The 72,089-nt window shown below is 43.2% G+C and overlaps 1 protein-coding gene across 1 annotated transcript; it reads right to left on the minus strand.

Annotated features, from left to right (window-relative positions):
• Nucleotides 1-6,716: 6,716 nt before the first annotated feature.
• Nucleotides 6,717-32,745, minus strand: PXDC1 (PX domain containing 1). Its single transcript, XM_074146693.1, has 5 exons — nt 32,163-32,745; nt 18,894-18,985; nt 18,485-18,602; nt 14,470-14,581; nt 6,717-8,360 (listed from the first exon to the last, which is right to left on the minus strand). The coding sequence occupies exons 1-5, from the start codon at nt 32,416-32,418 to the stop codon at nt 8,243-8,245; spliced, it is 696 nt and encodes a 231-aa protein (XP_074002794.1). The 5' UTR covers nt 32,419-32,745; the 3' UTR covers nt 6,717-8,242.
• Nucleotides 32,746-72,089: the final 39,344 nt, after the last annotated feature.

A 72,089-nucleotide genomic window follows, 5' to 3' on the forward strand; every position in this document is an offset into this window, starting at 1 on the left:
TCTGCTGCAGTGGTAAGTGGTACACAGCTATTATTAGCACAGCAGCCTGGAATCCCACTTGATGGGTGTTATGGCAGAGGCTGCTTCACCAACCAGAATGACAACAGTACCATAGAGAGGGAGCATATTTTCCCTCTTCAGGCTAATTAGGTGTGTTAGGGGAGGTTCCCGAGTGAGAGCAGCTAACCACATATAAAAGACAAAAGATACCTAATAAACTTGCATGTTAAATTCTAATCGCATCCTGCTTCCTTCATTAACCTGAAGCACTCTACTGGTGGAAAACTTATTCTTCTAGGAGGCACTACAGCACCTGATACTCCCTGATCAGGCTAAAACCCTGAATCTGGATCTGCAATCTCAGTCGCCTAAAGTGGTAATTCCTTCTTTTCTATTTATTCATGGCCATGAAACTGCTCTGCAACTCTCTTCTGACTCACCGAGCTATATATTTCTCTGCCCTGTTGCTTGTTTCATAAAAACCCAGTCTGGCACTGTAGCTCTATGGAAAATGATGTCCGTTTTCCACATAAACACTTCAGACAGCTTAAGCCATAGTCCAGTAAATTCATTATATATTGCTATAGTACCTGTTACTATATCCTTGGACTGGCAGTCTTGCTCCTGTTTCCCGAACATCTGCTTACACCCATTAGCAGCCAGCTTTTACTCCCCTCAGTCATGTATCTAATCACCCATGCTCCCCAGCTGGCTTGCCTCCTTCATCCCTTCTCAGGTTGTTAAGCACAAAGGAGACAAATTTAATCATGAGTCTTCTTAGAGCCCAGAAACTGCAATTCTGTGTATTTCAGTACAGATTGGTTAAATGTCCCTATTGTCTCCTTGACTTGCAACTGGGACTCCCAGCCCCCTTAACCTGTTCACAACCAAAACCTAGGTATTATGATATTTTCCCATCTGAACTTCAGTAGTGAATAAGTAGAAAGGAGATTAAAATAATTCTTTCTGAACAGTGTATTGATTTCACATTCAAGATGACCAGCGCTAGCAGTGATTGTGCAGACTCCATAGTGACATCTCACCCAGCAAACCCCTGACCTTTACGGACCACCTGCCAGGGGACACCTTCACTTTTCCTCCTGCAATGATCATATTTACCACCTGTAGTCACAGAGTATATAGCCAATACGGGTTGAAATTTGTGGTTACTATAATGACAGCTTGTCCACTAGATTAGAAATTTACTCTTTCTACAGAGATATGATGCCAATAAACCATTTCAAGTGAGCTGCCCATTGGTGAATTTCCTACCAGTACAAGCTGAATCAGAAGAGAAATGCAAGCAAAGCTCCCATTCATCAAAGCCTGTAAATTGATTATTTCTGGAAGTTACATGTGAATGCATTTTGCCATTTTATTCTAAGGCCCAAAGCATCATTAATTCATCATAAATAACAATGCCATATCAGCATTTTCTAGAACTTGAGCCATCAAGCAGCTATACTCTCCAGAGCAACCTAGCTACATTAATTTATGCATTGTACAAAAAGTATTCCCAAGCACACACTCTCTTTAGACAACATCTCTGGAAAGCACTTCTCTGTAACAGAAAAGTTCATGTTCTTATCAGGAAAGGCTTGTAAAGATGAGGTCTATCATGATGAGCGAAACAGGAACTCACTGTACTCAAAGCAGGGCGATGATAGCAATGGCTCCCGTCAACCATCCAGCAAGGCTCAGACAAGGTACATACCAGGTCCAAGGGCAGTCCAGAAAATCCCCTCAACAACTTAGGAGCAGGACTAAGGGCAGCTGCTCTTGTAGCCTACCTTAGGAAAGAGCTAAATGCCCTGGGCTGAGCTTTAGTAGAGCCTCTCATGAGAGGGTGTGGGTGGACTCCCAGGTGAGGGTGCTCAGGGCAATCAAAGCCTGTTAGTTCCCTCACACCTGCAGCCATGTGCATTTTAAGTCCTAAATTACAGAAATAAAGCAAGAAGTGTAAGATGCATGGGGGACTAATTGAAACAGAATTTGAATTACTAAGCCCTTTACATTAGCTGTGTGGTGCTTTAAAGGGGCAATCACAATACATTTTGTTGCTGCAAAATGTCTGTTTCTAAAAAGTTCAGCACACACCTTTTACATTAAGGGCTCCTGGTCAGACACACGTATCGTTTCCTTTCAACAAAACCAACCAGGGCTCTTTCCATTTCTTGCAGGACAACGAGTGAGGACCAGCGTGATTCAGCGCCCAGACACTGCCAGTACAAGAGCACACAAGCCCACCCTTGCTCTGACAAAGATGACTTACAGCAGCTTCAAGACTGAAACTATCCCTGGAGATCTCCTCTGTTTGCACTACAATCCTTCCCTTATTTCTCCATCCCTCTCCTTCCAAGCCATCCTTGCGCCTCCTGCCCCCGCTCCCCTTCCACATACACCCACTGCTTGCTTTGATATCTGAAGGTCACTTCAAGACATCTGGATGCAGCATGTGGTATCCCTGTGCTCAGCCACTGCAGCCAGTGCCCATGAGACAAAAGGAAACTTGGCAAAATTTGGGAAATTCGTCTTTTGAAAAGAGTGTGTGTTCATTCAGAAGTCATGGATTCTGTTCAACTTCATTTTAATAGCTACAAGGGAAAATAACGGACAATGGTTGTTTTGCTCGTGGTGGTGCTAATGGTGGTTTTTTTCCCTTCATTTTACATAACAAAGTTGGCTTCTGGTACATGTAATTATTTCTATCTCCAGCCTGGCCAGTACAAGGTGACACAGCTGAACAAGAGGTCATGATTTCTTGCAGATGGTTTCCAAACTAAACTACAATGCTAAATGAAGCGAACTTACCAATGGAAATTACTAAAGTTGCTTGAACCCCCCAGAATGCTGCAGGCATTTTAAGGTTATGACACAGAGCTTTGTAAAGATGACCAAAGCCTCCAAGTAGCTGAGAGCCTCCCGTGAGATGCCGGGGGAGCTGAAGGAGGCTCAGTGGTTCACAGACCTTATACACACACACACCGCAGCTGTAGCCAAGTATTGGGGTTTGCCAGATTGTGACAGAAATAGCTGCACCAGCGGGACATACAGGGTCTTACATCGAGGTCCAACATATGCTGTAGAAGATTTTAGACAAGAATCCTCTATTTTTTGAAGTTCACTTGGAAAAACACACACACAGCTGATGCTGGGATGCTTTTAATCAAGATTCAGTGTTCACGTTTGGGCTTTCTTCTTGCCAGCATTATCAGCTGTCATTTCTAAGAGTTTATGAAAATTGTTTAGCAGAATTTGAGGACTAGAAAATGGGTGTTGAAGGCATCTCCATAGCCTAGGCAGGGGCTGGGGTCTAAACCAGTGCTTTCTGGCAGCACCAGGCCCTCGTGCAGCTGAGAGCTGATCTGGAACCAGCCAGCTCTTCAGTACAGACATGTAGGTAGCCTCACCAGGCAGTAGAAAATGAATTTTACTACTATGCAAGGTTTGACAAGGCATCTTTAGAGAATAAGGAGATTTCCTCTAAATCCTTACCTGAGCAGGTTCCCTTAGTAGAAGCCTTTCAAGTGAAGAACAACAACCTAAACCTCTGTAGCAACTCCCATCCTACAGTGCAAGGCATCTGCCTGGCAGATGTCCTGCTAGGACAAAAACAAAGCACTGCAAAGTCCTGTCTCAGCCACCTCTTTGTGCCTCATCTATCCTGTGATATGGAAGTTCAAGCTGTTCTCTCTCCCACCAGAGCATGGTGGGGCTACATATATTAATTGTAAGAAACACAGACATGATAACAGGGGTTGAGAGACCCCAAGACTGAATTAATACAATTCAATTGTAAATGCATTCAAGCAATTTCCACGTCTTCACTTCTGCTATGGACTTTAGGTGAATGCAAATTCTTCATTTATTAAATCTAGATATATTATGTATATTACCTCAGTGTTTTTCCCTTACCTTACCCTCCGCTCCCCCCGATGTATATATTACCAAGAATGTTAATTATATTGAGAATGGTTTTAGAGCAAGAAGAAATTGCCTGACAACACTGAAAATGGGAATGCTCTGTGTGCTATAAAACTTGGGAACTGCACTTCAGGGTGTGAATATTTCCATACGAAAGCAATTACATTGATGAAAGCTGACCAGTAAAATAGCCTGAATAATTTGTGTATGTATAGGGGAGGGAGTTCAGAGATAGCTGACTGCAACAGGAATGAACATTATTATAGGAAGCAATTAGAAAATGCTCATATATTTTTTTAAAGAGTTTGATGCTGAGCTACAGCTGCTATAAAGAGTGGCCTTGGAATCCAAGGCTGAACTTCCAAAAAATATTTGTTATTACAAAAAAAAATGAAAAAATTGGTGGACAAGGCAAAGCGCAGTGTGCTACCCTTTCTCCTCCCTAGCTCTCTTAAGATTTGGCAACATTATAATGCCAGCGTATCTCATGACTTGAAAAATAAAAACCAAATGATTTTGTCATCGCTGTTTCTCCCAAGAGACACACACCTCCTGTTCCTTCACTAGATATCACCACACCTCAACTCTCTTCTGCTCATGCAGCTAATAGCAAGACCTGGCACATGGGATCCCCACACAGTGTGCCAAAGAAGGGGGAAACCAAAGGTGCAGAGAGCATAAAGACCATATCAATGCAGCTTACACAGAAAGTGGTTTTGCATTGTGGAGAGGGGTTTGGGGATAAAATTCTTGTGCTGCTCATTTCTGTTAGAATCACCAGAAGGTAATTAATGGATAATGCTGAAAATAATTACATTTCCATTGCTAGGTTTCTCAAGAAACACACCACTGAGATGGATGGCAGCACTTTGCATCCCCAGAGATACTTTCTGCAGCGTTCTGCAGACTTGAGCATGGAGGATTGGTCCAGCTAAAACAGGTTCACGTGGGAGAGGTCTTGTTCAGAAATCTAAGAGCTGGAATTTTACTTCAGCTACATTTTTCTTAAATGATGGAAGACTGGGTCGTTGTGTTTTTGTTTTAAAATGCAATAAAGCAGCAATAACTGAATTCTGCACAATATTTCATGTCCCCAGAATATCAGGGTACCTGTTTAACTATTTGCTGCAATGGAAAAAAAGTCTGCTTCTGAAACATGCAGGATGAAAATCCTGAGCATCCAGCATCCAGGCCCCAATGGCACCACCAGCCCTGGCTGTCCCTGCCTGTCCCTGGGCTCCCCCCACCTGCCCACACCCCAGGACCCCATGTCAGCCCCCAGGGCCATCAGCCCCTGCCCCAGAGACACCCCAGCAGGGCTGGTCTCCAGCTCCCCATAGTGGGGTCATGTCCCAGCCTGTCCTCGACCTGTCCCCAGGGAGGTGCCCAATGTCTGGGGCTGCTCCAGTGCCCCCAATTCCCCGCTCCTGGTGGGGTGCGGTGCTGGGACAGACTCCGACTGCCAGCCCCTACCCTGATGGCTCCATGAGGAGCCCCCACTGCCACCGGCCCTTGCAGCACCCTGACATGGTTTATACACAACCATAGAAATGGGCAGAGATTTCCCACACAGACAGACATGCAACCAACCACAGACAAAAATTAAAGCAAATCCTCAAAGCAGAGTGAGATTTCAGGATTAATTTCTCCAGACCTTTTTTTTTCTTTTTTTTTATCCTCCCAACAGAGAAGCAGCTGCAAGAAGATAGGAACATTTTTTTTGCAGTCACCAAAGTGAAAGAAGAAGAAGTAGGTAACATATGACTTCAGGTATTTGCTTTGTTGAAAATCAAATTTTCTTCTGTGAGGGGCTCTGTTGTGACACAAATCAGTAAGGTATCTGTACATATGAAATGACCATATGCATAATTCATACTCTGAGCCTCTCTCAGTTGTAGAGACCCGATCCACATGAGAAAGTTGCAGTGTTTGTAGATTAGTTCCTTTGCATTAGACGCCCCATTCCCTGAAGACTTCACTGTGCTTGCAGCTTTGCTGGTTCTCATATGAGGAATGTGATTGTACAACTTAAAAATTAACAATACTGCTCTAGTTTTTTAATCCATATATTTTAAAGTGCTTTCAAAAATATAAGTAGTTATCATGTGCTTAAAAAGTCATAGGAAAATTCAAATTAATCAGGGCACAATATTGCATCAAGAGTCAGTGACATTTGGTGCTTTTCAAAATATTACTCAAGGAAAAAGCAGGGATAGGGAAATGAAGTAAGGTTACCCAAAGCAACATGATAGGCTGACAGCAGGGCCAGGAATTGAAATAAAATATTCCAATTCCCAATCCAATGCACATGTTTACTAGATGCTATTTCTACCCTATCATGGTTAACTGAAAGCACCGACAGAAGAGTTAAAACTAATGAGAGTAAAACAAATAAACAAACAAAAATCCTTCCCAATTTTAATTCAGGAGGCTGCTGAGAAAGCCTTTCCATCCCAGAAACTTAACGTATAAGAATTTTCTTTATCTTCAAAAAGAATATTTTGAAGATTTGATTTCACTTATGGTCTTGAAAATGCAGAATTCCTCCACTAAACTTAGTGGTATTAAACCACATAAACCTAGACACGAGATCAACAGTTCGGCAGAGAGGTTTCACATGGGCATACATCATATCTACAGCATGGGCAACACACGGAGCACAGAAAGAATTGCCAAAAGTCAGCATGTTTCCAAAACTGCTAGAGAAAGAAAGAAAATTTGGCATAGTTGGGAAAGTGTCCTCAAAGGAAAAAAAATATAAAAGGAAGCTGCTGTTTTAAGCTGTAGAAAGTGTACTGAAGGTGAGTTATATTTTATTTCATTAAAATATATTTTAAAAACATACTGTGTAAAAGAATTAGGATTCTCAATAATTTATTATTTACATTAAGCAAATTCTGTTTGACCGTTATTCTATAGATAGAAATGAAAAGTCTGCAGAGGGGAGCTGTATCAACTTCTTCAGGACCAAATAAGCCCCTTTACCAAGAAACAAGTCCAAAATGCATTCCTTCCCATTTCGATCCCTTCAAATTCATGGTTGCAAACAGATCGCAAAAAGCTCAACGAAAGGTCACGATGGTGAGTGTTGAGCGCTCACAGTGAGAGCTGGGATTTCGGAGCGCTCCACAGGAGAGAGACCCTGAGGAGATTTTAACGTTGCACTACTTAGTAGTCAAGAAGCTGCAGGGTCCGATCCCACTCTTGCTCCCGCTGTCCTGCCTCCACTGAAATCCATGGCGTTACGTGAGAACAAGGCCTGGCCCCACAGGCATATCTTGGAAAGCTAGACAGTCTCCTTGAGCCAGGCTGGCAAGGGAGAGAGTGTTTTTCCTACCGCTGTAGACACACTGTAGCTTATCATTCTTTTTCAGTGCAAACGTGATGTAAATCTCATTGCCTTCCTCCCCATCCTCTGGGGAGAAAGATGCGTAGGGAATGATCTCTCCAATGTAAACAACTGCAAGCACCATTCACATTTTTTGGTCCACATAAAAAAATTTGTATCCAAGTGCCTGTCCTAGCCTTGACCGTTCTTAGCAGGGGGCAGCTCAGCTTTCCCATTAGCTTTCCAGATCTCTGAAATCACATGGGCACCCAAACATCATGCACAGTCCATTGCAATGCCAGCTGCTGTCTGCTTTACTATTCCAGAAAAGAGTAGTCGCCTCTTCAATGATTATATAAAAAAACATGATTAAAAGAAGTAAAGAGGCCAGGTCACGTGCTGTTTCCTGGAGGCACTCAATGGTACTTGTGACATCTCGTGTAAGGCACCAGTCATCTGGTAGCTGAGCAAAATGTGACCCGCGAGACCTCCGTTAAGCAACCGCACTGGTAACTGACAAAATTCAGCTGGTTTGCTCACTTTCTCGCTTATGTAGCATAAAAAGAGTGGTCACGCCATCTGAGGAAGTTTGTGGTGGTATCCTAAAAGAGGAAGCCTCAACTTGCACTGCGAGCCAAGGAGCATGGGTGACAGCGTATCACAGCACAGGTTTCCGGTGGCTGCATCAGAGAGACAGTTCCCACAGACATAGCAGAGATTTCCTTGAGCCCCAAGAGGCTCCTGCTGCCTTGCTTTCACAGAAAATGAGTTTGTTGTCAGCAGCAAAGCAGTTACCTTCTTACAAGATGCCTCCGTAACACAGAACGGAGGGCCAGACGACAAAACCAGCTTTGTGGCGTCCTTGCTGCAACTTCGTTGCTGGTGGTCTTGCCCGCACAGCCTTATTCACAGAGATGCAACGCCAGAGATAGCAGAGCCTATGGAGGAAGAGGTCGGCTGGGTGCTGGCTGGCTGCATCACCGAGCAGCCTCAGTCCAGAATATCAGTCTCAAATGGGACCAGGTGGTAGTATGTCAAATTGGTGACATAAGCTGTTGGATCATCACTGTCTTCTAGCTCTGAGGTAAAGTCACTAACACTTTCAAACCTAAGGAGAAATAAAAAACAAAACAAAACACCAAAAGGCATTAAGTCATTAATATTCAGTTAGAAAATCAAAGTTAAAGGAATTGGAAGAAAATTACTGAGGGCAAGGGAGAAGGCTAGGATATCTGAAGACTGGCCCCTGGAAATTTTGCGAAAAGGCATTTGTGAGAGGACTACTTGGAAAAAAGGGCTGCAGGCAAGAACGCTTCTGCTGGTACTGCAAGTTAAATTTCTGAGTAAATGTTGCATGTGGACTTGCTTTGTACCAGAGTAGTGTTGCAGTAGAAGTATTTCTAACGCTGGCTTACAGCTTCAGCTTTGTGATGCTCAGTTTGCAAGACAAAGATCTAGAGTCCTAACTCTTTTTCCAATGCTTCATTATCTCACTCCCTCTCTTGGCAGCCTGCAATTTGAATTCATACTAGAAGGTGTCAAAGAAGGTCCATGCAGATCAACTATGAATCATGAAGCTATAATTTCTCTGACATCAGCCTATGTATTCTTACACCAGTGTAACCTACTGGAGACACCAGCAATGGCATCTGCTGTCACTTTCATAAACCAAGATTCAACACTTCCTAGAGAGAGTTGAGAAGTAAACATAAAGCCATTGCTTTCCATGTCCTTAAATAAACAGGACACCCATTTCTTTATAACCTATGAAAATCAATGGAACGAAGAGTTTGCTTCCAGTAAAGCAGGATGGTTATTCCGTTTAAAACTGTGCTAGAACACAGCTGTGCAGCATACTAGGAGAGCCAGTTCTCATCTCTTTAGATAGCAGTCTTCAGTAAAAGGGATTTTTATGTCCCCTCTCTGACACTGACTCTGTATAGCACTTATCATTATAATACCTGAAATTCCTACCACATGACACCTGGTTACCACACTACCTTTAAGATGAGCCAGATCAAAAACATTATTAATTTTTTTTCTTGCCCCAGGGCTCCCCTCCTACTAACAAATGAATGATTTCCCGGGACACAGCCTTTCTTGCCAGGCAATTCTGGATACCTCTACAATGAGATTTTTATGAGTCTAGAAGAGCTTTCACTGTGGTCTGGGAAAATCTTCACAGAAAGTACTCAGAGCTGATCCCATCCACACCTCTTCCTCGTCACACTCATGTGTATATGAATAAACCATAGGCCAATGAGAACTGTGGTGCATGCAAGCAAAGCATCTTGTCCTCCCTGATTTTCAAAGCTACTGGTGAGGAAGGAAGGAAGCAGCAAGTGAGCTCTGGAAAAGTGAATCATGCAACTGAGGCCCACATCCTTCCATTTTGTTCTCACAGCATGTGGCAGCAAGACAAAATGCCTCAGTTCCCACACAAAAATGGAAAGGAAACTGCCTTTGTTTCCCATCTGAACTTGGACTTTCACCCTTTCACTTCACAGGCACCTTCTCTGGGTTTGGCTTTTGTGTGAGGGCAAATGTCTAACACAAATAGGAAACAATGACTGCAGTGTCTTCCTCCAGAGCCTCGCCATCCTCCCCATGGCATGAGATTTAGGTTTTAACAAGCAGAGAACATCTGAATATAAAGAGCTTCCCAAATTTAGTTTCGCTTGTTTTGGTATTTTCCTTCACACTTCCTAACTCCTGTGTTACAATCTGAACTTTTGCAAGGATTACCCACTGTCTCACACCTACTCTCAACCAGAAGGCATCAGCTTGCTAAAACCTGTACTTCCCTCAGTCACACACGTTCCCGTTCCAAGGAGGAGGCTTGAATTTCTGCACTACTTCTTCCCAGATAGCCTAGCAGTTAAAGGTAGTCACTGCAGGCCAAGGATTAAATCTCATCCCTGGTCAAGCAAGTGACTTGAAGAACTGTCAAGTTTCTTTTTCTCACACTCTCTCTTTAATATTTTGAAAGAACTTGCGTTCATTCTGATAGAGTGAGAAAAAAAATGAAATAGAAACTGAAAAATTGCACGATATGTAAAAAGAAATCCTAACCTAGCTCTGACTATAGGACGTGCCTCTAACACCTTTTAAGGCTGGCATACTTCAGCTCTCTGAATAAGAGATAAACAGAGGAAGCTTTAAAATAGTTTGGTTTAAAACTACATCTCACCTGCTCATTAACTAGTTAGACTCCTTTAGTTAAGTGAGGCAACTGCAGACATCCCTCTAATTTCACCCTAGAGTGCCCTAAGAATCAGGTGTTTCAGAGGACCTGAAGAAGAGTGGCAGAGTAAACAGACAGATCTCCCACTCCTATCTCTCTCCAAAACTTTCTTTAGAAGCATCATGGGTTATTGGATAGCTTGGTCTGTACATCCTGCAATGTATGGACACAGTTCTGTCTTCTCCACACTCCTGCCTGGTCCTTCTCACCTTTTAACTGTGAGGACCACAATGTTTTTTTGAGCATAAACTCATGGATTTTCTCCTGCGGTACTGTTGCTATGCTCTTTACTTACAACCAAACTGAAATGAGACTGAACTTTGTTTATTACCCTCATTCCTCTACTCCCTCCAGGCTGTTTGCTTGCCTGCACATGTGGGAACATGCACAGAAAGGAGTTGACTCGGTATCTTGCAAACACTTCACAGATCACAGAATCTTAGTGGTTGGAAGGGACCTTTGAGATCATCGAGTCCAACCACATAAAAAAAAAAAAACCCAAAAAACCACAACACACAAAACCAAACAAACAAGCAAACAAAAAAAAACCAACAACAACAACAAAAAAAAGCGCACCCACCAACTAAACCCCTAAATTAAACTAAACTATCACGTTGTGCTGTCTTGTGGACCACTAGTTATCCAGAAACAACAGATTATGAAATACCAGTAGGGCAGACAGAACTAAGAAAGCAGAAGAGGAGTCAAGGAGGCTACTCAGATTCTGCTCTCCTTCTCTTGTAAACTGTGTAAAACTAGATTATTACAACTGGAAGGCCCCACAGATTTTATGGTTCTTCAGCCTCACTGATAGGGTACTACAAGCAACATGTGAGGTACAAAGCAGTGACATCCATGTGCTGTGGTTATGCAGAGAGCTTTCCTTGCCGCCAGTAAGGACGTGCGGGCACTGAAGTCTGCAAGGCACTGCTCTGGAGCACTCAGAAACCCAGACCAAATAAACAAGGACTGTCCTAGCAGCTATATAGGACATCCAACAGTCAAAATGCTTTTGTGCTGTTACCAACAGGTCTTTTTCCCAAAATAAAGTTTACACTAAGTCTGCAAACTGTTATGGACATGCAGACTCCTAAATTCCCCAAGTGTTGCTCTTGCTACTTTTTCCAAAATTACCTTGACAGACACACTGTCCTTCACAAGGGCCTACTCCTTGTGCTGTAAGACAACCATCTTTATAATTTAAACTCCCGGTATTACGTTACTGCTCACATTCACCAGGAAGAAGAGGGAAACAAGGTACATAGAAGGTCATTAACTCACAAAGGCAACCCCAAGAGTAAACACAGTGTGAGACAACAGCCCAACTCCTCTCATCACCTTAGGTACAAACAGTACCCGAACAGATCTCCTCCCACCTAAGACTAAAAAGCACAATGAAGTATTTTCTTTTCCTGTCAAGAGCAGAATTTAATTTTCCTGAAAACATTCTGTATCTAACTTCACCATCTCTGTGCTGCTTTTGCATCACCACCCGTAAAAGGCTTTCCTGTGGACCACAAGTTGCTTGTGACAATGGCAGCACCATCCTGAAAATGCATATCTAGTACTGGAGTGAATTTGCCAAAAAGGCAGCATGTCCAATGCCACAGCCTCTGCTGCTGGCCAAACAGACAGAAGTGCAAACAGTCGTGGCAGGGGAAGGCACCTCCGTAACACAACCAAAGCGTAAGTTAGAATGCAGTGATTTACCACTTTCCTTTCAAAGGGACTGCGGAATACTCAAAGAAGCACACATAAAAGCACTATTTATGCCACATGGATGCTGAGCACACTGGTTTACCACATTTTGCAACAGTATGGTGTACTGTCAACTAAAATTAGAGAGAAAATTAAGGAAGTAGAAAGCAACTCCTTCAGAACAACAGAGTAAGCAACTCCAATTTGCAAAAATGCTATAGTCTCATTGGCGACAAGTATAAGACTATTCAGCTGATGGATCTACCTACTGGATAGGTAGCACTGTGGGTATAACAGCTAACCAGTACAGTGGGACCTCAGGGAATGATTGGTACCCACTGAAGCTCCAAGTGCTTCTCTCCAAAAAATTACAGGTTTGCTTTGCAAAATGTCTGATTCAAATATATTGGCAGCCAAACCCCAAAAGTCATACCGAGTTTAATGCTGCTGAAAGGAAAAATTTCCCATCTGATGATATACAAGTCCACAAGGAATTAACTGTGATTTAAGAACAGAAAACACCAATCCCATAAATCCAATTTTACAGAGACCAAAAAGGAACCGCATAGAATTTTGAAAGATTCTAAAGCTTCCTTTCTGGGCTACTAACCTACATTTAAAAAAAACAGTACAGAAAACTTCTGCTTCTAAAAAAGGTTTAATTTTTACAAAACAGCCATGCTACACAAGTGTCATTACCTCCTAGCAATTACCTCTTGGCTGTAAAATACTGCTATAGGATGTGCAAATTTAGGGCACCACATAAAATAGACATTTCAATTTAATAACTTCTTGACTCCTGATTTAACTTCCTTCAGGAACATTAAAATACAAATGCACAAAGCCAGGCTATTACTGTGATTTATTTCTTCCACCACAGTTTCTGGGAAATCATGCCTACCCTACAGTTTTTGTCATAGTAATATTTTATGGCCTTAATATTCTGACTTCAATCGGATGAAAATTAGATGATGACAGTTTCTGATCCCAGACCAGTAAGTTTTGCTTGTGTTGCAGCATGTTTTAAAAATCAAAACTAGATTTTAAAAAGTAAAAATAAGAAATTAAACCAAAATTGTTTAAAGTAATCAAAATAGGGCAGAACAAAGCTTTCTTTGGTAATTTGCTCCTATTATTTGTCACTCTCGGTACTGAAAAGTGATCCACTTTGAACTATGACAACTTTAATTTCCAGACATTGGCCTTACAGAATTACCTCCAGTTACCTCCAGTGTGTCCCTTCAGACTCATTAATACAAGCTTATATGCTTAAATGCTGTTAGCAAGGTCAAGGTTCAAAACAGTAAGTGACAAGTTAATAGAAAGACTCCAAGAAATTACACTGGAGCCAGAGATACACTCCAGCCGCTGAGAAAATCTTGTCAAGCTCTAAACCTTTCCACAGCCTGGTGATGACCACATTTCAAATGTGGGAAGACAGAGCACTGCCTTCAAAAATAAAGCTTCCATAAGGTTTTTAGTGCTCTGTTTCCGTCATTTTGACTGCTCTAACGAGAAAGTAGGTCAATGTTTCTCATTAAAAATATTTAAATGCTTCACTACCTGAAGCTCATTGAAATATCAATCACCTGCCATGACAGAAATCTGTAGGAGCTGATTTCCACTAACACCTATCTGTCAACACAGTCACTGGCTTAAGGCCTACATAAAAACACCCCTGGTTACAGGTCTCTGACCCCAGAATACCTACATACATTAGGAGGCAGAATTTACAGATAAAACTAGTCTGACTTCCCTCTCCCCTGATGAAATACACATGCTTCACTAAGTCACAACATGCCTCAGCACTTGAGCAGCTGCTCAGCTTCCTTTGACTACATTCAGGGGTGTGTTCCTCTCCTCCAAGAATGCTGTTTTGTTTCCCAAATATAGCCTACCCTTCATAGTAGGATATTCCATTTGTAAGGATGTTTGAGTTTCCAAATTTGGGCTCAAACCAGCTCTCATCACAGTCAGAAGAGTAAGCAAAAACTCCTCTGTTCTCATCTGCCAGGACCCCTATGACAACCACAGTTTTTTTCATATGCAGAAGACTGAGCTCCTTCAGATCAATAATTCTCACTGACAGCCTTTTTATCCATTTTAATGGAAAGAGCTGTGAAGCCTTAACAATCAGGCCCAGTAATCTTTAACCAGTACAAATGACAACTGTACCAGTCTTGCTCCTAGACAGAGGACAACTTTTTGCTAGGGGGAAAAAAAGCCACAGTTTATCTGAGGCTGACAGCTTTACTCCCACACAAATCGCACTTACAAGTGTTCTGCTGAATCTACGTCCAGGTGCTTCTCTTTTCCATTGGGTATACTGTGGTCAATGACTATTGTTTCAGTGTTGGCTAAACAAAATCCATTTGATCGCATGATTTCTGTTGGGAGAAGAGAGAAAAAGAACATGAAAATTCCCCCCCCAAAAAGCTGGAAAATAACTGCATATCATATGGAATTAACGTGGTCACGAACTGGGATGTATGCGTGACATTGAAAAACTGTACATGAAAGCTGGAATGAAGACTTGGTTTCATAGCTTCTTACATCTGCAAACTGCCTGTGCTTACGCAGTTTTATTCACAAAATCAATTCATAATATGGAGTGTTTGAAGCAAGGCCCACTTTCAGTCCCCATTATTGCCAGCAGCAAAATTTTTGTCACCCTTAGCAGAATGGCAGCCCATCCATCTATGGCAACCTACCACCACCAAAATATAATTGTGTTTTTCCTAGATAGTCCCAGGCTTAACCCAGTTAAGCAAAAACCAAAAGGCGAGGAAAAAGGAAATAAAAATTTACCTTCCAAGTTAATTCAGCCACTACCTTTAAGCCATGCAAAGCAATACCACCTTCTACGCTGCCTGCAACTCTGCTTATTTGTTTCTCACAGTGTAAGAAGCCTCCAGTCCGGAATAGCTAAAATTTACACCTAATTCCACTGACTTATTACCATAGGGAGAGTTTATAATGGAAGAAGAGTATTTGATGTGAATGAGAAGTTAATCCATGTCCTTATTACATGGAAAGGCAAACTAGGCAAGTCACAAGGATTTTTTTCCAGTCACACAATCTTAGATGATGCTAAGGCCACCACAAAATGAAAATATTTCTCTGGGTAAATCAGCAGTGACTTAAGTGGGACGACTCATGATTTGCCCTGAGGTAAAAGGACCCTGTGTTACACCCTTGCATTATCAGCACAAACAAAAGGAAATTAGTCTGTGGCAGAAAATATGGTAGGCACAAAACATATGTACAGGGAACACCTAAGGCCTTGCCTCGAACAGACCAATTTCAGCTATACAGTTCATGTACTGAGCAGGAGAGAAGAAACAAGAGGGGTAATTGTTTTTAAGAGTACATTTAGACGTTCCTCCATTAAGGTAAAGCCAGAACTCACTTCCATATTTTTCTTAAGAAATTAATCTTTACTTATAGTCTGTATTTTGTTGGTAAAAAGCACTGAATCCCAGTAGAATGACACCAGTCATGACTCGTCTTGAACCAACATTGTGCTGCAGATTAAGATTTACACCATAAATTCAAAGCCAGCTTTCATCTAAGAGGGCAGCCCTTTCTCTCCTTCACATCACCTACCGCTCTGAACAGGACCATGTGGGGGACAGTTTGTTTTTTCAGAGAATACAAAACATTTTTGCCTGCTTTTCGAAGTTTGCAAGCCATGTAGAAAGCTGCACTATGACTAACATGAATGCCACCATGTTTTCCTAGTGTCCTTGACAGGACTGAAGAGTTAACAGCATTTCATTGCTGTCTGAACTGCTTTAGACGTTACCATTTGCTGCCATCTACTGACAACTCTGACAGACACTAAAACCATTTCCAGGGAGCACCATTCAGTTGAGGCAAATATCAATTACCATCAAATTTCTGCCTATGTTCTTAAATTCTTTGCAGCAATCACTTAAATGATAAAACTAATTACCACAAGATGCTTTTGGACAGCTGCATAGGTAGGAATATCTTCCTCCATTTAATTAGGTATGACTCCTCACTACCAAAATTAATATAGAATTAAACAAAATCATGTTATTATTCGGCTAACGTGGTTTCCACAGCTCCTCTACACAGAGGCTGGCAGGAAGGTTCCCTTTGCTGCTCGCCTCTGTCCATTGGCCAGGCACCCTCACTCCAAAGTTAGGTTGATCTTGACCATCTCTTTGTTGTACCCACCATGTGATGTACTCAGTCATGCACACACAGACTGTGTGTGCCCTAATCGGGTACACGGCCTCACAAAAATTATACAAAACGCTTCCAAACAGCAAAAAGCCCCAAGCCAGGGCAATGCTGCAATTTCTAACCAGTGCAATTCCAAAGACATTTATTCTTCATATTTGCCTGTTCGAAAAAGAACAAGGTATCACTGACAGCAGCCACCCTTTGAAACATTTTCACAGCCTATAGTTTGGGAATCTTTCATTTCATAATGGGTAGGTGCTAGGACCCACTTTGCAGCTCTGGTCTCACGGAATAGCAACATATTTCAGACAAAACCAGTGAATATGCTCTTAAGGGTCAGGGATGAGAACACGTCCTGGCGTTCAGGAGCAAAGCGAGTAACCACGTTCAGCCTCCAGAAGATGACTCATGTCAGGAACATACACACACAGAGGAATTTTACCTGAGGTTTCCACATCAGCTCAAGGCGTCATCCAAACCTCCCTAGCCACAGATAGGGCATGAGACACACATGTTGGCTCCCATCCCTCGCTCCCAGGAAGCCAGCCCTGTGTCACCCCTCCTTTGCGGTATGGCCTCGGGCACTCTTCTTTACAATCCCTCTGCTGCCCTGAAGCCTGGGCTTGGGGGACTCCACATGAAGGCACCAGGACAGATGGCCTTGTAAGACCACGGTTCTCACTGAGGCTCTGTATTACGTGATATACTTCTAAAGAGTTATTGGTGGGCTCTTAAACCATTTACCATTTAATTAAAAGACTATTTATTTAACTAGTTCCCTTAGAACCAGAGCTCAGGATCAGTTACAAAAAATAGATCCTGTGTATAAGATTGATCCTTAAGAAACACTATTTACACCTCTAGCATATTGACACACTGACTGGCCATTAACTGATATACTGTTAGTACCTCAAAAAAATGACACCAGTTTCACGTTAAACACTTTAGACACCTTGGAGGACTATGTAGTATTCCCCTTTCATTTAATGCTCTGAAACAAACTCTTCTGGCAACACAAAACCAGCGGTTGCCAGTAGGCTCACGCGAAACTTTTCAGTGTAGAAATACAAAACCAGGAACACCAAAAGTCCACAAACCTTTCAACAACAGTCAGTAGCAGATGCAGAGGTGAAAACCTGAAAGAATAGGCAAGGATAGAGCAATACTGCTCTCCATTTTACCCATTAGCAATCTGTGGTTTAGAAACTTCCTGTGTCTCCACCTGTGACAGGTCTCAATGTAGTTTTCCTCCACTTGCTTCTCTAATTCCTTTTTGAAGTCGTTTATGCTTTCAGTTTCACCACATATCCTATGACAATGAGTTCCACTCCTTAACTGTGCTCCGTATGGAAACAAAACAATATTATAACCTTTCTTTTGTTTGTTTAAACCCTGTTGTCTATCAACATCATTGGATAACCTATAGTTCTTGTTTCATGAGAAGTACAGGGTAATTGACCTCCTTCTATTCACAGCTTTGTAGACTTCCATCATATCCCCACTTTGTCATCTTTTCTCAAAGTTGAAGTGGCCTTCTTTATTTAACCTTTTTCTTAGAGAAGCTGTTCAACAATTTGAATCTTTGTCCTTTATTGCATGCTTTTAAATTCTCTTATATCCTTTCTGAGACGGAGAGCCCAGAATCGTGCACACTGTATTCAAGATGGGGTGGTGCTCCTTTCTTCTGTTCTCCCCTCCTTTCCTAATAATATCTAATAGTCTCACTGCTGGTTTTGGTCACTGCTTGGCACTGAGCTTACATTTTCACAGAACTGTATCAGTATCCTCAAAATCTTCTTCCTAAGTGGTAACAGCACTTCCATATGTGATGATAGAGGACTGCATTTTCCTCGCATCCACTTCTTTGCATTTACCAGCCTTTAATTTCAGCTTCCACTCTTCTGCCTGAATGCATGTTGCATAGTAGATCAAGGCTAATTATATTTTCTATATTATAAAGAAGACTAGAGAGAACTATTTTTTGAATTGCTGGTGGAGAAAGAAGAAGGGGAACAGCAAATAAAGTCATTTTCATTTTGTAATTCTTGTGTCAAATGTAGGAAGCTAACAACTCTTACCTGATATTTTAACTGGACTTTGAAAGTTTGGCTGAATCTTATGGACATTGTCATTTTTTAGAACTTGGTCCAAAGGAGATCTCTCAAAGAACGTGAGGACAACTTCAGATCTTGAATACTTAAAAAGAGAAAAAGAAACAGACGTCAGTTTTTACCAGTAGTTTGCCTTGTCCCTCTTCTCCCTTTCCACCCCTTCATAGTATGACAGAAAGACGTATTACGAGCAGCAGTCTGTAGACATCATTATACAATTCTGGCACTCAGCACTGTATCTTTCTCCAAGATACTCAATAAATAGGTGCTTCTTTTAGAGTTTGGCAAAGCCCATCACTTTCTAATCTGCATGAGAGTGCGTGTCTCCATCAAGGAGGAGTCAAGCTGGGCTAAATGTGGAACTTGGCTTACTCACCTTCCAGGGCATGTTTATAATAGTCTTCAGAAGCTTTTCCACTTCATTAAGTCTGGCTTCTATATCATGGGCTTCTTTTATTGTGATGAGCCCTAGAAAGAAAGTAAACTGATGGTAAGCATAGACAAAAGCACATTTTCCTGTGCACACACACTTCAGCAGCCAGAAGCAGCTGCTGAAGAAGATGCGGTACAAGCTGAAATATCATGCCTCCCAGAAATGTCTTTCAACCCAGAGCAATGATAAAGCGTGTACCCCAAACTAAGGTGGGTGTAGTTACAAGCAGAGTTGCAAGCCTGACACAAATTCAGCTGTTTATGATCATATTTAGGAGTTGCAAGACAAGCAGAAGTAGAACCACCTACTCCCTCACCCACAGTCTCACTACACAGCATTCCCAGCAGTGACAATCAGCCTGTTTTCTGCTTCCAAGAACCATGATTCATCCTTTTATTTTTTTGTCAATAAAAAGCAAAAGAAAACCTAAGAAAACCACAAAACACAACCCACAGATAAGAGGAAAAAACTAAGCACAAGTTAAACAAAAAGCTTTGAGGGCAGTCTTGTATTTCTCTGAATGTAAGCCCCAGTGAGCGGTCCAAGGAAGATTTCTCAGTATCACATTCTTCAAGTGAAGAACAACTTTTTGGACTTTTTTTTTTTTTTTTTTTTACAATCACTGAATTATCACAGTGCTGCAGAAGGGATTAAAATGGAAATTTTGCTGCCCAGTGTCCAGAATGATGCATTACAATGTTTCTAATTTTGAATTGCTCAGTATGGGGGTCTTCAACAGTAATACCATATTTCCTATGTATAACCTGCAGGGCATCTGTAACTTCTCCCTCCTCTAGCAGACTCAGGGAAATATAGCACAGCTTATATGCATGTACAGGGAACACGAGGAGAAGTATACCCAAAATCTCTCATCCCTCTAGCAGCCCTTTTATTTCTGATCTTTGTAACCTACTTTTTCTACCCCAATCATTGTTTTGCCCCTCCATTTGCATATCTTTTACAAGGAGCAGGATACGCACATGAAAATGAAATACCTAAGAGATTATTAAATTTAACAAGGTCGACTGGTAAAAAAACCCCAACAACCAACCAAAAAAAAAAAAAAAGCTGGAGCAGAAAAAGACCCAATATATCAAAACCATCAAAAAATCTGCAAAGCAGTCTGTGAGAAACAACTTCGATATACTAAAATTGTGTTGAACTACGTGCATCTCCATCTCCCTGTTCAAAAGACATACAGAAAGAACCATCAAACATGCACAGTGTGGGGACAACATCCACAAAACGCTTCAGTCTGCATCAGTCCTTGTTTGTTACTGACGAGATATGATCCCATAGAAACTTTCCAGACAAAAGTGTGACTTTGAAGCTGTCAGCTCTCCTCTAATTACAGCTCTAAATAAAACAGAGATTGTCTCCGGAGCAACCAGGTGTACTTCATGGGCGTCACACAAAAGTAGCCCGGTTGCATAAGCCTTTCTGTTCGTCGACAGTCTCTCATTTTGCCTGTTTTTGTCAGCATTGATACCACCTCACCCCGGCACAGCTCGCTCCCTCTTCTGACAGCGGAGCAGAGGATCCCAGCGGGCATATTAAGGAAGGCAGCCATGTAGCCTGCTTTGACCGGTGTATGCTACAGTCAGGTAGCTTTGCATGGAAACACTCTGAAAGCCTGTAAATGTGAATTAACTCATCTGCATGTGTCCACAGACTGAGTATTAGCTGGGTTGTGCTTGATGTTACAGACCTCCATTGCAGACCAGCACCCTTCATCTTCCTAACTACTGGGTGTGAGCAGGCCTGGGTGAATCTGCTTCACCCCTCCACAAATATGTCCTCATCCCACACCTGAACAAAGTTCAAACCTTTCAAAAAAAAAGTATTTTCATCTTCCCTAAAAAGAAGCTGCCAATGGCCCCGCGGCTCAGACACCCACCTATGACGTTAGAAACGCACTGTTGCCCTGCCGTAGCCCACATAAGAGAAAAAGGAGCTAGCCATCCCAGCGCTGGCTACCGTGGGGTCTCCTGCTGGCCTTACTCCAGTCTGCGGAACTGCTGACACAGTCAGAGCAGAGACTGCCTGGCTGCGGCTCCCACCTCACAGGCGAACACCTCACTGCTGATCCACCTGGGATCCGGCATCCCACTGCTCTCTTCTCAAACCTGCCTTCGACCTTGGACCCTTTCCCAAATACGCATTTACTGTTGAAACTAGTATCTTACCAGGAAGCGGGATACTTTCAAACAAATGAAGATATTCAGGGGGAGAAAAAAAAAAAAAAAGAAAAGAAAAAAAACACCTCGGCAACAACACTGAGCATTCATCCTGTGAGGAAAACCAGCCAAGCAGTTAGGATTTTCTCTCATTAGTAATCAGGGAAAGCATCTGCAGCTCCACACAGCCTTTTTATGCTTCAGCAAGAGAAGTCGGACGAGGCGGTCAGTCTGTCGCACTGTCACAGATCACCCAGTGGGAGGTTTTACAGCTTCTTGCATTCACCAGGAATTCCCAGCCCTGCTATACTCCTCCTTCCAGCCCTCGGAAAGGCCCCAGCCAAGCGAGCCCACACTCTGACTTGGAAACTGGCACAGACAACTTGTGACATCTGACATGATAAAAACTGTTTCTTACTGAAGCTTTTAGTAATATCAAAACCAAAAGGCAGACAGCGTAGGAAGGAGAGTAAGCGATACATCAGCCTGGACAGCTTCCTCTATATGTGCTTAATGATTACAGATGCACAGCTTTGGGGTGTAAAGCTGCTGACCTTACATGAATTCCCCATACAGGGAATTCAGTTTGGCTGGGCTAAAGCCTTCCTTTCCATATGTTTACAGTCTAAATACACAGAAACCACTTGACTGGAGATATATATATATATATATAACCCTGTAATTTCTTCTGCAATAGCCATGGAGTTTGTAAGGCCCTCATTTAACTTAATTCTACAAGTCTCTGTTTTTAAGAGTTAACAGATGCCCTCGTGGTTTTCAGCTAGTCGTAGCCTATGATCCCACAACCCAAGGGATTGCTCACAGCCTGACAGCCACGCAAGCCAGAGCAAGGCACTGTCTGCCCAAGCAGCCAGGAGGAGCAGAGGCCCCGGTCCCTGGTTTTGCTCCCTTTCAGCGCTTGCTAACTGGCTGCTGTCATCGACCACGGCACATACGTGCATGAGGAACCCTGTGGTTTCACGAGGTGAAGTCTCCGGTGGCAACACTGGCTTAAGGTGCTCTCCTCTGCAACTCATTTCCTTTCCCACGCCGCAACACAGGGCTGCCTCTGCTTTGCCAGCGCAATTAGGTGAGCAGCGGGGAATACCTCAAACTGCTCTTGTCAAAGGCTTCACCCCAGGAAACCCCAGCCTTTGCAGAAGAAACAAGAGACTGAAGGCTAGGATGCCCTATCCAAGCTCCTTTCTCACCAAGTCACTACACTGAACTTGAGCAGGAATCAGGACTTGAGTGAAAAAGGGTCACAGAACTGCACACAAACTTTCCATCTCTATTCTCCACTTTGTGGGGGTGTATCCCCCACCTGTCTTCTTTTTCCCATTTGGAAGCTTTGACGAGGCATAGAGAAAGAAAAAAAAAGGAAAAAAAAAAAGAAAAAAAAGCCAGAGACTTGTGTAGGATCCTCAAACGCTGGAAATGCCTGAACAAATAGACACACACACGCACCAGCTGCAGGCAGACCCAGAACCTCCACCATTCATTACCCTTAACACCAACACGCCACAAGCTGGATGCATCTGGAGTGCACAGGACTCACTGGCCACGTATGCACCATCCATATGGCAGCTACAACATGTCCTGAGGCTGTTGTCTCTCTGCCCATGGACCATAAATATCTTTCCATCTGGGGCTTTTTAGACCCCAAGAACCCTTATTCAGACAGTTTGCTATAAAATGAAAATAAGACACTAATAAAGCAACCAGTAGCCTGGAACCAGTTGCACTTTCTTCCACTTGTTCAGTCATGCAACAGAGCTGAGCCGAGAGCTGGGAAATCTCCTCGTGAGGTCATGGTGAAAGGCTGTTCTCATGCCTTTTCCTTTGCCCTGGCTGCTGTCTGACTGCTAATGGAAAACATGCACAAACTCCTCCCAGGAAAACTTTGCTCTCCGTCTTGTTACCCATATTGTGCTTGGACAGTCAACTATCGTTTCAAGTGATTGAAATGCTATAAACACCTACGTTTATAGGGCTTGAGGTAAACTGGAGCCTCACTGCCTCCTTTTTTACCACAAACCCTGTTGCCAAATAGCACTAATCTAATAGCTCTAAGATTTCTCCACCCTGCGCAGAAGGGAGCCCACACGCTGGGTGACGTGAGGGACAACACAGGCACACTGCCTAACCCAGGGTGGCACTCGCCTGTACCTGGGAAATTTGCTTTTAGCAGGGCTCTGCTGTGCGCACACAACCCCTACAGTCAGCAACCTCATTTTAAGAAAGGAGGTGGCAATCCCTTTCACATCTTCTCTGCCCCTTTCCAGACCAAGAGCCCCAGGCAGAGTCCTTAAGACTCTGGAAAGGATTTACCCGCAGTTTGAGACCACGCATACATAGCAACTTTACACAGCATAGCAACACGTCCCTGGAAAAACACGGCACAAACAGCACCGTCAGCCTGCAGCATCCTTCCTGCTCTGGGACCCTGGTGCCGCAGCAGCTGCAGGAGGCTGAGAGAGCCGGCGAGCAGCTGTGTACCTGGCACGCTGGCTCACGGCGTGGGAGAGGGGCCCACAGCTGCAAACGAGCAGGAAACGAGCTCAGCAGAGGAGGAGAATGAGCTGGGAGCCGATTCCTGATGACAACGCACAAGCCTTGGTAGGCCTGTCCTATTACTGCCATGTGAGCCACCAAACCTGCAACTAATGATTTTCTGACAACCGCAGATAGCGCGCTGTATGCTTCTACCAAATGAAGCAGGACAGGAATCACAGCATGCGCTCCGTGGCTCGTAATGCAATCACCATGCAGTCCTGGCGGTCGATGTCTGCAATGAGCACATTGGTTCACCAATCCTCTAGTGCCTTCAAGGGAGAGTAAGTTCATGCCTAAGTCAAGTATGTCTCATATGCCATCTCTCAATGATGACACAGAGAAGCCTGTTTTTCTGAAGATGTGTTGCTATGTACAAGTTGCTATGTCTACAAGATCTCAAACTGTGGGCAAACCCTGTTTCTCCAATATGAAGGACTCCAGGCCTGTGGTGAGGGGAGGAACAAAGAATGTCCAAGAGATCTCCTACTTTCTCAAAATCAGTTCAATATGTATGGAAGGTCGAGCAAGAGCAGAACCCAAAGTGTACTTTCTGAAGATGTGTGCAAGATGGAATGGTGATACTCCTCAATGCTATGTATTTTAGTATGCATATGAAGATTAAAACACTGCATTGGGCCCTCCTCGCCTAACCCTTTCTCCATCCGCCATAGGAAAACTGCAGAGTTGATATCAAAGTAAAAAGAGGAGTAGCAAATAAATGCAGGGAGAAATCTTACTGTGTTCTGCTAACCCACACTGCAGGAAAGTATTAAGGCCTATAAATTCAGATCTTGAGCCCATCCTTCTCTCTTTGCACAAGCCCATGAGCAGCAGTTAGGCATTTAAAATTTTTAGGGAAGACACATAAGCTGTCTTGCACAGGAGACTGCTGCTCTGCTCTCTCCCCTAACTAGACCGTATGTTTTCAACAGGTGATACGCTCCTTTTCCCTAGTAACAGTATTCATTAACACTGCAGTGCTCAATCTTTTTTATCCTGTACCCTCACCACACCTTTCTCTCAGATATGTTCTAACCCATACACATGCACACACAATTCAGGATGTAGATGAAGCAATAGCAGGAAGGCCCCAGCCACAAGAGGAGGTATACAAATATCCAGTGGAAGAGTTCAATCTGGTTCATCCAAAGAAGAGCCAAGCCCAAAGTCAGATCAGGCTGCTGGGGACCATGTCCAGTCGACTTCTGAAATCCCCATGGACAGATATTCCACAGTATCATGCAGGAACCAAAGTTACTCAGCTGGGACATGGATCAGGGCTGAAAGGTGGCAGCTCAGCCCAGCGATTTCTGCTATTTTGCTCCTTTGCACAGCTCCCCATTTCCTCCCTCTGCTGGACAGGACTCTTCTCAATACTGCTTCAGCTGGCATCTTTCCCTGCTTCATGGCCACATCGTCTCTCTCCTCCCAGCAGCTGCCCTGGTAGCATCCCTTCTCCCCACAAACACATGTTCCCTGAATCTCACTGCCTGGGAACTACAGCATTAGCCACCTCAGGCTGGACTATAAGGGGGCCAAAACAACTCGCACTTACTGCTGCCTCCCCTCTGACAGAGAAGAGGAGGATAAAAGATTGTTAGAAGGACAAAGGAATACTCAATGGTATGTAAAGGCAGGAAATTCAAAAAACCAACAGATGGGAAAGCTTGTTTCACACAACTTTTCTTCAATAACTCTGTAAAAATAACACCAAAGGAATCCTTTGGAATCCTTTATGTCCAAAGACTTGATAAGATCCAGAGCAGATAATTAGAGGCAATCAGGGATATCTGATTTGCAATTACTAGAGACCAGGACTGTCATTTTTCTGTTCTCTGTTGGTTATTTATGCTGACTTCTGGAGCATCTGGTTCTCATCACTAGGGATAGAATCCCAGAGCTAGCCACAGCCACTGGTCTGACTTAGTCTGGCAGCTCTGGCAACTCTTCTTTGATGCCTCTTGCCTAATTCTACAACATCCCTCTCTTGGGGCAGACACACTTGCCCCTTCACCTCATGGGGGAATTCATCCATCTTGTATGACAAGAGCCACCACAGTCTCTAAAGTCTTTACAAAGGATTTACTATTTAAGTGGTATCACTGATGTGATCCATCTCAGGGAGCAGCTAAAAGGATATGACAGAGCTGAAAAGAGGGGTACAGGGGAATAGGTTTTTGAAATTTATTACATGTTGTGCTGCCCTTCTTAAACTCGATGTTGATGGACAAAAGAGGGACAGGTTTTTTCAAGAGGTATGAGTACACAAAGTCCATGTAAGTCACTCCATACTTTTAGACTAGGTAGCAAGAGCATATTCAAGGTACTGAGAGAAATCTTAGACACAGAAAGAGAGAGCGAGCTTTCAAAACCCTGCCTGCACTGTGCACACCTAGCTCTAACACAAGCCACTTCTTATTTTGCAGTTCATATGCAACAGATGTAAAAATACAGGTGGCGCAAACTCCTGTCCAAACAACTGTCCAACTGAAATGCCCCAGAGCAGGAGTCGTGAGCATGACCACCTGCTGGACCCTGGTACACCCGAATACCCATGCAGAGCAAGGAGGCAAGTTAAAAGCTGAGAAGTCCAGACCCTCCACCTGATGGGTTTTCCATACATGTATTATCAGTTATGGGATCTCCCTGGATCTCTGGAGGGGAGGTGGCACCTCCTGGTGACAGAACTAAGCAGACAGGCCTTCCCCGCAGAGCTCCCTGTCTTGTCACCTGATGAGCCACACGAGAGAAAAAGATGTCAAAGAAGCATGAGACACAAGTGAACAAAGGCAGTCAAAGCCTGATGAAAAATGCAAGCTCCTACAACCATGGTTAGCACTGATTTCTTATCAGGTGAGAACTGTCATGAAAAAATAACCTCTTTTCCATTCCACCAAAAGCCTCTCAGACACACTGTCTCAGTCCACCACAAAAAGGCAACTTGTGCGTAGCTTTATAACAACACAGCAAGCTTCATTTATCTCCATCAGTACCGATGAACCATGAAATTCAGCTAATAAAAAACAAACCCAGAAGCCCCAAACTTAATTTTGGTTATACAGCACTGCTAGAGTCTGATAACCAAGAGCCGCATCCTTTGTCTGCCAGACAGAAGCTCTGAGCAAGCTCCACTAATGAACTGTTGACAATGTCAACAATGAAAAGAGCACAATAGATGCAGTGTATTTATCTGTCTTGTCACAGCACCGAAACAGCTGCTGTCTGTGGAAACCACTATGCTGCTTCTGTAGCACTCCTTCTTCTCATAAATCACACTCCCAGATGGTCTTGTAAACAACACCACCACTATAATGCAGAGTATAGAAAACCATAAGTTATGAAATGCGACATTTGCAAGCAAACATAATGTTCCTGGGCCGGCTCTTCAGGAACTGCCTTCTGCTTTGTGCAAGTTCTTCCAACGGCAGGCCTGGAGGAGCGTCCCACGCGCTTCCTGGTGTGCAGCCACTCGGACACGGAAAAGAGATGATCATCTGCTTCCTGCATGAGGCAACCACGCCAGAGGGCAGGCACAAGCCTCAGAGCTACAGCTCAGCGTTAGTCATCTGGGATGTACTGCTCAGGGCCTGCTGCAGGTGAAGAGACTACCTCTACGCTATGAGGGAAGCTACAGATGCGAAGTTTCTGTAGGAATCTCCGCCTTTACTGGAGAGCTTCTATGGATGGACAGAGGTTGAGCACTGGCAAGGCAGAAGGGAACAGAAAAGTTCTGGAGAGCCACAGATAACCATGGATGGCAGCAAGCTGGTGAGGGAAACTTGGAGGCAAAGAAAGGGAACAGAAAGCAGCTCAGGGAAAGCGAGGTGGAGAAGCAGAGAGAAAAGAACAGAAAGGAGAGCAAGAGGGAAAAAGGCCATGACAGAGCAGAATGAGTCAGAGGAGGGATGGAAAGAAGGAAGGGGGAGGAAAATGAGCACTTTGGGAAGTGACAACCCATCCAGTAAAAAAAAAAATGTCTCTAAGACTGAAGAGAGTTTCTGACTTGATGGCTCAGAGTATCAGAGAAGAACCAGGCGATACACATAGGCGTGATATGAACAGCAATGTTGGAAGAGCATCTGAGCCTCTCTATCTGATGACAAAGGCAACAAAATAGTGGCAGAGGAGGATTGCCAGAAACCACCCTGCCACTCCAAGGGCAAAACAAATCCCAACTTTGAAAGGCTGCAAAGGTGCTCTTCTGGCTTCCCGGTCCTGCACTTAACGGGCTAATCCTGCCCATGCTAAAGTCAGAGGCAGGTGTCTGACTGCTGACTGCACTGAAGCTGGATCAAGTTCTAGGATAAATCTTAGGTGACAACCCCTTAGAAGTAATATTTAGAGGAAATAGGAGGGAAAAAAAGAGTACTTTTCCAGGTTTATACTTCACTTCCAGTATCTGTTGGGTCTGTTGTAACTACACCTAAATCATCAATTTTAAGTTGGCTTTTAAGTCTGTAGTGCTGCCTTTCTCATCAAGACTGATTTAAATACAAAAGCTGATTATTTTGCATATAGAAACAGACAGATGAGTGACATTAGCCTGTATTCTAGCTCTGCTAAGAGTGAACTAGCCTCTGTTTTTCTGTGATCCTCTTTCGTGCATTTGCCTGGAGCAACGGATGGGCACACAAATAAAATACTAGCTAGTTACTGGTAACATCACAGTGAATCATATTTAGTCACCCTGCAGGTATGCACATATCTAGTCTTGTTTACCAGCTTACTAGTAAGATGCCCTGTGTTGTTGAACGTCCTTGGTCCTTAGCATCATGGTACACTCCAGATGCAGAGTGCACTTTGCCACGTGTTGTTATTAGTTATCAAAGACAAGACCAGATTGTGTGGATGCCATGCTCCCCCCTGGAGACCTCCCCTCTTCTCATATCAAAGAAAGGGCAAGATGAACAGCCAATGCAGAAAACTGTACCTCCCTTCCTCTCTTCTGTCATCTCAAAGCATTCTGCAGATCTGAGAAATATGAAGACGCAGAGTGTTGTGGAAATCAGTCCAAGGAGATGGGGGGTGGAGAAAGGAAACGAGAGGGCCTTTTGCATTTGAAGAGCAAGAAAAGGAGCACACTCTTGCTCAGTATGAGCTTTTTGCTGAAACCAGCAATAATGGCAACCACCAACTCTTTCTAATATTGCTGACATTTAAAAAATTATCTTCTTTTAGAAAGCTAGCAACATCAAATAGCTCAAGCTTTCACTCCCCAATCATATCCCTTAAATGTAATGTACTGCAGCTTGACTGAGCTGTAGGATAATGCTAGTCCTTTTAATGCTCCTTAGGCAAATCTGTAGGAACTCTGGACTCCTTCAATGCAATGCAAATTTGGTCTGCAACATTTTACCACTTCCTCCAGATAAAAGGCACAGCTAATATTCACCTTCTTTCAGACAGCCTAAGATAAACACACACACATATACAAACTCACATACATATGCAAACACATTTGTTTGTATATAAAAATATACACAAATATATATGACTGAGTGCTAACACACAAAAGAGTGTGCTTTTGTCAGGTGTTTTTTCTGGGTTAAATATATTGAGCTTTACTGTAGGCAGCAAGACATCTGCTTTTAAACAGGACATTAAGAAACCATGCTTACCCCAAGAATTTTCTAAAGACCGGACATGCCCCATGCAATCTCTTCTTACATCCAAAGCTTTGCTTCAGTGTCACTTAGTTAAATGAGATTTTTATGTTTCAACTCAGTGAAGTTATACAAGGCTGTGGCCAGTCACTGAAACGCTGGTATGATGAAGTGTTCTCTATGCAGAGAAGCACACCCTGCAAAGTAATTTTCTTTAGAGCTGGAGCAGCGTAATTTTAAAGAGTATTACTGAAATTGTGAAGGGCACTGTGATTGCTTAGAAACTACTCCTGATTTTTATTCCGTCTCTGTTGCAAAGTTAACCCCCACCCCCTCACGAAGCTGAAGACATCATGATCTGCTTATATTGGGTTTCGATTTTTCAAATCCTGGACCGATGCTTTGCTCATTCCTGATTCTACTGAAGTCAGTACGCCTGTTCCTGAGAAAAGGGTAAGTGAAGGTTGCTGGCTGTAGGTCTCAGGCAGGAATTGAGCATTGCAGGCTGAGGATGCTTACTCTTTCCCAGCTGTGCATGCACTAATGGTGTACGTTACCTGGGACTGTCAAGTAAAGCCAGTGCAAGGGACTATAATCCCATCTGGCTCCAACTGCTCAAATGATGCCTCAGAGAGCTGTGAAAACAGTTTAATATTTTGCAAAAGCTGTGATGGATCTTGAGGCAGGAGAGGAACTACGCTCACTTGAGAGAGGTGCCAAGGAATGAGAATAGCTTTAGGATGCGCGGGGGCTCCTATGGCTAAGCGATGGGAGGGAGCACGCAGAGAGGGGCAGGAGGCCAGGCCAGCAAGGACTGAGTCCATCTCTGGCCAGACCCAGCACATGCCCCAGCCTGGCTGCCAAGCTACTCTTCAGAGCCCCATAAAGCCAACACGTAAAAGGACTACTGGCGCTCTGGGAAGTCAAATTTTACTCACAACGACCCTGGCAGGTGCTGTGCCCTGCAGGCCACAGGCAGGCTCGCTTCAGACCTACCAGGTGCCACATACACTTAAAGGTCACGTTACTTAGAATTTACTGCTGCTCAGCACTACTAAAAATCACACTCAGAGTACTTTAGTTAGGGCACCCGCAATGGATAATAAATTTTCTCAATATTTTAGATCCTTGGTCAGCAACCTAATCGTGTGAGACACGGTATAAGCACGCTGTGCTGGGCACACAGCAGGGCTCAGAGATGGGGGGCGCAGGAATAGCCAGAGGACTCTCCCATTCCCAGCCTGCACCCAAGTAGGGGGAGATAGCCCCCCCCCCAGCACCCAGCACCCTCAAGCATCTCCCAGCCCGCACCCCGGCGCAGGCGGCAAGGGGGTGGCGGGGCTGCCGACACCCCGGCAGCCCTGCGCCCATCTCCGCCGTCTGCAGAGGGCACTCGGGGCCCGCGAGTGGCGGCGGGTGTCCCCCGGCGCTGGCGGAGCCGAGCTGCCACCTCCCCGCAGCGGGAAGGGGGAAAGCCCGGCGGCGGGGGACGCCCGCCGGGGAGCGGGCTGCGGCTCCCGCCACCGAAAGAAGATAAGGGGAGGGAAAGGTATCAGCATTTTTAAATGAGGCGCGACATCCCCACTCCCCTCGTCCCCTTACCCCCCCCCCCCCAGAGTTTAGGGATCTGGCAGGACAATAGAAAAAGACCTGTCTCACTCTAAACACCCGTCAGAAAACATCCTTGGAGAGTCAAGCCCGGGAGAGACCCTCTGGCGCTGTCCCCCCTCGCAGAGAACAGAGCCCGCTGTCACACAGGTAGGGCCCAGAAATAAGTCCAATGGATTTACAGCGGTACGCAGGGTGGAAAACCAACCCCCAGAATCTCAAACCCCGCTCTCTGCAAGGGGGGTCACACTAGCAAGGTGGGAGGCGATGGGAGAGCAGTGAAGAACTTCTCCATCCTCTCACAGGGGAAAACACACACAAAATAACAGCTTCTCCCCCTTCCTGTTCAATCAAGTCATTTATGTGGTTACTCAAGCAACTGGGGACACTGCGAGTGCTACGCACACATCCATTTTCATATGAGCGGATGCTCTGCAGCACTCTACACACTTGAAATACCTTAGAGCAAAACACATAATTGCACCTAAAAAACACCCCAAATGGTAAACAAATTAAAATCAACCCCCAAGACGGCGTAACAGGTACATTCTGCTTCTGCACAGAGCGGCCTGAGCACGGGCAGCATCCCCTGAGCTGGGTTAATCCACTTCAGAAACGAAAAGAGAAATACGGCTCTGACCGCTGGTGCAATTCCCTTGTTCTGCAGAAGTTATGCGAGGAATTATGCCAGCTCCCAGAGTCACTCCGTCCACTGGCAAGCGCCGCAGCCTCTTTTTTTTTCCCTGCTCTCCTTGTGGCAAACAACATACCAACATGCGGAGATTTTTCAGCTACAGCCCTTCTCCTGCCAACAACCCCACCTCGGGAAGCCTCGGGAAAGCCAGAGGCAGAGGAGAGGGGCAGAGCCAAGAGGGACCCCTCTGCTCCTCAAGCCCAGCCCGGAGCCGGTTCCCGGCCAGTTTCCGGGCAGCCTGGGCAGCGGCGGGGCTGGGCTCTCCCCGCTGCGGGAGCCCGGAGTCTGCGGGGCAGCCCTTCACCCCCACTACACACTTAGCAAAAAAATATAATAGAAATCAACGGTCCGGGAGGAGTTTCCGACCGCAAAACGCCCTCGCAGCTTTCCAGTCCCCCCCCTGCCCCCCACCCCGTCCGGTCGCGTAGAGGCTCCGGCTCTTCACCCCTCTTCCCACCGCCCGGGGGACACCGCCCGCCCCGCCACCGCCATCCCGGGGGAAGCGGCAGCGGCTGAAAGCCCTCCCGCCCGCCAGCCAAGCAGCGAGAGCCGGGTAGGCGGAGGCTGCTCAAACCTTGGATCAAGGGGGAGCGGGACAGCTCGGGCCGGTCCTCGGGGAAGGAGTCGAGGAGTCGCTTGAAGAGGCGGCCGAGGTCGGAGTAGCTGCGGTGCAGGTAGAGGATGTTGCGGTCCGACCACTCGGTGCGGATCTCGTAGAACTCCTCCTCGTCGCCCCGCCGGCTGATGATGAGCCGCCGGATCCCGTTCACCCAGCAGCCCCGCACGTACATGTTCACCAGCGAGGTGCCCTCAAACACGGCCGAGGCCATCCCGCCGCCGCCCGCGCATCCCCCACCGCCGGCGGAGGGCGAAGCGCACCGCCCCGCGCCGCTGCGGCCAAGTTAAGAGGAGGAGGAGGAAGAGGAGGAGGAGGAGGAGGAGGAAGAGAGAAGAGGGGTGCCACCCGCCGCACGGCCACCCCCTCGTCCCGGCCCTGCCCTGCCCGCCGGAGCTGAGCCTCCTCCCGGCGCTGGAGGGAGTGCCCGCCGGCGCCTCATAGACGGCGGCCCGCTGCGAGGGGACGGCCCGGGCACCCCTGTCCCCGCTCCGCTGAGCCCCCGGCACCGAGCAGGGCGGCTCTCACCCCCTCCCGGGGCGGGGAACGGGGTCGCTCGGCCCCTTATTCCCCGGCAGAGCCCCTCCCGTCCAGGGCGGGGGGGAGCGGGAATGTCCGCGGCCGCTGTGGGCCCCCCGACTTCGGCCCCGTAGCCAGCGCCCGCCCTCTCCGCCAAACACCCGCGGTCCCCGCGGCGGGATCCTCCTCTTCCTTCTCGGGACGATTTCGCAGACGCCACAGACATGACGAGGAATTTTTTTCCCCTCCCAGTGACTCTAGAACTTTTTTTTTTTTTTTTTAAAATCCAAACTTCCAACCCGGCCAGCTGAGGGAAGAAGGGGGGAAGTGCTTACGCCGCCGCCAGCTGCGGCATGCGAGGCCGTCAGCCCCGGCACCGCACACGGTTGGAAAGCGTCCCTCTCTGCCCTGGGAAGCCTGAACGGAGACCCCCGGCAGCTGTGCCGGCATCTCCCAGGGGAGAGGTCTGTTACAGAGAGGAAAAGCAGAAGAAAGGGAGTAAGCTGCTAGTGCCTGGGGCTCCTTCAGCCTTTTCTTAATAGCCTGGTGGGACACCAACCCTGAGGGATCCTCCAGCAGCATTGCATACTGGGGGGAGATGGGGAGATCGGGAGGCCTGCGCTTGCAAATACAGTCCCTCCTTCCTACGGGGACCCCTGGCACCGTCTTAACGCACTGAGAGCGAGGCAATGAGAGAGCTGGCAGGGGCCGCAGCAGGCAGAGGCAGTCATCTGGCAAAACCAGAGATGCACTGTAAAACAAGGAAGTGTGGGGGTGATATACCTGCATGCCTGAAAATGCCTAGAAGCTGCAGGGTTAAGACAGACATACTGAAGGTGAGGTGAATGACAGCACGGAGATGTGGGATGCATCATCCGGGATGGGCTTCTGCTTGAAGGCAGTGGCCTCTGGCACTGGGCTTTCTGCTGCAGAGGGGCTTGGTGGGGCAGAGAGAGGCAGTAGGCAACTTGTCAGGATCATGCCGTGTCCCGGAGGCAGGAGAGACCTTTCCTGTTTGTATAATTTGGGGAGGTCGGAGGTCATTGCACTCACACTACCTATTATCAGATTTAAGCTGGTTTTCGCCAGCGTGACATCTGTGGCTCAGGAGGCCAGGAATTCACACGGTCACACTGCTGGTGCTGTTTAACTGCTCAGGAAAATCAGCAGAGCCCAGAGACAAGACCACTGTTACGGATATCAGTCAAAAAGTGGTACCTGGAGAACATCACAGCTGGATCAGCTTGAGACAGTATAAATAACATGACAGGAGGTGGGTGGGGGGCACAGAGGTGAAAGATACTTAATAGTTTTCTGTAAAATGCATCATTAAATAACTAAATCACATTCTTTTCAATAGATAACATGCCACGTCTCTGCGGTAAACCGACTACAAACCAACAAATGCAATGATGTCCCAATCTCCCTATTCAAATAAATAATTGCATATTTTCTTGATTTAACTTCTACACAGCAAAACTGGTTTTAGTTCACTTTGAAGCACTGTCATATGTAAAGAATGTAAACAACTGAGCCCCATCTCTCCAAACAGAAAGGCACGTGCCTGTTTACTGCAGCCTCATTCTACAGCACCTGTGGACACTTCTTTAGCATCCAAACAGAACTGCTGGTACTTGAGATGTTGAAGCAGATCCTGAGGCACTCGGCACCAATTCGTACCGAATCAACTTCATTGAGAACAGCGCTGAGCCCATAGCTGCGATATACAACCAGACAAAGCAAACAACCTGAAGACACACACTTTCCAAGGAGAGCTGCGTAGCCCTGCCCGGAGCAAAGCGTGTGGCAGGGGCCCCCCCACTTCACTTTGGATCACCACAAAAAGGGCTTTCACATCACTGTCAGGCTAGACATCTCCCGAGTACCGCATATTAGCTGTTCAGAGTATTCGGTGTGGCTTCATAGGGAAGGAATTGTTGTGAACCTTTGTACTGTAGGAAGATCTCCACACAGCTCCTTTTGTTGAATGCAGGATTTTGTAATCCCTCCTCTTGTTCCAGTACACGGTGGTCTTCCCAGTTCTTCTGTCTAAAAACAAAACAAGAAAATAAAATGCTTTCTCTTCTGACAGTTGCTGTGGTAACCTGAAATAACCACATATCCTAAGGAAGCGAAACTTCCAGGAAGAGAACTGCAAGAGTAACCCCCCTTTTTTTTAAAGATGTCAGCCTTGCGTTGCTTCTATTTAAGCAAGGAAAGCACTTGACTTCTGCTCATTCCAACTGGTATTTTCTTTCTTTGCAATAGAATGATTTTTGCTGTTGTCGGCCTGACCACAAACTGTGTGTCACTCCATCAACCTCCAAGGCTTTCAGCACTTTGTCAGACTCTGTCCTCAGCTGGATTCTGCAAGGTCTTGGTTAAGGGTCCTCAACTTCTGCTGGGCTAAGGTTGCATGCACCATCCCGTAGGTGCGAGCATTAAAAGTTTAGTTCTATTTTTCTCTTTCAGTCTGACTGGTGCCATGCTTCCAACTTCATTAAAATATTCACTGAATTTCACTGAATTTTTAGAGTTGGAAGGGACCATAAAGATCATCTAGTCCAACTCCCCTGCTGAAGCAGGATTGCCCAGAGCATGTCAGAGCATGTTACTCAGGACTGCATCCAGGCGGGTCTTGAAAATCTCCAAAGAAGGGGACTCCACAGGCTGCTCCCTGGGCAGCCTGTTCCAGTGCTCTGTCACCCTCACCGTAAAGAAGTTTCTTCTCATATTTGAGTGGAACCTCCTATGTTCCAGCTTGTGCCTGTTGCCCCTCATCCTCTCACTGGCAACCACTGAAAAGAGTCTGGCTCCCTCCTCCTTCAACCCACCCTTTAGATACTTAAATCATGCAAAAGATTCAAATCATGCAAATCCCTATGTGCCTGTCACTGCCTGCTCATGGAAAACAAGCCTATGCCAAAAGTTCTACATCTAAAGGGCTTGAAGCTGACATACTGACGCCAGATCCTGAATTTCAGGAGGATGAAAGGTAAAACTACTCCTAACACGGCACACGCAGGATCAGTTTGTTATTCCCCCAAGAGTACAATCCTGTTCCAGAAAAAGGAATCTTAATCCAGTAAATACAGAAGTGCAACATCCCCTTTTTAGAGTGAAAAGTAAAACTGTGGCACGGCTTTAAATCCTGACACCTAGGACTTCTGGTGTGGCAACCCATTGCCTGTGGGTGAGTCGGTAGCCCACCACAATTTAATCTTGTTCTCAGCTCAGGTGGCAGGACATGCATATATACGTCCTCTCACCTCCCGGGTACGCTCCCGAGCATCCCTATTACAGCAGCGTGATGCTGGCCAGCCATTAAATCTGGGCATAACTGCTGTTCATGAAAGCTGGGTTAGTAATAATCACCTGTAACTGTACGGCTCCAGAAAAGTTTTGCCCGAAAACGCTCATGCACAGAAAATGAATGTTTGCATTAGACTAGTGGTGTGCTGAGGAGGACAGGAGGACTCGCAAGATTATCTGCGGCGTGGAATGTAAAGTGGATGTGCAGGAAGGACAGATAGTCCCAAAGGACATGGACATCTTCCAGATGAAAGTATCTTTTATTATCAGCACCTTTTATTGTTGCCCTACAAATTGTATCTGTCGTGCACTTTTAAAAGTACATAGGAGGTGGGCATTTGCATTTGACAAGTTTTTCATGTGTGTGCAGCATGGGCAGAGGCACTGCGCAGCAGCCGCTCTTCAGCAGAAAATGGGAGACATGTATTTGCCTTTCTTTAAAGAAAGACTTGTATCAAAACACATTTTATTCCTTCTTGTGTGACATGTAGGGTTACTGTTTTCCATATTTAAGTTTTGAGAGAAAAGTAATTAATGGCAATTGCACCTTAGAGAATAAAGATGCCGACCGAGTATGTTTTATCCCCTTGCATTTTTGTGATCTTACTGTCTCATTGGAGTCATAAAATATTATGGGAACGCATGCATTTTCTTGGCCACTTATTAGTTTTATTTCTACCTAACAATTTTCCAGTCTTGCATTTTACTTCCACAACCTGATAAACAATTTCACTCATTTAAAATACATGCAGAGTACCTACCACATACTGTTAATCAGCTTGCTGAAAGGACTCAGGCCCTGTGAAGGTTACTCTGCCCAAAAATTCACTCTTCAGTCTTCAACTGATGCAAATGCAATCAAAGTGATGCAGAAAAATGGTCTGAATTTTACAAGAATTTTACAGGGCCAAATCATGGGGCTTCAGAAGCCCAAGGGCAGGTAACTCTTGCCTCTTTCACTTGCGATGTGAACCATGGCTAGAAACACAAATGAAGTTGAAAGAGCCTGTGGTTCTGACCTTCTGCTGAGCCGTGACATGTCAGACCTCTTTTTTCAGGTTTCTTCATCAATGTAGTGGAAATGGTAGGCATACTTGCCTTCTAACACATACAAGTAGGCTATGAAGACTTCTGAAAGCTATTATTACCTACATTTTCTCCATGTGTCTTGCATCCTCCAGTCCACTGCAGCACCTTCTTTTGCTCTCACCAGTTATATTCCTCAACAATTATCGTCTCTCGGACTGCATCTGCATTTAGGAGGAACTTCATCTAAATGTCTAAGAAGATCTCTCCCTGTTATTATTTGAAAGTCATTTTAAGGCTCATTTTTGCCATTATGCCTTCAACCCTCTTAGCAGAGAGGCATGATGATTCACCCTCTTTCTGCCCACATCCATAAACTACATACTTTGCAGGGTAGGAAGAGGCTTTTGTACTATACTTGTAGTTAAAGTCCTCTTTTTTGGCAATAGGCTTTATAGTAAGTAATAATGTGCATCCACTACTCAAACAAGGGATAAAGAAAGTAGTTTTCGTCTTAAGGAAAAAATAGATGGTACCTTTTGCGAGCACGACCAGTGGGGCTGGCACATTTCACTACTTCGGTTTAGATCACTAACCTACTTAAAGGAAATAGATTATTGAAATAGCAGCAGCCACTAACCAGCCAACACGCATCTCCACCTGAAACAGGTAAGAGGTGTTGCAGAGTCTCTCTGGGGCAGGAACACCTAAAGGCAATGATTCTTATGGAAAAGTCAAGTTGAAGCTCAAGGACAGAGGCAGGCTGTGGGCTGAAGGCAGCCTGGTTTTGGCAGAACTTTTCAAAGAGTTATGTTTTCTGCACTGCAAAAACCACAGTATTGTAGCATGGAGCAGGGGCAGAGAGGGGAGGTATTTTCCATAGCTGATACTGCCACCAAAACTCAAGTGTTGGAAAATGCTGATCTGAGGAAGGAGACTGAATAGCTTTGGTGCATCACCGCATCACCCTGCAGAGAGTCTGAGAGGGGCAGGAGGGGGACAATGCCTGCGTTGGGGTAAGAGGCTCTCTGGTTCTTCAAGTCTTCCTTTGCTCAAGGAAGCTGACTTTCTACATTCTTGTAAATAAGCAAATATTGCATCCAAGGTGCCTGGCTCCACTAATAATTGCTCCTTCTAACTATCTGAGACCCAAAGATTTCATCAAGCCGCTTAATATGTCAAAAAGCAGGCACAGCTCCCAAGCCTGAAGTCACCAAAGACCTCTTGCCTAGTGACTTTTTAAAATCATTCCTGCCATGAAAACATGGATGGCCTGGACTCTACAGTGAAGGACAGAGTCACATTTCCAGCCTCAGTCGGCAGATTTGTAAACAGAGGAGACCAGAGCCTTTGCAAAGACAAAGACAGCCAGTTAGCTCATTCTGCTCTGTTACCAGTGCAGTGTTGGAATAAATGAAATGCTCACCTGTTTCTCAACAGCACCAAAAATAATTTGGAAAGCAAAAGGGATTGAAGCTTTATCCACTTACACAAACAGTGAAAAGAAGATAACAAGCTTTAAAAAGCAGCCCCCACCTCTGTAATGCCTACAAACAGTGTGGAATGGGGTCTTTTCTTCTGTTCTCCCGCAATGTGCACCCTTCTGTTAAAAGTGTGGGGGTTTTTTTACTGCACAATTCAAAGGCAAAGCAGCTCCTCCTGTTTTAGTCTTTAGTTCATATGACAAGATCGTCCCTTCTGAAAACCTCTAGTGAGAGTGAGCTCTTGATGAAATAAGCTACTGACTGCAACATCCTTTCATGCTCCTGTGGGGCAGTTTGACTGCAAGAGGATTGCATGCACAGCCAGAGCACTGCTGGGACTGTGTATTCTCACTTTGTTCTCTTCTCTCCTCTGGGCTGATTCTGTGAAGTACTGAGCCCTCTTGGAGCTAATGGGAGTTTAAAAAGTGCTCAACATCCTTCCAGCTTTGGCTACCTCATAATATAGCCATTAATGTATGCACAGCCTATTTTTAGAATCTGTAACATGTTTTCTGGGTAAAAAAATACTTGAAAGACCCCTTCCTCTCCCTGAGAGTTGACATTGAATTTGATTTAATAGAAGAGCCTGAAATTCTTTCCATTAAAAAGTGTATTATAAATGCTCAAGGAGCTGTAACTGCAGTTGAAAGCTAGGTATATTCCTGCCAAAGGGTAAACTAGCTTCATCTAATAGGAGAATATTTCTAGTGGAACAATTTACCCCTTATGAGCCTTTTTTCTGGAGACAACATAGAAAGTATATCTTCACTATGTTTCCAGCAGAGCAAAATAAATTCAATATACCTGCAGGTTACTAAAAAAAACATTGGCATAAAAATATGCAAGACAAAATTTATCTGTGTTTTCAGACTCTTAGCCTAGTGCAATCAGCCTGTTGGGCAATAAAAGGTCCACAGTGCTGGCCTTAGTACGGTTCGTAATGATCCCTTTTACAGCCTAACACTGCAAATTTGTATTACATATCAAAATAGAAAGCCTTAAAGTGTTCAAAAAGATGGGCATTATTATTATGAGTCTGCAGAAGGGGAGACAGAGCCACAGAGCAGGGAAAGCAGCTTGTCTAGGACTGCAGAAAGAGGTTGTCCTAAAGGCTGAAATATTTGTAGCACTTGGCACATGGACTTGTATACAAGCCTTAGAGAACATACTATTTTGCAGGGGGTAAAAAAACCCACATTGCATATGTTCACTAGAGCCATAAAATGCACAATAGAGCCATTTGCCCATGCTAAGAAATTTTAGGGTTTGTTTTTTTTTTTAAAGGATGAAGCTACTCTAATGTTCTTCCTTTTTTTCTCTCATTATTGTGAAGAAAAGTCACTCAGTTTAAAAATGGTAGGTGGAGGATAATAACTTCAATTTAGGCATTTTTTGCTACTGTTGTTAGTAATTGGAACAAATTCTTCCTTTGCTCTCACTACACTACCCCAGGATAAGCAATTGGCCTTGTTTTAGATGCTGAAAACCCTGGCCGTATCCTAACCAGTGGTAACTCTCCCTTAAAACATACAGTCATCCCCACTGATCTGCAGTAGACTACTCATGCTCCTAAAATTAAGGGCACGCTAAGTGCTTAGCTATGTGAATATGGAGCCCTTCCACATCTGCTCAAGGCAAGGAGAAGTTCTCGATGAAAGAAATATGTAAGGAAGTCACAGCAACAGGAATGTTGAGTATGAAAGCCATGCAGGATTAGACCCTGAGCCTGACGAACAAGTATTACTGAATTGCATTCATTCACATAGCAGCATCCGTAAGACACAGCTCCTCAGTGTTTGCTGCTTCAAATACTTCAAGTCAAAACAAGCGTGAGTGATTTGATGTGTCTACATGGCATAATTAGAGATGTAAACAATGACTACCATTGCAGAAACTAGAGCAATATGCTAAGTAATTACCTGAGCTATTTCAGGCTGGTTATATTCTGTATCATTAGTATAATTACAGGAATTAAATTCAAGCCCATCATACCTTTGGTGGTTCAGTTTGTGCACAACCACCTCATCCTCAATTTTTATGATGTTTCCTTGATCGCCAGGGTGGCCCATGCTCTCCCTCATTTTTTGTTATCTGAGCCACAAAGGAAAGACCCATTAACGAAAACAAGGTTAATTATGCTTTCATCAGAATGGCTTCAGAAGGGATTCCTTCTGAGAAACAGCAGAGTGGGGAGTCCATTCGCTCTGTTCCCTTCCTCCTTAAAAAATAAAGTAAAACCACACAATGAATGTCTCTATTTACATTTCAGAGTTCTTTTCCTGCCTAATATACCCATGTGAATGTACCAAACACGAGTGAAGCGTGAATAATATGTGACTATTTTTCCTTTTTTTCCCCGATATTGCTTAGCACTCTATTTTTCTAACTCTTCCCAAGAGCAAGAAGGAAACCATTTCCCTGCCCCCTTCCTCTTTGTTTCTTTTTCTTCTTATTCAGGACAGGGCTTGTAGTGAATCTGTTAGGACTATTGTGCTATATTCATCAGTTCTACTTGGCGCAGCTCATGTGTGAATCAAGGCTCTTTTCTCGATGAGAAAAGATATTTCCCTTTATAGTGTTCTAAGTCAATTACTGTGTTGGACTTATGTATTTTTTCCCTTCCAGCCAGACATATGATAATTATTTTCCCTAAAGCCCTTTTTATTATTTGTCATATTATAAAGACCAGAGCACCTTAAACATTCATATGGCTTGGTTCATGTATACTTAATACACGCTGAAAAAGGCCATGAAAGGTAACAGCACCTTCTTCTTATAATAAAGGACAAAATCTGATGGAAAACTCTTACCACCCTCAGTATAAGGGGCTTAACAAAGAACCTACAATTTTTTTGTGTTTACATAGGACAGGGACAGTTTTTCCCTTAAACCAGCAAGGTCAGTTACTTCAACCAAGGGTTGAATCCCAACTGAACACACTGTGAAGCCTCAGAGGAACATGAAGAATGAAGCAAAAGACATACTGTGGTTTTAGGACGGATTTCTGGAAAAACATCTACCCATGTTAAAAACCTTTGGGCTTGATTGCGTAGATGCTCTAAGCACAAAAATCCATTGGGTTTCAGCATTGATGTTTTGTTTGTTTTGTTTGGGAGAAGGTGGGATGCAAAGCCAGGGGGAGTTGTCTGGTGCTTGTTTCCATACAGTGTAGGTATAAAGCTCATTGTATTCCAGTGCTAATCCCACTGGACACCAGTTTAACTTTCAAATGCGGTCAGGCCCAAATTAGACCAGCCAAAAAAACTACTGAAGCCTCCTGGTTTCAGCACACAACGTTGGCACGTCTCAATGGGACAGAGCCAACAACCACTGCAACATAGTGCAGCAACCCTACTGATCTTGTGGGAGAGGGAGGTTCTTTACAATCAATGTCAAAAGGACAAATCCTCAATTTCTGCTGCAAGCGGAGGCTATGCAACAGAAATTGCTGCAGTATCCTGCTGCAAGGCTACTGTAAATGCAATGCATGTGTTCTTTAGGCCTGCCCAGAATAGTTTTACCCCTATACTATACTATACATACTATTACTATATGAGCCCAATGCAGTCCTTAGTCCAAGACTATCTCTTTTGTTGCTTCAGTGAAGCTAATACAAATAGAAATTAATTGTATTAGAAGTTGGCAGTTGTGCACATAATCGTTGACCCAAGAAAACAATTGGAAATTAAGAAAGCTCAATGAATCCTCCCCAGAAGGACTAAGTTTTAATAGGAATAGTTAAAAAGAATTTGACTTAAAAAAAAATAAAGATGCAATACAATGAGTAAGCAAAGAACGATGCAATACAGACTTCTTATGGAAAATGCATATTGTCTCAGAAGAACCAAAAATTAACAAAAGAAGAAATCATAACTATCTAGACATAAAAGAAAAAGATTTCTGAGGAACTCCAGTAGGGTATTTACCAATGAGGGCTAAAAACCTTACTTAACTTCAGTTCAGGGACTAACAATCAAAGAGATTTTCACAACCTCTGTAGATGGGAACCTCTGCACGAACAGGGGTTCATTGCTGCAGGAACACCATCTTGGTCCCAGACTCTTATGCCAGACCACAACCATGTCATCACTAACATTAAATGATTTAATTATATAAGGCAAAGAGACAGGATAATACAATCTTAATCTAAGTATGCTAAAATTTGCATCTATTGGATAGTTTGTTGATCAAGCTGCTTCTGTTAAGTTGTTGCCTGCAAAACATTGTCTTGTTTTAACTCTCCTACCACTAAGGTTTCTCAATTGTCTTATTTCCCATTACCCTAACTCAAGCTGAGGTGACAAAAACTGCCTAGAATGGTTACATGTAGCTGCTAAACTAGTACTAATATTTTTCTCCTCCAATTTTTAGTGAACATCCGATGTTAGTTCTTATATTATCTCATGGTAACTACTGCACTTAGGCCTACTGAAAAAGTTAGATTAAATAAGGGATACATACAGTTAGCTAGATATTTCTTATCCAAACAAGAGATGTACATACTGCTATTATGTGCAATTTTCTTTGAACTGTATTTATTTTTGGAAACCCGTTTGACGGTGTATATTCCCAGTGCATGCTCTGTTTCAAAAAAAAAAAAAAAAAAGGTAATGGTTTTTTTTGAGGATCTGTTTTATTTGCATTTCAATTGCTTTCTGATAGCATTTGTGATCAAAAAGCCATAATGCTGCTTGTGCAGTGAAACTTCGGAACAAAAAGATCTAGAATTAAAAGCACTTATTACAAGGATACTGTTTGCTCACAGGATCCCAAATGCCAAGCAAGATTTGTGAGTTGCTGCAAGAATTTTCTGATAATTCAGGTTGCAGAACCAGATGGAAACAGAGGGGCAACAGTCTTTGTGAGGACTAAAAGAAACAGGGGATGCCTTATCCCTCAGCCCTAAAGATATTCTCCATAAGAATTGGAAGGTTTTCTGCCTCTAAACATTATGGAGTGACGTAACTACACAAACACAGCTTCACTGGTGCAAATCACTAGGGACCTCTGATTGCTCCCATGTAAAACTATGTGTGAGCACAATTAAACACAGATGCCAATTAAACCCATGCAGAATCGGAGATTTATAGCAAAATACTTTGACAGGACCAGATTTTCAATTTTTTTTTCCTTCCTAAAAGGAGTCACCAGGAAGGATCTAGAGAAGGCAGAGGCATCTGCATAGATGAAAAAGAGATGAGAGACCTTTGGAAGACCTACAGGGAATAAGAAAACTGACAGTCTAAAGCTTCAAAAGCACAGCAGCCTTCTTGCCTTTTTAGCTGCACAGAAAAATCAATGCTAGGGCCTTGTAGCCTCCAATCCTGAAAGGGAAAAAGAAACACAAAGGCAAAACAGCATAAATATCAGCCATCTGCTTGCAAGGAGCTGCCAGTCGCATGGTTTCCAATAGGTGATGGACAGACACAAGCCCATCCTTCTGGCAGGTGGGGGAGCAGCAAGCTTTTGTTCCTGCCTTGCCTCGACTCACAAATGCCACCTTCTTTCAAGCAAGAAGTTGAGGGACTTCTCTCTTTACAGTGGCTTGATTTCACCACACCCCAGAAAGTCTCCAAAGTAAATAACATAACTATTTTATATATATAGCCAGCCCCTTGTGCAGCAGCTCAGTAAAACAAGAGAAACTCTTTTGACTTCCTCTTCTCCACAGTTTTCATTTTAAAAAAGTGTGTGTGCGTGTGTGTGTGTAGAGATTCAACTGCCTCCTAATTGTTCCCTGGCTTCCTGTCAAAAAGGTCTGGACCTGAATCCCAGGAAACTTCTCACTCCCTGTCTGAGGCAGGACTCAGGAGAACAATAGCTGGCTACAATCAATGGTGCTGCAGCAGAGACTTGTTAAAATACATGTTTGCATTGCTATCTTCTGCTGAGAAGCGCTAGTATATAATAGCAGCACATAACAGTTACAGAAGAAACGTATTAGTAATTCTAAGTGCTGAAAATTGCCAACTAATTTATCTTTTAGCTTCTCTGACAATTGCTAGCAAGAATTATCTCCCTTTAAAAAGAAAACCAGATGGATGGAATAAAAAGCTCTACAAAGAAATTTACCACAGTACAACCCAAAACCATGGCACAGTGTGCTTTTAAAACAGAAGAGCTCATTTTTCCCCATGCCATCATTTTTCATCTTGATTTCAGTTCCAAGGATTGGTGATGTCATAACACCTGAGACAATGAAAAGGTGGCCCTGGAGTCATTATTCTTCATATCCTTCTCAATGCTATATGACAAACTTCAAAACTGATAAGCAGTTTCTTTCTATGTATGCCTAAAAGCTATTTATCCCATAGTAGTTTTCCAAAGCCATATTTGGTACCCAAATGAGTTGGCCTAATTTTCCCAGAAAAAAAGCAACCCTTCTTTGCTTCCTGGAGCAGTGACAAAGTTGTCCAGCATGGAAGACAGAGCCTGAGTAGCTACCCCTTCATGTGGTTGCCGCTATCAGACAAGATACCTCAGCACATGACTGAAGGAAATAAATATCAGAATACATAACAGGCTATGTCCTTCCATAAGTTTGCCATTGTCTCCAGCTTGCTTCCCACCATTGTCAGCATAAAAAACTATTAAAAATATGTAATGCTTTCCAGGTTGCTTCAATACACATGATAAGATCTCCTTATAAATGTCTTCCTCTTCAAATCCTGCTCAGATTTCCTCTGATAGCAAGGGACATAAAAAAAGTAGATTTGAGGCTGACTTCTTTGAGAAGAAGGTGAAGTGTCATCTCTTATTTTTCTCTCGCATCGCGGACACTCAGTTGAGTTTCCCATTCAGCACTGGGATCATCCAAGACATCAGCTGTTCCCACTGATTCGGAAACTTGATAAACCAATTCTGAAAACAGCGAACAGGACTGGAGGCCCAAATCCTGTTTGTCTGGCTTTAAGGCAGAACTGCACATTGAATCAATCCTTCTTTCTGCAAGAAAGCACAAAGCATAGATGTGGTATCAACAGCTTACTCGGGGAGATCCGGTCAGACTACAGCACATCAGATAAATTAAGAGGCCAAGCAGAGCACAACATTCTCTGTCCTGCTTAGAACTGGGAGGTTTGATGATCAAACTGTCTCAAAATCAGACTGACTAGAAGCATCTCTGCATATGAATGTCTGGTGCCTACCCACAGGCAGTCAATCTTGACCAAGTCACACAGCCTAAAAATGTCAAGATCACCAAGGAAATTCTGTGAAAAAACAGGAATAAAACCCTTATTGTCCTATCACTACAAGGCTTGCTTTCTTTCTTCGTTACAGTAATTCATTTTGTACAGATTTAACAAGCTAAATCTTAAAGTCCTTCCTAAAACAGATTTGGATCCAAGCTGCCCTGCATACTAGCTGGCATAACTGAGGTCAGAATTCAGACTTACATTCTTCTTCATTCCTTTCCAGGCAGCCCTCCGGCTCCTTCAAAATAAAGTGTAGATGCCAGTTACAGAATTAAGAGTTCATCTCTATGTAAGTAATTAGAAGTGCATTTTTTTGCCATACTTTTGGCCTTATTAATAGCACCATGGTATTTCTGGAAAGTAATGGTGGCTTTAACAACTAACGATCATTTTAGAAATAGAAGTAACGCTTTGCTTTGCTTTCCCTAATAGGATTCAAGAAACACAGCGTGCAGTAGAAACCCCTGTTGTGCATCTCAGTCTCCCACGGAGATCATTACCAGGGTGCACGTGTTTAACAGAAGCACCATCACCACATTTCTGTTCCCAAGGAGAGGAAAGACCGCGGGAAGGAATTTGCCACAGTTATTAGGCCACAGGTTTCTTGTGCTCAGAAAGGATCATCGAACAATTAACTCCTTAAAGAAATGGTCTTCAGAAAGCTCAAGGGCTTGCTCCTGCACCAGGGAGGAATACTCTGAGGAACAAGCCCTGGCTTCAGAGCTGGCTGAGGACGGCCTGGCCAGGGAGCAGCGCTGCTGAGAAGGGCCCGTGGGTGGTGGTGAGCAGCGACCTGGGCACCAGCCACAGCCTGCCTGGCAGCCAGGAAGGCCAGCAGCATCCTGGGCTAGGCCAGCAGCATCTCTGAACAGCAGGTCAAGGTCAGCGGTTACTTCCTTTTGCTTGACATTCATGAGACTGCACCTAGAATATGGCATCTGATTTCAGCCCCAGGCCAAGAACGAGGACAGTCACACAGGACAAGTCCAAGAGAGGGCCAAAGGCTGGCCCTCAGGTCTGTGAGGAGATGCTGAGGGACCAAGACTTGTTCAGCCTTGAGAAGGGATGGCTTCAGGGACCTGACAGCAGACATCCAGCACCTTTGAGAAAAGGAAGGAGGTGCCCAGCAGAGTGACAATGGTCACAAATTGAAACAGGGATAGAAGGGGAAAAACTCCCCATTGGGACAGTTAGGCAGTGGCTCAGGTTGCCAAGAAAGGGTGTGCAACCTCTGTCCTTGGAGGATTTCAGGACCTGACTGGGTAGAGCCCTGGTCTGATCTCATCACTAATCCTGCTTTGGGCAGGAGGTTGGACTAGAGGCCTCCTGAGGTCCCTTCTAACCCAAATGGTTCTATAAAAAATTACAAAGCAATAAAAGTTGCAAGATACCTACACAAACAAGTAAAAAATAATCCCCCTCTTGTCGCAGTAGAACTGCAAAGTTTTAGGAACCAGGATTTTTCAGATGCAATATAGAAAAATAAAACCAAACACTTCCCCTTTTCCTCAACAACATGTAATGTTGAGCCATTATACTAAAATCTACTCCAGATATCATTATCTGACACTTAAACTTTGTCCTGACCAGTCACTTCAGAGATTAATGCATTTGGGGTTCAGAAGAAAGAAATCCTTTCCTTTCTTCTGGCAGGTATTCATAGCAAAGTAAAGAAGGGAGTGTATTATTAAAGCTTAACTGCTGTTGAAGCTTTTGAAAGAGGACTTTTGCCCGTTTCTTCCAAGAAAATCCCTGCTCCCCTGCTCTACAAACATAAAACCAGACTAAATCCGCTAGTGTCATCCAGGGAGATTCTTATCCTGTTTACAATGGCCCAAGTCTGAACAACTCCCCAAGAAATTCCTCTACACCATGAGGACTGAGAAATGCAAACCCCACTGAATCTCAGCAGAAATGACTGTACAAGAAAAAAACCAATCAAGGTAGGTATTCCTTAAGAAGAATGAAAAGCATCAAAATAAAGCAGTTAGTGCGTATCACTCTTTTTTTGCACAGGTAGGAAGCTGCATAACACTCTCAGCTCCTAAATTTACGTGCCACATAAGTTGGCCAAAGGGGCCTGTGGGACCTGAGCAGGGAAGGCTGCTCTCTACCATCTGCACAAGGACTTCTAAAGTCCTCTCAGCTATATGGGGATATGCATGAAGCATCCAGAGTGCTTATTGCATGTCCCATCAAAGGGCCAGACAGGGTACTGCCTTCTCACAGAAATTAAAGGAGTCAGAAACCACGTGCAGCTCATACTGCTGCATTAGCTCTTTTAACATTGAAAACCATGGGCCTGGTTTAATTCTTCATAATGACCTAGACTGGTGATGACCAACTTGAAAAAGATGTACAGGATCAGGTTCCACATGAAGAAGAGTTTTTAAATAGATCCTGGGTGTATTATAGGTTTTTGATCTAGAAAGACTGTCTATATGGCAATTTATAGGGTGAAGAGCAAGCTGTATGCTGAAAACCTACCTCATTCCATGCTTTGAAATGCTACACTCTGTTTTCAAATTAATTCCCATTTCTGCTTGGGTAATACAAGTTTAAATACTCCTTCTTATACATCTGTATTTTAAAAAGCGTTCCAGAATGAACACCCTCCACCCCACAAGAAAAATGCTTTGGGGAATTTGTAGGAGGATTAGAGCTTTAACAACAACATGCAGAATAAAATATTAAAATCTTATAATGCCTTTTCAGAAAGTAGCATTTTCTTTGGCAGTTCTGTGGTAGAAAGCCCTGCCCATGAATCTTCTCTGCTTTGAAGTCTTAGTACTTTTACAAAATAGAAAAAATTGAATCTGGAGCATAGGGACTGTAATTATACTCCATCATTCAAAAAAGGGGGAATAAAAAGCACATGCTTCCTTGAGTCTTAAAGCTGTAATGGTCATGACCATGAGGGAGATGGTAAAGCCTCAGGACAAAATTCCAGCTTTGCTGAAGTTGACAAGGGCTCTACCATAAGATTTCACACTTAGGATTTCACTCCAAGGGCTTGAACCTGGTCCTGTGCTGGTGTAGGGCCCGTTTTAATGTTGGTGTGCAATGACACACAACTCCCACATTTCAAAGGGAAAAACCCTGGGTGCAAAATTCTTCTTTTCCTCTGTCGCACCCACACAAAAAGAAGCATTCAAATCTTTAGTTAAGTAAACAGTAAAGGAATTTTCAATAAACAGAAAATAAATTTTTGTATGTTCAAGAAGACCAGATTTTAATTCTAGGTAATATTTAGCAGCCTGTAATTAAAAGAAGTTTACAAAGCTTTTCCTGGCAAAACATAAGGTATAATTAAACTTTTTCCTTCAGAGCAAGTATGATATAATTTACTATAACCAAAGCTATAAAAGGGGCTAGTGAAGAATTTTATTATGTGTATGGACTGCATTCTTTTCAGGAGGGTGCTGTGTGTCTCCAACATACCCCTCTACACAGGGAAAGATGTTCCAGAAACAGATCTAGTGTTTATAATGCAGAAGGCCAATGATCACAAATGATTATATAAAACAAAGATTAAAAGTAGTATTTTTACATTGTATATACATCCCAGTAAATGTAAGAAGGAACTATTAGCACTCAGAGGGTTTAATCTTCCCTGTCTTGTAATGTTCCCGGTGTGAATTTTTGGGGTTCCTACTAACAATCAGTGACAGAAAGAAAAATAAAGGATAACATTTAAAAAGGGAAATCCCATTGCTCAGTTTTGCTTGTCTGCAGAAAACATATTGCACGCAAAGAAAGACAAAGTCAGAAAGAGAAAGCGACAGTTTCTCTGGTCGTGGTGGGAAGCAGAAGAAAACCAATGGTGTATTTGCTGGCAATCCCTTGCATACCATCCCGAAGCGTGATGTATTAGCAGCTCTCAACTGCATTTAGGAGCAATTTCACCTTCGTTATACTTGAAGTGAAAACTTTCATGAACAGTGTGCCTAATTACAACATATTATCATGCCTATGCAGCATCATGTGTCACGCTGTACAGGCATGCATATTGATAATACTATAAAGGTCAGTGATACAGGTCAGACGTGGTAAGTATTTACCACTTGGTTCAAAAGGAAGCACATTTTAATGCTACTGCTATCTAGTCTTATCACACATATTTTGTTAAGCATTCATACCTTGCGTGCAAATTAAGTTTTGCATCATGCTCGTAACCCTGTAATTCTGGTTGGATCAGATCATCCACCACAGATTGTTATGAAGACCTGCCCAGAAATAATACAGTTTTGGAAAAGCCTTTTAGAAGTCTCTCAGGTCATCCCTTCTTGTCTGTCATCACTTCTGGTACAGGACTATAGCTACAACCCAAGAGCACTTGTTAATACAGTACATTGCACTTGGCATATAATTTATGTACTCTTTTGCAACAGGCAATGGTATGTTGTTGTTATGTTCAGCTGTGCCTTGAGTGAATCTCAGCAAGATATTACGAACATTTCAATCTTAGATTTATTCTCAAAGACATTCTCCTTGGGTAGTTCTCATGCCCCATAATTTACCTTCATTTTAATCTGTTTTCAAGGATTAAACCTCAAATGTCCATACTGTACTCAAAGAGAATGAAACATAATGGAATGCTAAAGCCTGTAATACCATCATCTTCTCCTTTGCCATGTTTATGGTCATTCCCTGTCCTGTGATACATGGTGGAGTCATTCCCCTGAAAGCCAAAATAGGACCGTATAGAAGGAAACAGGTTCTGTTAAACTATTGTCATGCTTTAAATGACGCATAACTCTTATGGTCATTGACTGTGACTAACAAAGTAGTCCTTTAAATGGCAAGAAGTCCTGCTTTTGGACTATGTTAACTCTTCTGGGGTCATTTGTACTAATAAACGAAGCAAGATCTTTCCTTGACATCTATTCCCCCCAAAAAAGAGAGATCAAATTATTTCAGACAAGCACAATATAATATTATTACAGCATGTTGAACTGGATCACTGAATGCTTCCAGACCTGTCCCTTTGATGCTCCAGTCCCCTTACAAGTAAAGGCACCAAAAAGATTCGGTGCGAGACCTTCCACTATGTAGAATACATCCACATAGTCTTTAAGCTGATATATGACAAGGGGTCAGAAATCAAGAACTTCAATAATTTACTGTAGTTCAAATAGTATTTATACCACGTAGCAGCAGAAAAATGTGGTCCAAAAGAAGTTAGGGAAGAACAGTCTACTGCATGCTCCGTGTTGTCATTTTCATTAAGATCATGAGGATTTATTATTTGTCTTACTGTAGGTTTAGATGTTCTAGAAAAAAAAATATAATAAAAACATTAGGGCCTAAAAAAAGAAAGACAATAAAGTTCTGTTTTGGTGGGCCTATCTAAAGATAAACAAAAGCCCTGCTTATGCATGCTTTTTCCTCATCTTTCAGACATCACTGGATTTTGGTTTATGTGCTTTTTAAATCCTGCCTGAAGAAACAGTTTCCTAATTGAGGTCTAAATAGTTCAGAAGGCAAAACCGAGGGCTAGAACACAACAATAGGATCATCAGCATTTTGCAGTTAAGGAAACAAGAGGAGAGGAGAGCAGCAAGGCTGAAGGTGCTCTGGAGCCCCAAAGCCCTCTTGGTGTTGCCTTGGACCTCCACTGTGGTGTGGCCCCTGCAAATACAACTAGGAACAGTATTTTTAGATCACAAGAATAGAAGAGCTTTTCTTCACCCCAAGTATTGAGTCTAGTGAGCTTATTTGTCCTTCTTAACTTAGTCAGTCATAAATGCTGGAGTGGAAGATGGCAGGTTGGACCAAATTATCTTTGAGGTCCCTTCCAATCTGGTATTCTATGATCTGACTCATTTCCAGAGTAATTGCTTGTGATTTCATACAAGTGTCATTATGTTATTGATTCAGACAGAAGGAAATTGAAATAGATAAATAATAGTTAATCACACATATACCAACTATAATCATGCTATGTACTTGTAAAACCCTTCATTCAAGGAATTACATCACATCTGATTAAATATGATGGAAGATCCATGGAAAGCGTATGTAATAATGTATTTTAGCAGTGACAAGTGTTCCTACTGCTAAGTAGTTCAAGTATAACACGGACAGACACTCTAAAAGGTTAATTCAGAATAAAACACCAAGCTAGGATCAAGGAGATCCACCTCCAATTCTCCCCAGCAACAGAAGTTTCTCCTGGATCTTTTAATCAGTCACTTCTAATCAGCATTATCTGTGAAATGATTTTCTCTAGTCAAAGAAACTCCAGTATTTCAGTAACTTTCCTTAGCTTGTGTCAGTGCCATAGGCTCTTCACTGGGTTAGCAGAGAGCAAGCCTGTAACCAAAATTCTCATCCCAATAACAGATTTCCACTTACAACATTTCAGAAGCATGGACAGTCAGAAATCACTCTTCAGTTCAATTCCTCCAGATGCAGGCAGCATTTCTTTTGGTGTCCTTACAACCCACAACACCATGAAGTATGTATTTAGCTTTGCTAAGGCAGAATACCCCAGAAAATGGCATATTGAGGACCGCATGAGTACAACTCCCTCCAGCTGCCTGCAAAACAGAGCCCATTTTAGTATGTTATGGTCCTTTTTTGCCCCCACACAGCAGTTCATTAACCTCTACATCGTCCTTGTGAGACCAATCCAGACTGCAGACCGGACTTGGTAAAAGAAGAAAGCCTTGAGTTTGTAAAAAGCAAACAAACAAAAAGTGATTTAACCTTTCCGGTTGCATGGCATGGCCCCACAAGCAATTGCTCTGGCTCCTGTTTCGAAGAGGAGGGCAGCAGAAACAAACCATACAGAGATTTCAAATTGGGCTGGTCCTGTATTCTAGTTACATTTTAGTCAGCAGCAAATCTCACGTTCACTTTATCAGATCTTAAGTTTATACATGTTTGCTTCTATTTGTCACTTCAAAAGCTCAGTTTGTCATAACTGGTTCCTACTCTGAGTTTCCCCTTGAGCACTTCAAATGCTCTCTGTCTAGACACTACTTCTATATATCAGGACAGAATTATTTTCTCAGTTGTGCTCAGCTCTGGGCAATAACTCCCTCCTGTGTGGTCAATGCTATAAAGACCTTCCTCTGCAAAAACTGAAAGGAGGATAAAAGAAGCGTTTTTCTCAAATAGAAGTAGCCCTCCCCTCCCTTTGTAGACTCAAAGAAAAATGTTAAAAAATGAGTTTTCATTGAAACTCTTCCCACTTTTATTTGCCTATATTTTAATTTTGAGATATGTTACAAAAAGGAGCAGAAAAACAAGTTTCTGTATTTGGTTGGTTGTTTTTTCTCCTCAATTTCATATCCAAAATATTTTCCAGGAACAGAACATAAAAAGTAATAGACAGCAATGCCAGCTACTCTTCTTTCCACCAGGATTAAAAAAAAAAAGAAAAGAGGAAATTATGGTCTCTCTACACATATATATACACTGACTCTTTTATCTTATCCATTAGAAATCTAGGACGTTTAAGACCATTTTATACCCTATTCATTTCACTTCATGATTTTATTCATGTTTGCAGAATATTAAGTCTATTTTCAGTCATCACTCCATAAAAGCATAAGCATTTTAAGAGCTCATTCAGCAGAACACCTTATCGGAAGTTGCTCCTGTTCACAGGAGTCAGACGTGGCACTCCCAGGCACAGCCCAACCCTGCTCTGTAAGCAGCTCCAGAATGAGAGAGAGATTCAACTTTGCTCGTTACTTCTTTCTTCAATAAAATTAACTGAATGGTTGAAATTTCAAGGGCTGGCGAGTGTTCAGCCAAGACTACTGGGTGACTTCAGCCTTCAGCAGCAAGGAGGTAACTCCACCCTCGCCAAGCATGATAGTTGCTGACATCAGAAAGGAGCCTGGAACACCTTCAAAGTCAGACTCAGCCTATACTTCACGGATGCAAATCCAGAGGAATACCATGTACCCATGGAATTGCATTAACATCCCATGTTGGATGACAGGATTTGGTCAATGTACATCAATAAAACTATCCTTAAGCTGAATCTTGGTTACTGAGGACAACAGAGATATTTGGGTACACCAGGAGTCCAGTACAGAACCAACCTGGACATGCTGCAACATAATGAATGCCTCTGTGAGAAGGAGAGGAAAAGGAAATTCTTTGCACATATACAAACCAGATTTTTATCATTTGAAAAGGGTTCCTTTAAGGACACTCCACAAGGACAGGTTCGGGGTTTTTTTGATAGCTGCTATGTCACTTCCTTCTTGTCTAGCAAAAAATGAATTGATGCTTCTTGACAAACTCGTGCTCACAACTCAGATAATTCCTAGCCAGCCATCACATACCATACAATTTAAAACAGCATAAAAATAAAATAATGTGAAAAGTTTGGAGTTTTTAAGAACAACCTTTTACAATTTCAGCTTGAACCTGCTGCCACCAAAGACAGTTGGTGCTCTGGGGCTTGCAACAGTGGCAGACTTAGCTTTCAGATCTGGACACTTGATCCAGAAAGAGCTTATTTTCAGGTCAGTTCCTCTGAAAGCCTAAGTCTAATGGTAGAGGACACTACTACGATGCCATCATGTAAAGATCATTTGCAGTATAAGCTTAAGCTATTTTTTAATAGGAAATACTGGACAATATGTGCACTGGGCTTGCTGGTGTATATATCTGGGAATCAGAACAAGGAAGAAAGATCTCGTTGTACTGTTGAATACTTGCCTACTGCTTTTCGGGAGTTCTGCAAGCTGCAGAACTGCAAATTCCATCAACTGCAAACCTGGCCTTGGAGAATTTAGTAATGCAAGGAAGTATCAGACCTTACAACGTAGGAAAGACGAGACACCTAGAACACAAGACATGGAAGGTTAACACAAGTCAATGAAAGGGCATTTTTGGTACCTCAACGTTCACCTTTTGTTGCAAATCTAAATGGGACAGTTTAGTTGTAGGATACAAGAAGAAGACCATAGAAACACCTTCTTTGAAAACTTTACTAACAGCAAAGCATTTATTCTAATACATTCAGCATGTCCTTTTGAGATCTATTATCCATATGCATTAAGTTCTTATTGCTGCTTTAAAACCAAAAGGGTCTCCGTGAAGGCCCTGGACACCTTAAGTAATGGAGACTGACTAAGAGCTACTGATGCAGAAGGGCCCACAGAAAGAGTCTTCTCACATTTGCACTGATGTTCTTGGGCACTCTGTAACTTCCATCACTGCTGAATATCATCAGTCTTAACACTGTAAGAAAAGCTGGAGACATCTATGGGCAGAAACCTATTGATCTGAGTTGGAATGGGTTTAAGGTCCCCTCCCAACAAGATGGCGAGATAAAGAATGGCTAGTACCTTGTTGGCAGCCTGGGCCACATCTGCAGTTGTGCAGATCACACAACAGCAGGCATTAATAATCCAGTCTGCCACTGGTCCCTCCCTTACTTTAGCTCTGCTTGTCTCCTGGCATGCTTTAAAAAGTGACACCCGGAAAGGCCAAATTGCATAGGAGAGAACTGGGCAATTTGGGGCACGTCAGAAACCCCTGGCAGAACAGAGCAGGGAAGGGGGGAAAGGAGCAGTGAGAGACACACACACACCCCCCAGTGAGAGCAGAGAGGAGGCTGCTGTACAGCCCCTGCCAGGCAGCTGCGGGACATGTGCTCTGAAAGGGAGGACGGTAAGACACACAGAAAGTTAGTAGTCAGAAGAAGAACTGCAGTGCAAAAAACCTCCCAAGTGCCATGAAACAGCCTATGGGAGCAACAAAGCGTGTAACCTTGTAGTTCACATGCGAAATCAAGTTATGCCAGTTCTTAGTAGGTGACCTCTCAGATGTATGCAAGCATGCATAATAAGATGAGACAGTTGTGTGCAAAGGAAGAGCCAGCACCAGTGATTGGATATAGAATGACAAGGCTTTTTGAAATAATGCATTTATTTCAGATAAGGTTCAGATTAACAGGCTTTTAGGGTAAACTGTTGCAGTCCATCTAATCTCACAAAGGCCACAGAGCTGTAGAGCTGGAAACCAAGGATTAAATCTCAATATGGTTCTAGATCAGTTTTCACATAAACTTTCAGAAAACTCTTCCAAGATGGCAACAGCCACTGTGCAAAGACTTCCAGGGCTGTGCGAAAGCTCCTCTCAGGTCAGACCTCAGCTCCAAGAGGAGGTAGGCCATCTTCTTAGAGTTTCAGATCCTACCTGGAACCACAATCTGCACCTGGGGATTGGCATCTGGAAAATACATGCATATCTGCAACAGGGGAGAAGCACAATGTACAACTTGAATTTCTCTCCAGGAGAGAAGAAAATAGCAGGAGGCAAGAAAAAGAAGAGATTCCATACAAAATAGGGAGGAGATGGTTGCAATGAATGTCTCAGCCCATGAACAGCACTTTCCAGTTTGGAGGCAACAGAAGTCCAGTCATGAGCAAGATTCAAGGAGTGACAGAAAAAGTCAGAGAGGTCAATTGCCAAGAAGAAAAACACCAGATGTGAAGTACCAGGTCATGAAATTGTGTGAGTTTTGCGAATGATTTCAGTGCAGCCAAGCCTTTGCTGCAGGTTTCTTTAGGGCAAGCTATGGTAATTTCCTTGATCTGCAAAGGAAAGCATGGAATTTACTCTCTTTCCCTCCCTTGAGACATTTTCAAGTTTACTGAATAAGGCATAATGAGGACTTTGCATATGCCAGGGTAAATCACAGCCTTTGTGCAACTTCCCCTGCATCTGCTGGAACAGTATTCACACCAGGGTTAACTTCAGTTTGGTAACCTCAGTGGATGTCTTGCTTGTGTTGGCAGTCCCTCACAGAGTTTCTCCCTGCTGCAATGTATTATCTAGAAATCTCAGGTCTCTGTTAAAGACTGATTTCCAAACATCTCTTGTGTCAAACTTATTATGCTGCACTGCAGTCCGGGACAGAAGGTGAAAGCGGCACATTTAATTAGAATGACTAAATGCTACAGAATATGGCACAGACATTAATATCTAGGATGCCTGCTCTCCCAAACCCATGCCAAATTTACGTTTACATGATGTGAAAACCCTCAAAACAGAACCCAATAGATGCTACAAAAATAACTGTGCCCATCTTAAGCCTCAAATCCTTGCATCTCGAATATGCAGCTCTCTTTCTGTGACTGCAAACTAAAGGAATCTTGTAGAAAAGGAAGCAGCATCCCACAGTATAGTAACACTGCCCTTCTGAAACCCTCTTTTGTGCTGTGCCTCTTCAGCCATCGCAGGTATCCCATTTCTCTTCTGAGCTGCATGCTTACTCTCTTTTGAGAAAGTCACCCACTATTTTCTGTCTTCATATCTCCAACCCCAAAGGGTTCCCTTTCAAGGCAACCTGCAAAGTCCACAAGAAGCCTTCCCTCTGTCTCTGGGCTCAATTCCACTTTGGTCCGCCATGGTCTAAAATAGCCTTTCAGCTAAAAGCAATGTAATCTCTTCAATAAACCTCCGTTTCTTGCATAGCTCCCCTGGAGCTTTCCTGCACCGAGGCAGAAAAGGAAAGAGAAACTTCCATGTTTCTCTTGAAACCCTAGTTTGGAGCCTCTGAAACAGCACCAGTGCCTGCACCAGTATTTGTCTTTGTTGTATGAGCTTTTCCTCTCTGCAGGTTTTACATGGCCGCAGGGTTATTTCCCTTCCCCTCCTCTTCTGGCTTGCAGCCAGCTCCCTGGGATAATTTCACTATTTATCACCCCTTGGGTCAAGAGCTGCAACATGTTTCTCCAGCGAGTTCTACAGAGAAAGCCAAAAGAAACATGCATTGCACAGTTTTGCAACCAGCAGCCTTTGGCATATGCCCTCTGTCATGAGCCTCTGAGCAGGCAATCAAGATTATATCCTTCTCAAATCCTTTGCTTTGGGCTTGCTGAGGTGGTTCCTGTCTTGTGGATTCCCTCATGAGAGCCAGATATCAGCCTGTCATCATCCTTATGATTCATTTATAAGTACATTCAAATCAACACAGTTAATGTTCAGATAATATGAACTTGTGTAAAGAAGTTTACACAACATTCAGATTTTTGATGAAACAAAAGTGAGAAGCAGATACCTGACAACTAAACTCTAAAGAAACTTTGATTTTATTACTTGTTCCTCCCTTGGGTTCTTCTCTGCTTTCTCTCATGTTCTGCCTGGTTTCAAAACTCACTCTTCTTTCATGGAAATATTCTCACCCTTGACTCCTGCCCTCCAGCCTCATGAGTTTTTCTGTTTTGCAGAGCCAGTGTGGGCCAGGGGAGGCAGGCACTTCCTCTGGCAGTCAAGGGGCCACTGCATTTTCAGTAGTGACTCAGCCCAAAGTAAACCCCACAAGGTAGGGCTGGCAGTGATGGGTTTCGTAGTCACAGCACTGTACAGCCATGCTTTTTTTTGAACTGTCCTCTCCATAGTGAATGATCTGCACAGGGAAGAAGTGAGGTGTCACAACCTGCAATTTTTATTAGTTCTCCTCTTTTAATATCTTTAACTTCTGAGGACACTTTCCCTGCAGCTCCAGATTTGAGGCCAAAATCCCATGCTTTCTTCACAGGAAAACCAACAACTATTCCCTGCTCCTGAATAGCTCACAAGAGCCTGAACATTGCTTTTCCAAAACAGATCAATCAATATTTCCACAGGGGAGGAAAATAGTGGTCTATTTTAATACTTTGACTAATACTTAAAGATACCAAGCAACAAGTAGCATCCAAAATTTTTGTAGGCAGAAATGAAATCTAAAAGAAATCTGCAATTCTGCCACCCACAACTTCATAACCCAAGCACATGAGCAAAGGCACAGAACTAGAAAGAGTTCCCATGGTCTGTACCATAATATGAATTGTTGTCTCATTCACAAAACACAGGATTAACTGTACCCTGCGTCTTCTCAGAAGACCTGTGAATTGCTTGTTTGCACTATAGCAAGGGAGAATAAGCGGTTTGTTACTGTTGCCTTGGCTGAACCTTTAATGTGCTGATTTTTTACTTCTTTAGTTAATTTGTTTGTTTGTTGAAAAACACTAACCTATGAGGAAAAGAGTTTGCTGGCTACTGTTACATTATTTAGTGCACTGTCTATGGAGCATCTTACAATGTTGGTAAATATAATGCTAGAGTAGCAGCAGCAATCCTGTAGTTCAAAGTGTCACAAGGGACAACTATAATAAAAACTGGCAGCACAGACTCCTGGATTAGCTAGGCTGAATTTCTTCAGTTTATAAGGGCTTTGGAAAACACTGCAGAAAGAATTTTGAGATGTACTTGGTTTTAATTTCTCTACACATTGCCCAGAACTCAACTAAATCACTGCTAACAGCTGGTGGAAAACCCACGTGATGCACAATTTTTTTTTAAACCTGATCACTTCAAACCTCCTCTGTGATTTTTTGGTGCTTGCTGTGTCTCTCATCTGGAGCTCATGTAAGTTTCAAAGAATCCCAAACCTGACTTGAGGCTTGCAGGTGAACAGAAAACGTCATGACCATGCTGTTCTTCTTTGGGAAACAGCTGTCAGGCTAAGAAAGAAAATTCTTAAATGTTTTTCTCTGCCCACTGTTTTCAATTTACATCAGTAACTCATTGTCAAGTAATTAGTCTAGAAGGTTCATCAAGGATGCAGCACTCACACCATAATTCTTAGGGGTTAAAAAAAAAAATAAAATTAGAAAAGATCATCTTCAGTGAGTATTACTGCTATGCAGTCAACAGCAGGGAGTCAAAGTGTCTACTTCTTACCTGGAGGCCTCGATAATTGTATCGTGTGATCTTATTGGCACCTGCCAGCTTGATGAAATAATAAACCAGAGCTGCCCCTGCATGATCTCACGGGTTTAGCCACCATGCAAGCTCTTGTTTTGACTCATGTGGAAGAGGGTTAGTGCCAGGTTCCATCCTCCGCACCAACCGCAAAGCAAAGGGAAAACAACGAGGTCTGAATGCATTACTCATTAAAGACTGCCAGGGTTTCCTTTCACTTGAGATTGCAACGCTCCAAGTTAAGAAGTTTTATTGCTATCACATCAACATGGGAAACCTTTGGTCTGTGAAATCATTCATCCTCCCAGCAGTTCCCCTCCTGGATTTACGCCCTTCAGCCAAGCCAATCTTCTGAGTATTTCACAATGCTGCAATTATCACTGACTCTTAGCATCAAAGCAAGAACACAGTGAGGAAGCCTGCGTAGGTAACCACAGGAATGGCTCAGGAGAGGCGGGAGAGCCAAGTTTGGCGAGCAGTGCTGAGTGACATTACCTCCTGGAGGGGTTCAGCTGCCTTCCCAGCCTGTAGTAAACACATCTTCCCCTCTGGCAGAAAGGAGGAGTCATCAATAAGTGTTACCTACTCCTGCTGCTATTTGTGAGCCTAATAAAAACTTGGAGGTAATTTCACAATTTACACAGAGAACTTTATTAATTTCTAGTGGATCCAATTACAGGAGGAGGGAGGGCTGGGCACAAAAGCAGAGGAAAGCACCACAACTTCAATTTTTAAAGGTAATTAGGTGATATTTCCATGGCATTTAGAGTCCTAAATGACATTTTCAAGAGTAACTTAGGTCTGTGGAGCAGAATCTCAATGACATGCAAGGGGATTTCAGTTGAGTCACAGCCTGAGGTGAACTTCAGGCATCCACGTCACATAGGCCACGCAAAAAGTGGGAGGACACCCAATAACCTGTAAAATCTGAGCCTGAGCCTCCATTCATTGCCAGCACTATTAAACTTAGCAATCTACATTTTATTTATTTTCTAAGGAATTCACCCCTTTATTCTTTCATAGTAGAGGGAGCAAGACACTGATAAGTGATAAACCTGCTAGAGAGTGCAGGTAGTACTTCATATGCTAATTATCTGATGATCTACCAGATCCAATTTGTTTCAAAACACAAAGGCAGAGTGGTCTTTTCACCTAGTAAGCTAAGTAGTAATAATACAAAATACTTACTTTGGAGCTAGAACTATTTGGAAAAGAAATGTGGTTTATCTTTATATATCCTTTAAATATTTTAAATATTCCTGTTGTCTCCAAAGACCCCTTCGAGAGCATTCCTTTATGTGTCTGGATCAAAGGAAAAAAGGGGTGCATGAGAAATAACAGTCACTCAGGCTGTTTCAACAGAACATGAAGTCTTCGGTAATGTCAGGAGAGTTCTGCAGCATAAAGAAAGCACAACTCTTTTAAGAAAATGGTTGTAGGTAAAAAGAAATACTCCTAGGAATATCACAATATGGCCAAAGTACGTGATATGTAGTAAAAGAATCTCAAAACTGTTTTGAGAAAACATCTCACTGAAAAGCTCAGACTGCAGAAAATTTGCTACCTCTGTGGGGGCATTTGGTCCTGATTTTCAAAAGCACTGCTTTCATGAGAGTTGAGGTTTCGTGGATGATACAGCTTGGGTTTTGTATAAAGGCCCAGGTCCTTTTCAAAGCATCCTGTTACTTTAAGCACATGCCCAAAGTCCTGAATAAAGGCCATTTGAGGCAATGATGCAGACCCTGGTAATGGCAGTGACATGAGGAAAAGGTACCATACGGCTTGGAAAGGAGTAATTTTATCAGGAAATAGACAGCAAAAGCCAAACAATGCCCATAAAATATGAGACTGCCAGAATATAATTTATTTTCCTGGGAAAGGAACTTTTCATGAATGCTTAGAAGGTTCCATGTATTTTCCCAGCCCCACAACAGCTATTTTCCATATGGCACATGGGCCAGACCAAAATAATCAGTCACATAACTCCACTGTGGTACTGAACAAATCCTGGCAAAGTTAATCTGGGTGTGGACTTTCCCATATAGATTCTCCACATGCAGTTGGCTTCATTTGCAGACCTCACACATTTCTAGGGGTCAGTTAAGACTGACTGGCAACTTAGATCCAACTCCTAACATGTCCATACCTAGAATCAAATGCATTTTCTCTAAACGATAGACTTCTGGCTATAGGCTGAAGGGTACCAGTGACTGTGTGGATCAGTGCATGCAGGGGAATGTCAGATCCACAGTAGGAATTGTTGTGAGCAACCTGCTGCTGGGCAAGAAGGGATAGATATAACCTAGGATGCCTCTGCCCAGGGAGAGGTCTATTTCTGCAGCTGGCAGAATGGTTCTGGGGGAAGATTCCGAATGACAAAGATGCCAGATTCCTTCTTTGCCGAGAGCATCAGTCTATCACCACCATCTCGTGAAGAAAAATTACTTAAGCAGCTGCCAAGCACCTGATAAAAGTTCAATATTGTTATAATAGTTAAGGCTGTACTGGGGACATGAGTTTTGTAGGTTCAGAAGGTCTATGCTGTAGTTTTTATAGGAAGCACCAAATGTTTTAACACCTGGAAGAAAAGCAAGTTGTACTGAGCCAAGGAAAGTATGTGGGAGTCAGGAGCTTCATTGACATTTCCAGCTCATTGCCTTTCAGGTCCCTCTTTTGTAAACTGTGGATGAAGTTTCTCTAATTCATGAAGTGTTGTGAGAACAAGCTAACGTTTATGAAATACTTTGAAAGTAGTATGGTCAGAGAATTATTTTACTGCATTCATCTTCTCAGTTCCTGGGAATCGTCGTCCTGTAACAAGACCTCAAACACTTTTAACAACTGTTTCTTTACATTCACGTAGCTGTTCAAAATGGATGCATATATGAATTCACACTGGTCAAGAAAGATAAAAGATTGTAGACAGATCTTCATCTAGACCATTAAATGGCCACTATTTCAGGGAAAGATCTTGGGGCAACCACGTTCCTGCATTATTGTAATTCATTGCCCAGACTGTGTCTGCTGACAGCATTACAGCGTGGGCACACAGGGCAGTAAAACTGTCCTCTGAATATTCCTGGGAACAGACTGCTGAAGCATCATGAACCAATGAAACAAACATAAAAATACATCTGAGTATTTTCCCACAGAAGATTTCCCTGGTTTTCACAAGGGCATTTCCATTAGAGAGAAGAATCTTAGGGCTGAGGTATCTGAACTAGTCATCATCCCTCCAGGTTCAACCAGGTGCCGTAGGTAGGAATGGGCTTTTAGGAATATAGAGTGTGGCTAAGGGAGCTGTTGGAATGAAACTGAAGTTACCAATAAATAACAAAAAAAAAAAAAATAATCAATAACGCATCTAATGCATTTACAAAACAAAAATCCAGACCAGAGGAAATACATTACAGCCACCTATGACTGTCTGAGAGAAAGGAGCAAAACTCACTCATCTGGCTTAAAGGCCATCACTTCTTGAATTTTTGCTGCCAGACAAAGTACCTAAATAGAAGATTTTTTCCTCTCCCACATACATAGCTAATTAAAAATAGTCGTGGTGTTATGGGACATCTGTAATTGGCCTTCTGTGGAAGCTCTGTATTCCACTGGTAATTACAATTATTCTCCCACTGCAATCAACTTCAGTTTCACTAAATCAGCCATTTATTTTCTCAGCTGTCAGGGTCCTGGCTGAAAACACAGGAACTATTCAACCTCCATCCTCCTCTTTCACACTGTGGTATACAAGAAACATCTACATATTCTTCAGTTTTCATAAGACATTTTACTCCATTAACTCAGAGCAGATTTCCTTCAATAATGTACACATTCAAGGCAAAATCCAGCTCCTTTTGGATGGCAGGCTTCAAATGCAAAATAACTCTTTGCTTCTTTTTTTTCCACATAATTATGTCTCTCCCTTCAAATGCTGTTAGACAAATCCCCAAGCTGTAACGTGCAACACCACTGAAAATGTCCAGATCCCACATCAACCTATAGTCTTAAATACAGGTTCTTCAGCCTGTGTAAGAACTAGGCTGTTTCACACGAATTTCATAGTCACAATAGTTGGCATCGCTCTGCTTTTGAGGGACTTCCTTTGAAACAGATTTTGCAGACAGTTCCAAATTTGGCATCAGTGCAATCCCACAGAGTTCATAAGAAATAGCCTTACTTTCTATGCCTCATGGAGAAGAAATAAGGCCTGGGACTCTGGAAATCCAGTCACTTGTAGGCAAAGTGTCAAATTTTTAAAATTAAGAAGCAAGACAGCTGTTCCCAGGAATTTCAGAGTGGATGATTTTGGTGAAGACAAATTATACGTGGAGGCATGTATAGGAACCTGAATTCCTATTCAGGAAAGAGTGTCTAAAGCAGGGGAATGACAATGCTGCTTGCTCACACCTCAGCCTGGGCACACTTTGGAGCTAAAATAGCCTATATATACCTATTATACATTTATTATTATAATATGTTATATAATATAAAACTTCACTGAATAATGGAGTTTTGTGGAAGGGGGTATCAACCTACAAATTTGGAATAAGATCATAGAACAGTTTAAGTTAAAAGAAGAGGAGAAAAATTCAGATAGCCAAAACAATTATTTTGACATCCTCAAATAAATCTTTTTCTAATTTGAAAATTGACTAAACATAATTTTAAAAGGGAATTAAAGGAGGTTTGAACAAATGTAAATGCCTCAACAAAACTTGGATGCTGGCGAAATATTTTATCCAGGCAAAACAGTTTTGGTTTGTTTGTTTATTTTCCCAAGAAAAAGGGAAATGGCAAAATAATTGCTTTTATTTGTGCCTTCTGCATACAAAAATAAGTAATGTGCAGCATGTGCTAGAGTCACTAGTCAACGTCACATCTTGTGACTTGTCGTGACTAAGCCACATAAGGTCTAGTGGTTTCTGACTGGCTGCTGCTGCAGTGGGAGCGCTGGCTGGTCCCCACTGCAAACTCCCTGAACTCTCAGTGAAAAATATAACTTCCCCCTGAGACATAAAGCTGTCCACTGCTGCAGCATTTCCCTCTTCAGCCTTATGCTCGCACTACTAGGACTGGTGTAATCTGAACACGTGCCTGCAGCAACAAAATACAAGGATTTAATGAAGCTGGTTTTAAACACTCGTCATTCCTGAGATTTCCTCCCAGTGAATCACAAGTTTATTTCCATACCCCTGTGCCAGCCATGCCTGCCACAGCGACACCAGGGCTGCTGAAAGGGAAGAGATTCATGGGGACGGTTACCTCTCCTCTAGAATAGATGACATCAGTTACCCTCTTTGTGCTACATTTTTTCCTCTTGCCAAACCACATCTTAAAGGTGAAAGAAAGAAACACAGTCTGGGGCCACTTACAGGCACCTGCAGCTGTGGCTTTGAATATAGCACAAGCACCACTGACCTGGTGAGCAGCTCCTCTGAAAGCCAGTGCCGGTAGGTGAGGGTACTGTGGGTGGCAAAGAGGTAAAATACAGTAAAATACAGGAATCCCCATTGGGCTTTCCTTCTCCGAGAGCATTTGCCACCACCGAGGGTCCTCGGCACCAACCAGCTTCCTAAAGCACCTTTTGCAGGCAGGGCCAGAGAGCTCCCCCAGCCAAAATCAACACACTTCTGAGCATCCTGACCTGCCACAGCCGGCAATGACCAGAGCCCTGTGCCAGTCATGGCTGCCAGGAAAGCTTACTTTAGCAAACTGCAGCCGCTGCAGGCCATCCCCAAGCTGTCGCAGTCTCACCCCAAAAAGCACAGCACCCAGCAGGCTGGGACACTTGCTCTTTCCTGCTGCTGGGCTATTTCTTTACCTGCGTGATGATTATCATTGTCTGCTTCAGCCCCTTCGCCTTCCTCCTGACTTGGTCCCATGGCTTTGCCAGTGACATTGCAAACCGACCTGCCCGTCCCCATTGCTGCAGTTGGTTCCCCTCCAGCAGCCCCAGCGGCGGCTCCGCTTCACGCGCTGCTTGCGCCTATGGCAAATGAGCAGAGTTAGGGAGGAAGCACATGCCAGAGGGGCAGTCTAACTGGCTACACCTCCTTTTTCTGTACCTGCTCCTACACTACACTCCCGCAGTGCAATGTAAGAGCCTGGAAGAACATCAGGCATTACAGCAGAAGTGGCTGCAGCAGCCCCAGGAAAGTGCACATCCTTGGCCATGCTTCGGCTTCACTGTCTCTGGAGCAGAGTTGAACACCTGGGTCACGCCACAGAGGCTAAAACTAGACTTTTTCAGTCCTTTCAGCAGGAAGGCCACAATGCAGGAAACAGAATCAATGTGGGTTTGTAAAATATTTTCTTCATTTTGAGCCTAGTGATTTAGAATTATTTTTTTTCACCAGCTTGCCACAAGGTGTGACTTTTGAGATCACCATACTACGTCAGCAAAACATCATTACTACCATGAAGTATGTACGTTCCTTAAAAACAGGACACATTGGACAGGAATAACGGTACTGATGCCCATAAATGTATACAAATCAAGTTTAAAAAACAATTTTGAAATCAGCACATGCTTGATTTTGTTCCTCGCTGATGTATGTCTGTCATTCTTACATTGTGACATGCTTCTTGCCAGGCACCGCCACTGATTTTTAGCTTATTGTTGTACCGTAGCAGCTGCAGAGACAATCATTGTCCTAGGCACTGCCTATTGAGCTATTGCAATATGCTGGATTTCAGAGTCTTATCAGCAACGCCACTGAGTGGTCCTTAAGCCAAAGCCCTACTTTGAAAGGAAAATATGTCGGCACAAACATGTTGCCTTAGCATCTCAAGATTTTCCAGCTAATCTCTTATGAGGTACCAGAAGCACAATCTCAAGAACCCAGGGATAAAGGATATCGGGTTGTGATGAATGCCTGGCGGCTTCCTTCTCATTATCCTAGAAAATAGATAAATTCTTTGCTAGCTTTGTGCTTGCAGAGTTCACAAGAATTGTAACCTAGGTATAGTTCCTGTTCTTAAGAAAGAAAAAAAGAAAATCCAGCCAAGCAAACCTGCATTGGCAATAAACTGAGAAATGTAAAGAAGATTAGACACTCCTTACAGTTTCTGTACTTTTCTATAGACACATAATCACCTGTTTGGATGGGATTTTTTCCCAATACTTTTAGCTGTTTCCCTTGCTGTAATTTACACATCTGTATCTCCCACTTGAGTTGTCATTACTGACAAACCTTACAAGACTACATCTAGTGCTATTTTGCAGGATGGCCAAGAAACCAAACCTCTTCTGCCTCTGAGCATCATTCCACAACCCTTCTCACAGCAAGGGCTGTATTTTCCAAGGCCTGGGATGGGATGCTGAAGCACTGATGTCATTTGTCTGAACGGCCAGGCCCTTCTTTTCCTGTTTCTTTTCGCTCAACAAACTCCTGAATCATTCCAGCTCCACCATGTGACTCACAGCTTGTTCCATAAATAATTGGAAGTAGGAGGGAGCTGAGAGAATAAAAACAGAACCTGAAAGTGCTGGAATGAGATCGGTTGCCTTGGTGTTGGCTATTTTTTTTTCCTTTCCATAAGGAAATCTGTTTTTTAAAAAGGAAAAAAAAAAAGAACAAGTAATCTGCTTTATTTAGCAGGAGTTAGCAATGCATGCTTTGTTCCCTGCAACAGGCCAAGCTGATGTCACCAGCAGCAGCTGGCTGATAAATATTTTTCAGTATAGCTTCATATATTCCTCCAACCCTTATACCGAAGTTGGGATGAGAGGATTCCAAGCTGATTTGCCCAAATGTAAGCCAGAGGAATAAAGTTCCCCTAGTGGCTCCATTTTGTGCTGTTGTAGGTATTCATTAGACACCAAATACCTCACTTGGAATAGCGATAAAAACTTGTAATTCCCAGCCAATACTTAGCAAATATTAATTACATTAACCTTCAGACAATCCTGTGAAGTAAAGTAGAATCTTTGTCTATCTTAACCTTTATTTTAAACAGAAGACAAGACAAGGACAAGAAAAGACTTTACAGAATCACAGAATCACAGAATCACCTAGGTTGGAAGGGACCTTTTAAGATCATCTAGTCCAACCGATGAAAAAAAAAAAAAAAAAAAAAAAAAAACCACCACAAATGCCAACACAGCCAATAAGTCTACCCTAAAAACGTGAGTAGGATAAAAGGACTGCATTTTCTTATCTGTCATATAATGCATATTCAACTGAAAAGGTTTGGTGGATTGGATGAACTACACATAAAACAGTGTTATCTAAGCATCAGGAGCAAGCAGAGGTAACACAGAGTTTTGACATAACATAAAGAGTGTGGGAGTGATACTGCAAGGAAGCAAACAAGCAAGGAAACAAACTGTATTCAGGGCCAAATTTCTCACCAATCACTTAACACGGTGCCCTCCAAAACAAGAATCATTTAGACCTGTGAGAGACATTCAGCTTCTTATTTTCCATTCTACATGACTGATCTACACAGCAGATATTAGCACAGATGTGAGGTTACTACACAGTCAGGGCAGGGTGGGAGCTTTGAGATGCCCCATACCACAAACAGCTTCCAACTCATTTACAACATTAAGGTTTTATTGATTATACATGGATGTGACATGCACAACTCGAATAAGCCAATACTGGTTTCTTGGGGCACTCCTGATTTGTGTGGTCACTTTTCTTCCAGACAATTCACATCTGAATGTATCATATAGCCCATTCTGAATGTCTATTCTCTTACTAATTTCTGTGTTGCCAAATTGGATTAGCAGACCCACAGCGCATTTACGATACACACACCTGTGAAAACAGTTTCAAGACTGGCAGGTCTGCATTTCTACAGCAGAACTGTCACTGTGGGAGCACCCTGTGCAAAGCAGCTGTGCTTGTGGACAGCTGCACCTGAGGTGCCCATTTCCTTTTGAACATCTCCAAACCACCCCTGAGATTATTAACTCATCCACAACTGCAGCTCTCTTGCCCAATGCTATAGGTTCTGGAACAAAATGGGAATTGATGCCAGAGTGTCTCTAGTAAACCTCTGCTAGGAAAGAGCTCTCCTTGAAGCGGTCTCAAGAAAAAAAGAAAAAATATATCAAAATATTAACGGAGGAAGAAAAAACCATAGTAAAAATTCTCTATAATTTGGATTTATTTATCACAGAGGGGTTTTCTTCAGGTTTTTTTGCCACTGGGTCTCTTAAGGCATTTCTTTCCCCTCCAGCCCCTATAAGTTCAGGATATATGTCTCTAGTGCCTCAGCTGCTCGTGGCTTGGTCATTACGCATGAGTTAGACCATCTCCACTCTCCACAGAGAGGCACTACACTTTTCATCTTCTAAGTCATTTTTTTCTGCCAAACTGTGGCACCAACACCCTCTGGGTGTGATTCAGCCAATTTTCTCATCCACTTCAGGGAGCCTTGACTCTGTGTTAAGAGGATAATTTCTTCCCACAGCTTCTGGGAACATCAAATGAAATTGGACTGTCACTTACAGGACCCCATTTGTCTTGTTTTTAGGGCAGCCTAAGCCTCCAGTGTACTGGATCTGCTTTCTTTTCATTTCTTTCATACTGTGTCAAAACCTACCCTTTTACCTCTGTTTTTCTTCCACAACACAAAATGAACTCCCTTGTCCTCATATATGGCTGGAAATTCACCAGCACCTGGTTGGGGAAAGGGTTGTCCCAAATTCCCTTTGTGTAGAAATCTTCGGGTACACGGAAGAGCTGCTCTCAGAGAATGCCGCTGCCTGGGCCCTCTAGCAATTCTGCTTGCTGAAAACCCGGCAGGAAGATATCAGCATTAGAGCAGGTAGGAATATCTGTTCAAATATCCAGGAATATCTCTTCACATTGTGAAGAAACCTGTTACAGAATACACTGTTGTCCTTTACAATTGCACCCGCCACCTTGGCAGAGCAGATTCTCTGCCCCTGCAAAGCTATCCCAAGCAAGATGAACTGAAAAGTTTTGCGGGTTTCTTTCTCACAGAAAGCTTTATGCGATGCAGGACCTGGATATGACTTTATTAGAATGCCTGAGGTGGGCCTGGGCCAGGGCCAAAAGAGCTTTCCTAGCTTGTCCTTGCTGGTTTTCCTGCCCTGGAGCAAGTACGTGCTGTCGTCAAAATGTATGAGACCCATCTCTAGAAGTATTAGGATTTTTTCCCTAAGGCAAACAGTCAAACCAGGAAATGTTGCAACCCATAGCAAAAGACAATTTAAAATTGGAAAGAGAAAATCCAGCTAAAGAAGGAAGAAATCTGCTGGATGTGTATCTCACTGTCATCACAGTATCATCTGCAAGACACTCTTTCAGCACAGTAATGGCAGGAAGACAAAACTAGCAGGTACCTACCAGGTCATTCAGTCTAGTCCACTGCTAATACACGCGCCTATACCGCCCTTTCAAGCAGTCACAAATCCCACTTGGGCTACTGTTCCAATGCCTAGAAACCATTTTCTAATTTCAAGCTGAAATATATTCCTGGTCATTTGTATTCTAAGGCGTCCATGGATTCTTTTCTCCTCCTTGGTATTTACCCGCCTGATGCATTTCCAGACAGCAAACATATCCCATTTCTGCTTTTGTTTTGCAAGGTTAAACAAATCATTCCCTTCAATCTCCTACTGTGAAGCAGGATCCCTGTTCTGCTGATCTTTCTCACTGCCCTTTTCCGCATCTGCCAGTTCCAATTCACCTTTCTGCAAAGAGTGATCAGAACTATATGTGGTATTGGAGTTAAAATTAACTGCCTCAAAATGGAGACAACAAGGATTGCTTTTGAGGACCAGCTTAAAATTTGTAAAGAAAACACTAACATTTACACTAACACTCTTTCACTCCTTATATCTGTGGAAAAAGATTTAACAGCACTATGTGGCTGTTCTGTCTAAGGATTAGATGGTCAATTGGTCATCACTATTAATATCTTGTATAATTGTGTTATAATTTGATCCCAGACTCAAAAAGAGGTGTATAGAAAATAAATTGTAATGTTTGGTAACAATGTAATGTTATGTAACAATGTAATGTTTTGGTAACAATTGTAATGTTTGGTAACAATGGTAACATTGCTTCTGTCCCTGAGTGTGGGATTAAGGGCTTGAAGCAAGGATGGAGAACTCAGGTGAAAGCCTAAGCACTGGTTTCAATGGGCAGAAAAACAGCTCCAGAGGAGTGATTTTCATATTTCTGAACCAATGGACGTTTGAAAGTCCACAGAATTTCCCTTCTTTAGGCAGAAACAGAGCGTGGTGCGTGGCCTGCCGAAGAGCTGTAAGGCCCTCTACATTCTTGCAGTCCCAGTGTTTGCCACCTACCCAGGTACATCCTTCATATGCCCTGATGCAATCTTTGCAACCAGCCAAAACTATTTGCTGTAGCCTTCTGACCAAGAGGGTTTCTCTGGAGCAGAGTTTGTGCAATGCTTCCCTAGGAGCATCCTTAAACACACAGAGAAGCTTTCAAAAACAGTTTATGAAAGACCATCAAAACAAGTTCTCAGGCCAGATGTAGAAGTACCCTCATAATGAACCGCAAATGGACTCTACCTGGCAATCATTTCAGTGACTTTGGTTCTGCAGCCCCAGGAAGGATTCCTTCAGTTCTAAAGGTAGCACGATGCAAGCACAGCAGATACTGTCAATTTGCCACATTAGGAGTCTTTCCAGGGAAAAAGCGTGTCACCTTCTGGTACGACTCTGTCTTGCATGGATGCATTCTCCAAGTGGGGAAAGGGGAAAGCCAAGAGATTCCCACTGCCATTTGCTTTCTGTCCTCTACACCTTGAAAATTTATGTTATGAACAGAGAAAATAAATATATGCAGGCACTGGAGCCATAGTGCCAGCAACATCCTCAGAGCATTGGCCAGACCTTCTCTGTAGGCTGTTTTTGAAGCCATCAAAAATAGATGGATTTCTTCCATACTTAAAACAGAAAAATGTCTCAGGACTAACTCAAGCAATTGCTTCTCTTCAGCACTTACTGCTCCACAGTCCTCAAGAATAGTTATTGTCCTTATTGGACCAGGTTAATTCCAATTGCACATCTTTTGTAGATTAAATTTATACAGACATACTCTAGCCCTTTACTCACAGACAGCAGAGAGGAATAACAGCCTTGGGTCTTAACTCTTCCAACTTTCAGCCTTTCTAAGGTCTGCAGTGCACACTTAGTTGGCTTTACATGGCAATGGGAACAAGAAATGTTTGTTTCTAGGTCTTTTCATTTGGAGATATTTGAAACATACATATTGTTTGTAGCACAAAAGATTTTTTGGAGTATCATATGGACATCAATGAAACACGCTTTTGCCAGCATTGGTTGAAGTCACAGAGAAGTCACAACCTCAAAGAAGGTCAGTTGGGCAGGCAAGCCCTGGTGTTCATTCCTGCTCTATTTTCTTGCAGAAAACTATGTCAGTACACATATTTATTCATGGGAGAGAACTGTAACAGAAGCAGAAATCTAATTGAGTTTTAAATTTGCTTACTAACATTTTCTTGACCTAAGGCCCAACATACTGGGAATTGCCAGAGAGAAAAACATTAAAGTAGCTGTAAACACAAAATTTCTTGTGAAGGGATGAAAGCCAACTCAAAAAGCTCAGCCCTTCCCCCAAGAAGTCTATAGCAGGCTAGAACTAGGAAAGGAT

The sequence above is a fragment of the Numenius arquata genome, chromosome 4 (assembly GCF_964106895.1).
Source record: "Numenius arquata chromosome 4, bNumArq3.hap1.1, whole genome shotgun sequence".
Classification (NCBI taxonomy): domain Eukaryota; kingdom Metazoa; phylum Chordata; class Aves; order Charadriiformes; family Scolopacidae; genus Numenius; species Numenius arquata.

Excerpts from the sequence above, each read along its gene's own strand:
- PXDC1 (XM_074146693.1), bottom strand. The coding sequence starts at position 32,418 with ATGGCCTCGGCCGTGTTTGAGGGCACCTCGCTGGTGAACATGTACGTG. Across the intron at positions 18,603-18,893 it reads TTATAAACATGCCCTGGAAG|TATTCAAGATCTGAAGTTGT; the intron begins GTGAGTAAGCCA and ends TCTCTTTTTAAG. Across the intron at positions 8,361-14,469 it reads GTAGATTCAGCAGAACACTT|GTTTGAAAGTGTTAGTGACT; the intron begins GTAAGTGCGATT and ends ATTTCTCCTTAG.